Source organism: Lactuca virosa, chromosome 1, assembly GCF_052849685.1.
Source record: "Lactuca virosa cultivar CGN04683 chromosome 1, Lactuca_virosa_CGN04683_v6, whole genome shotgun sequence".
NCBI lineage: Eukaryota > Viridiplantae > Streptophyta > Magnoliopsida > Asterales > Asteraceae > Lactuca > Lactuca virosa.
The window spans coordinates 20718985-20791073 of record NC_136426.1 but is presented as its reverse complement, the minus strand read 5'-3'; the positions used below and the strand labels follow the sequence as shown (position 1 = coordinate 20791073).

General features: G+C 35.0%; 5 protein-coding genes and 1 long non-coding RNA gene across 8 annotated transcripts; 2 read left to right on the top strand and 4 right to left on the bottom strand.

Moving 5' to 3' along the window:
* The first annotated feature begins 23667 nt into the window (after nucleotides 1-23667).
* Nucleotides 23668-26007, top strand: LOC145103654 (uncharacterized). The gene is made up of 4 exons (XR_013706952.1): nucleotides 23668-23960; nucleotides 24037-24491; nucleotides 25362-25471; nucleotides 25676-26007. It is a non-coding gene; the product is annotated as an uncharacterized LOC145103654 (long non-coding RNA).
* A 21091-nt stretch (nucleotides 26008-47098) lies between these two features.
* SEU (SEUSS transcriptional co-regulator) lies at nucleotides 47099-55695 on the top strand. 3 transcript variants are annotated; one of them, XM_079087202.1, is made up of 11 exons: nucleotides 47099-47470; nucleotides 47996-48280; nucleotides 48349-49407; nucleotides 49497-49616; nucleotides 49719-49767; nucleotides 49869-50083; nucleotides 50173-50241; nucleotides 50571-50668; nucleotides 51048-51141; nucleotides 51234-51303; nucleotides 54239-55695. In XM_079087202.1, the coding sequence occupies exons 3-11, from the start codon at nucleotides 48349-48351 to the stop codon at nucleotides 55108-55110; spliced, it is 2646 nt and encodes an 881-aa protein (XP_078943328.1). In that variant the 5' UTR covers nucleotides 47099-47470; nucleotides 47996-48280; the 3' UTR covers nucleotides 55111-55695. The 3 variants fall into 3 exon arrangements, with proteins under 3 accessions (XP_078943328.1, XP_078943692.1, XP_078942828.1); XM_079087566.1 differs by lacking the exon at nucleotides 47996-48280; XM_079086702.1 differs by having other exon boundaries at nucleotides 47996-49407.
* A 1906-nt stretch (nucleotides 55696-57601) lies between these two features.
* Nucleotides 57602-60205, bottom strand: LOC145111933 (uncharacterized). Its single transcript, XM_079048171.1, has 3 exons — nucleotides 59431-60205; nucleotides 58901-59149; nucleotides 57602-58821 (listed from the first exon to the last, which is right to left on the bottom strand). The coding sequence occupies exons 1-3, from the start codon at nucleotides 60203-60205 to the stop codon at nucleotides 57602-57604; spliced, it is 2244 nt and encodes a 747-aa protein (XP_078904297.1).
* A 1755-nt stretch (nucleotides 60206-61960) lies between these two features.
* Nucleotides 61961-62812, bottom strand: LOC145166476 (thioredoxin-like). Its single transcript, XM_079085761.1, has 2 exons — nucleotides 62517-62812; nucleotides 61961-62421 (listed from the first exon to the last, which is right to left on the bottom strand). Exons 1-2 carry the CDS (start codon nucleotides 62791-62793, stop codon nucleotides 62114-62116), a joined length of 585 nt encoding a protein of 194 aa, XP_078941887.1. The 5' UTR covers nucleotides 62794-62812; the 3' UTR covers nucleotides 61961-62113.
* A 2420-nt stretch (nucleotides 62813-65232) lies between these two features.
* On the bottom strand, nucleotides 65233-66179 carry LOC145165683 (uncharacterized). The gene is made up of 2 exons (XM_079084841.1): nucleotides 65822-66179; nucleotides 65233-65674 (listed from the first exon to the last, which is right to left on the bottom strand). The coding sequence occupies exons 1-2, from the start codon at nucleotides 66027-66029 to the stop codon at nucleotides 65358-65360; spliced, it is 525 nt and encodes a 174-aa protein (XP_078940967.1). The 5' UTR covers nucleotides 66030-66179; the 3' UTR covers nucleotides 65233-65357.
* An 840-nt stretch (nucleotides 66180-67019) lies between these two features.
* Nucleotides 67020-69058, bottom strand: LOC145164968 (sequence-specific DNA binding transcription factor). Its single transcript, XM_079083811.1, has 5 exons — nucleotides 68815-69058; nucleotides 68307-68436; nucleotides 68020-68220; nucleotides 67764-67931; nucleotides 67020-67692 (listed from the first exon to the last, which is right to left on the bottom strand). Exons 1-5 carry the CDS (start codon nucleotides 68946-68948, stop codon nucleotides 67228-67230), a joined length of 1098 nt encoding a protein of 365 aa, XP_078939937.1. The 5' UTR covers nucleotides 68949-69058; the 3' UTR covers nucleotides 67020-67227.
* Between the last annotated feature and the right edge of the window lie 3031 nt (nucleotides 69059-72089).

Here is a 72089-nt window from a genome sequence, read left to right as displayed (position 1 = left end):
CCAAGGAAGCACAAAATATTAGTCAAAAGCCCAAATCCGAATTCTAATGGCCCTTCAAGGCCCAAACTTAGAAATCCCAAACTATGGCCGAAACCGAGAATGCCAAGCCCAAAATGCCCATCTGCTGAGTACATGGGGCGTACTCAGCTCGTACGCCCAACGTACTCCCCTGACCACTAGTCCTCTTTATTAAGCACTTAAACAATTAAGAACTTTTTCTAAACTCTCATATCTGGTTCCTAAGGGTGACTTATCACATAAAGTTGGCAACTTTACACTCATGCATGGCTTAATGGGATTCAAAGCTCAAAAAGGAGCTTAATAAAGATCTTAATGCTTGCATGGACCAATAACCTCCATAAAGTTTGCATTTTTATGAACATGGGGCTTAAATGGAGCTAAGATCTAGCATACATTGCTTCTGGAGTAGATCAAAAGATCAACTTTAACTCAAAAGACTCAAAAGTGCATAAATAACACCATAAACTAGATCTAGCAAAAAAGACCATCAAGGTGAGAGCTTTTTACCTCAAAAGTCTTGAAAATGTGAAGGTACCTCTAGATCTACAAGCTCAAGCTATTCCTCCAAGTGTTCCTCTTCTTCTTCTTCTTCTTCTTCACCACAAGACACCAACAAACACATTTTCAAGCTTAAATCTCACCAAATGCACTTAGGTTTTTTTTTTCAGAGTAAAGGGAGATTGAGGCGGTCAAACATGTCCAAGGGGGTGCTATAATAATGTTTAAATAGGGTGGAAACCCTAAAAATTAGAGTTGGCCCCTGCACCACGTACGCCATGTGTATCCACGTACGCCCTGCATACATGGATTAAACCCGCAATCAGGAATGGGCTAGTACGCTACTAGAAACAGACCAAAATGTTAACAATTTTCATTAAATGGGATAAAAGGAAACTTAGCAAAACTCGAATGTTACATCATATGTGAATATGTATATTTATATATAACTATTACGTGGTATATTCACATGTGATTTATTCATATATATATTTATTTACAAGTGATTATTCATATATGATTATGGAGGTTGGTGGTGGTGGTGGCGATAGCGGTGAATGGAGGTGGCAGTTGGATGCAAAGGTGGTGATGGTAGAAATGGTGGAGGTGTTGGTGGTAGCGGCGTTCGGTGGCAAAGGTAGTTGTGGCGGTTATGGGGGAGGTGGTGGAGGAGAGGGGAGGTGGGGAGTTGGTACATAATACTTATATATAAATATAATTAATATTATATTCGCATATGAATATTACATCTTCTGTCGCGCTGATACACTAGAGTAGTAATGAAGAAATGTGTGAGCTACATTTCATCTCGCATTCTCCACATAATTTTCATTCTCAAATGAACTAACCTCTCACTCACACACACACTCTCTCTCTCTCTCTCTCTCTCTATATATATATATATATATATATATATATATATATATATAGACACACACACACATACACACACATGAAAAACGATCATATTAGTCAATATTTCAAAAAATTTACGCCAAAATAGCCACAAAAGTGGAAAATGAGCAAAATAGCCACCATTTTTGCAGATGAGCACCTACGATAATTTATGTGATGTGCGATTTTTTTATAATAAAGCGACGTCATTTTTTAGGTTTAAATGTGAAACTCTAAGGGCTGATTGTGGAAATCTATGTAGATTTTCATACTTCTCGCTAAAAAGTAAAAATTATTTTCTAAGTTTAAATCTTCATAACTCTTTTATACGAAATTTGTTCGGAGTGATTTGTTTTTCATTGTTTCATAAGTAACAAGGCTATCCATGGATATAAAACACTCAAAATTTGGATTTCAGGAAGTCATACGTTTTTTATCTCCAAAGTAGGGTCGTCAGTGAAAAATATCAAAAACAAAACTTTACTTGAACTTACATAACTTTTTCATATGAAGCCTATTTGACGTGAATTTTGTTTTTCATTGTGCTCTTTGTGACAAAGTCTATCCGTGGACATATCAGACTATAGATTTGGAGTTCAGGAATTCATACTCTTTTAGGTCCTAAGTAGGCTCCTCACTAAAAAAATCTCAACTTTGAACCTTCATAATTCTTTCATACGAATTCTGTTTGTGGTGTTTTTTTATTGTATTATACTGTAACATCCCAAAAATTCATAGTAAATTTTTTATTTTAAAAATGATAAACCATACAAATGAGTTGTTCGAACACCGATCAAAGTGAATATATTATTTAAACATCAGAGTAAAAATCACAAATAGTCAATGCGGAAAACTCTGGGGGATGTTGTGCAGTCATGCCAGTCCATTCCTTTTTGTACCGGAAGTACTTGAAACCATAAATATAAAATCATAAGCACAAAATTTAGTGAGTTCCCAAAATACCACATGCCACACATACAATATAGATTGCTATGTGGCGTCCATACTCTTACAACTGCCATTATGTCATGAGTCGTAACATGGTCTTTCCTTGCCATGTCGCGGCCAAAACATAGGTCTTACAGAAAAGTTCCAAGAGCCACATCCTGGTCTTCCATGCATGTATCACAAAGACAACTAGCATACCACATATAATTGCCAGGAGTCCAGACTCTAGTCTTGTATACAGTTTGTCGGGAGCCACCTCTAGGTCTTTCATACAATTGTTATGGGCCACCCCTAGTATTCCTATATAACATATACCAATGGGCCGATATTGGTGCCTTCGACCCATAAGTATAGTGAGGAGACTCACCTGAACCACAAAGTTGACTAAAAACTCAGCTCAATGTCGCGACGACTGCAGCTAACAGTTCTCATCGCCAAAAGATGGTTGTTAAACACCTCTTATCAATCCACACAAGGAAAACCCTAAGTTTACCTTATAAAATGGAAATTTAAACAAATGCCAACCCATGCCAAAAGTCAACAACCAATGTTGACTTTAGTCAACCGCCACATAGTGGCCTTCCTTGGCCACGTCGTGGCCCTCATGCGATCAAACATACGAGAAGTTCTCAGTTTCCACGCTGTGGCGACCTGTGGCCACGTCGTGGGAGCAGTGATTCCAAAAGCTTAATGGATTAAAGCAGTTTTCTGTAATTCCAAGAGCTCCAAAGCTCAAATCTGGTCCATTCTATGGTCTAAATGGATAAAGTTTCCAACTTTATCTATTAAGACATCCAAATAGATTAAGATCTCCAACCCTAGGTCCAAATAAATCCAAATACCACAATGTCTTAACATTTAAGCCCTTAATCTAAAAAAGCATTAACCCAACCACTCCAGAAGGGTTTATAATTCCAGATCTAACATAAAGGTGGAAGCTTTATAGACATGCATATCCAAAATATGTCTAGAATCCATTTTAGGTCATGATACGCTAAAAATGCCCCAAAAACTAATGCAATGAAAAGAACTCCAACCAAAGTCTGGATCTACAACAAATGATGCTCATGGGACTCAGGAGAGTCATAAGGTTGCCAACTTTATGAGTTCCTTCCTTCCAAACTTGCTCAAACGTGATGGACATGGAACAATAATCTAGATATAACCACTTTAAATCATAAAGATTGAGCCTTTGACACTTACAAAGGTCCAAAAGCTATGAGAGATGTTGACGATGTTGCTTCCTTGCAAGATCCTACAATAGAGCACCTTATTCTCCTCTTTCTCTTCTTCTCCAAGCTAACAAATGCTCCAAAAGGCCACAAATCACCAAGGGAATGGAGGCTAGTGTTTCTATGAGGTGTAAGGGTATTGGAGGCTGAATATGAACCTTAGAAATAGATTAGAGAGGTTTAAATACGAAGCAAACCCTAAAAGAATTATAGGCATGTGCAAGAACAGCTGTCATGCCGTAGCAACCCTTGGCCACGTTGTGGCGTTCCAATAAAACACGTGAAACTTTTAATTATCGCCACATTATGGCACAAGTTTCATCCAAAACTCCATGTTTGGTAATTGATAAAACTAACCTTAACCAATATAGAACACGGGTGTTATATATACATCATTCTCTGTAGCACCCAAAGCGGATGCTATTAGTACGTGGTCATAGTCTACAACCATCACAACCGCAATTAGCATTTATCCATGTAACGCCCGTAGATCTGGGCTAGTCAAGTTAGAGATAATACAAAAGATTATTTAGAATAAATAATATTAACCAAGTTGTAGAATATGTCTCAAGGGTTCTGTACATATAAAGAACGCCGAAATCCGAGTTATAACGAAGAAGTTATGGTCCGTCGAAGTTTTAAGGCAAAACCGGCACGACACCGGGAGACGTAAATAGTGAATTTTTGATAAAGGACTTTTTAGCCTTAGTGATCTAAATAAAAGTTGTAGTATACATTAACCGAGAACATACAAAAAAAGAACGCCCAAATCTGACTTCGTATGAGGAAGTTATGAATTTTCTAAGATTTGGCATAGCAGTGCACGGCCCGAAACTCGAATTTTAGTTCGATCGGTTTTTGGCCTACGCGACCTAAATGAGAATTGAAGATCTCATTAATAGAAACTCAACGGTAAAAAGACAGACGAAAACAGAGTCCGTATGTAGAAGTTATGAATTTTACGCGGACATTTAACAGTATAATCTCCTCGTACTTTTAAATTTAATATCGGTCAAGAATTAGCCGACGGAGTCAAAATAAAAGTTGTAGATCTTATTTTTACCTACGCGTGGATATAAAGAACGTCAAAAACGGAGTTCGTATGTGAAAGTTACGGATTTTAGAAGTCGGAAGTGTGCTGTGCGAAAATGGTTGACGTGGCACAATCTTGGCCATTGCTTTCTCCCCAAGTCTTGTCACTAGATGGTGACATGTGGCACCAAGTTCAGCCATTTTTCACCCTATAAATAGAACCTCTCCCACCCTCATTTTCTTCACACATTTCTCATTCTTTCTTCTCTTTACTCTCTCTCTAGAACCTCTATCTAGCCCCGAAACCCCCCGAAAAGCCTAGGGAACCTCCCTAGCACGAGGCGGAAGCCCCGGAGTGCTCGACGGCTCCGAGAAGAAGAGATTTTCGGCTCGGGAACGCTGCTCCAAGCAAAGCCCAGTTTTCTATAAAACCCACTGTAAGTGAGCTACGCCTACGCTATTTTTAATATATCGTTTATTTAATTATAGTAACGTTATTAGGAACTTATAATAAGTACTTGGGCTATTATTATGGGTTATATAAGTATTGTTTAACGCTTATATAATAGTAATAATAGCTAGACTATTAATTAGTCTCGGCGAATAATAGACTAAACTCTAGTGGTAATAATACTAGGTTTCGTCGAAGGAAATTATTTTTAAGAAGCGAAGCGCTGTCTGAGTTCGGATTCACCACCTTTTCAAGTGAGTGCATGGTCCCTTTCATCTTACACATAGATATGAAGTATTTTATATAAATTACGTGCTATGTGTGCATATTATCTGAATACTTGCTGTCTATGATGGATGAATGATTTTATATCTACAAATATGTTGGGATAAAACATGGGTAGATGAAATAGTTGGTGTGTGATGAAATAAAATGATGAGAGATAGGTGATGATAGGAAGGTGATGATAATTAGGTGATGGATAGGTGATGATGAATCGGTGATGTAGGATGAAAGATACTATAACCTTGTCCGACAATTTGGAGATGTAGTCATCTACTATAGTATAGATGGCGACCACGGACTATTCTAGACAACCCGTGGAAACACCAGCAGACTTATAACCTGTAGATGATGAATTACGAGTCCAGGTGATGTTGTGACTGTATATTCATGTGATGATACTCTAACCCTTACTATTAATTACGAGTTCAGGCGACGTTGTAACTACGTATTCATGCCTTAGGAACGAGCATATAAGGAAATGTGAGGTAAAAAGATGAGAGGTAAATATGATATAGGAGATGACCCTTAAGATAATTCTTTAAGGAATATCAAAGAAGATAACGGAGATGGGTAATCGGGTTGATTGTTTGATGTTTAAATATAATAATTATATTATTGTGGGTTGAAAACCCTATGTACTCACCAGGTTTCCCAACCTGACCCACTCCAGCTTATTTGTATCACAGGTGTCGATACGAAGCTACTTTGCACTGAGAGATTTAAAAGAGATGTAGATCACTAGTGTAAATGAATGTAAGTTCTGTTTATGCTTATGTTTCTGTATTGACGATGACATCCCAAATGTTTTAAATGAATAAAAATACATTTCTTCGAAAATGCTTTGATAACAAATTTATCATGTTTTTCTGGGAACAAATTCCGCAACATTTTTATTAAAAAAAGTACTCTGATTTTTATAAAGCATAAACAAAATCGGTCTTTTTTGGCCGTGAAAATGGGGATGTCACAATCCAAATCTATGCAGTTATCGCGTTCAAAATTTTAATAACGGTCTGTGACCTCTATTTGAAATCGCAGTTATCACGGCTGTATAGTGGTTTTTAAATATTATGTATAATTTATATTATATATTTATATAAAGTTTATATATTAAAGTATTAATAGTATATAGAATTAATATCATAAAAAGTCATATAAAATCATAACATAATATAACACCCGCAGATTCAGACCGGTCAATTAAGGCATAATAAGCGTCGAAATGATTTTTTGATAGAAGATTATTTAGGATAAATAATGTTAACCAAAGTTTAAAATACGTGATAAGGATTTCGTACATATAAAGAATGTTGAAATCCGACTTCGTATGAAGAAGATATGCTTCTTCGAAGTTTCGTGATTAAACAGACACGACTCTACGTATCGTAAAAAGCAAATTTTTGATAAATTACTTTTTAGCCTAAGTAATCTAAACGAAAGTCAAACTAGTTGTAAAACCGAGAGCTTGTATATAAAGAACATCCAAATCTGACTTCGTGAAAGGAAGTTATGATTTTTCGAAGTTTCAGTGCAGTAGTGCGGACACATAAATCGAAATTCTAAACCGTTGATTGTTAGACGAAACAATCTAAACAATAATCGAAGATATCCTGAATATGAAATCGTCGATAGAAATACAGTCGACAATGGAGTTCGTATGAAGAAATTATAAATTCTGCATGGACTTTAATAATCTAAATCGGTCTAAATATGAATTTTTGTTAGAGTAAAAATTAGTTGTTGAGACTTTAATGAAAGTTGTAGAGCTCGTCAAGAGGATTTTGGGGATATAAGAACATTGAAAACAGAGCTCGTATGTGAAAGTTATGGTCGTCCGAAGATCTCCGAAAATTTACCTACGTTTATGACGCGGCAGCACCGGAGTACGCCGCGTGGCAAGTTGGGCACCCACTCCTCTAAGAGTCAAGGCGACGTGGCACGTTGTGGATGTGACACATGGCGCCACAAGTATCGAACACGTGTCAGTCTTATAGAAGGTAAGAGGTGGCCAAATCTCCATGCGACACATGTCAAACAACCTGGAGCCATCACACTGGAAAGGCGCGACGTGCCAAGTATTATGTGCGGTGTACATAGTCATTTTCAACACTATAAATAGCCTTCAGCTCCCTCATTCTTTCCCACATTACTCCCAGACTTCTCGCTCGAGTTCCCTTCAATTATAGCCATATCCCTTTAGTTTTTAAGAGTTTGGCATAGCCTGAGGTCCCTGAGAGCCCGACATCTTGTAGCTAGTAGGCCGGAGTTCTACCAGCGCAATTTCCAGACTTCTTCCAGAAGAATCTCTGTAAGTTAAGCTACATTCTAGTCTTTCAGTGTAACTTATATTTATGATTCATAGTCTTTATTATGAACCAATAAATAAGATTTATCAGTGATTCCAAGACAAAATACTGATTGATCTACTTACGAGGACGATGTCTAGGTTGGATTTAGTGAGGCGTTTAAAGTGAGATTTCCAAACAGTATACTTTGTATACCAAACAGACCCTACCTCCGATATGATCCTACCTGGTTGTTCCTTACTTGATAGGTTTTGATGTAGACATTGAGATTAGTGAGGAATCTAGACTATCACTAGTCGCCAGGAATATAAGACTAAGACTTAGTGATATTCGCACCTAGGTCACGTCAAAGGAAAAGATAAAATACCAAGGCAAAGTTCTGCCCAAATTTTGAGGCATCCACTTTCATCAAGTGAGTGCATAATCTCTTTCATGAACATGATTTTAATACAAGTGTTAAAGAAAGAATTAAATATATGTTAAAGAGTCTATATGTGAGAAATAATCTTGTTGCCTGGAATATGTGTTAAGAACAAATTTGATAATATGTAATATGCGAACCAAGTATGGTCCTATATGTGTTAAGATATATATATATATATATATATATATATATATATATATATATATATATATATATAATTGCATGATAATAATATAGAAGCATCATTAGATAGAAGAATAAAGGTTTATTAATACCTAAATACTCTGTATATACTGAAATAGGATAATGTTGTCTAAACAGAGTCGATATTATGACTTGAGCATTGTAGTCTTACCAAGAGATACTATAACACTTGTAAAATAGGCTTAAGTTTAATTAAGTTGGATAATGGTTAGAATTTTCTTAAGAGTACATGTGAGACATGAACGGAGAGTAGAATTTTGACATCCGTGGTCCGAGAGTATGGATTAGTTATAGTCGTTTGTCACTAATCCGAGAGTATGGATTAGACATAGTCATTCGTCCTTGGTCCGAGAGTATGGATTAGGTATATTCGTTTGTCACTGATCTGAGAGTATTGATGGGTTTTGAGCATTCTAACACTTCCTAAGTGTACATGCAACCCTAATAACCTTGGATCTATGTTTGTCTAATAATCATGCAAAGTTGAATTCCAAGGTTATATTCCTATCTAGCATTCATGGGGAACATTTTTAACTTGAATGAAAGATAGAATAACTTACCTTGTTGTTGATTATGATCCTTGAAACCTTGTGAGCCTAGCACCCCAAGTGTGATGCCTCAAATGCTTCACACAACACCAAATGCAAAGGAGTAAACTTTGAGAGAATCTTACACTTGCAAAATCGGCTCTAGCCCTCTTGTTTCTTAGTGTAGCCTATTTTGGTGGAGAATGGGTTTCTTATATAGTGTTGACACATCTAGGGTTACACCATGTAAACCCTAATGTGTCATGACTCTTCATTTCCATGACCCATGGGTTTGTAACTCCCATGGAGCATCCATGGAGCATCCTATGGGTGGAACCCAACTTGATAATCCATGGAGCCTCTTAGCCCACTATATAAGATATGGAAGATTTACATAATCTACCCATATATTTAATTAGTTATCTTTTGATCACTTAATTAATTCTAAATTAATTCTTGATCAAACTAATTAAATAATATTATTAATATATTAGAACTTATAATATATTAATAAACCATAAGTGTTATTTCTCTCATTTTAGTTTATCCAATTGCATGGTGCCATGCAACCCAAATGGACCGTGTCGGGTCGGGTCAAGTACATACCAGAAATAGTTATGGACTTAGACACCTTATCCAACAGTCTCCCACTTGGATAAGTCTAATAACTATAACTGCAATACTTCAGGAACCGATCGGCAATCGTAGCTCTTTCAAGGTCTCTCGGAACTGAGAAGATGATGATACGCCATTTAAGATAAGTGATCATATAATCCTCTGTTCTAGATATCAGCCGGACAAATACATGGAACTGTTGGATAAGGTGTCTAAGTCCATAACTATTTCTGGTATGTACTTGACCCGACCCGGCATGGTCTATTTGGGTTGCATGGCACCATGCAATTGGATAAACTAAAATGAGAGAAATAACACTTATGGTTTATTAATATATTATAAGTTCTAATATATTAATAATATTATTTAATTAGTTTGATCAAGAATTAATTTATAATTAATTAAGTGATCAAAAGATAACTAATTAAATATATGGGTAGATTATGTAAATCTTCCATATCTTATATAGTGGGCTAAAAGGCTCCATGGATTATCAAGTTGGGTTCCACCCATAGGATGCTCCATGGGAGTTACAAACCCATGGGTCATGGAAATGAAGAGTCATGACACATTAGGGTTTACATGGTGTAACCCTAGATGTGTCAACACTATATAAGAAACTCATTCTCCACCAAAATCGGCTACACATAAGAAACAAGAGGGCTAGGCCGATTTTAGAAGTGTGTATTCTCTCTAAAGTCATTCCAAAAGCATTTGGTGTTGTGTGAAGCATTTGAGGCATCACACTTGGGGTGCTAGGCTCACAAGGTTTCAAGGATCATAATCAACAACAAGGTAAGTTATTCTATCTTTCATGCAAGTTAAAATTTGTTCCTCATGTATGCTAGATAGGAATATAACCTTGGAATTCAACTTTGCATGATAATTAGACAAACATAGATCCAAGGTTATTAGGGTTGCATGTACACTTAGGAAGTGTTAGAATGCTCAAAACCCATCAGTGGTATCAGAGCCTGGTTCGTTTGTTGTTTTTTTTTGTGTGCAAACAGCTTGAAAAAAAATCGTTTTTCTGTTTTCTGCTCGTATGAAAGTTTGCACATTTGTTGCTGGAAATGGACTAGAAACATTACCCTAAACTGTTTTCTGCTCGTATGAAAGTTTGCACATTCATATGAAAGTGATGCCTCAAATGCTTCCATATCTTATATAGTGGGCAGGCTCAAAAGCATTTGAGGCATCACACTTGGGGTGCTAGGCTCACAAGGTTTCAAGGATCATAAGCAACAACAAGGTAAGTTATTCTATCTTTCATGCAAGTTAAAATTTGTTCCCCTTGTATGCTAGATAGGAATATAACCTTAGAATTCAACTTTGCATGATAATTAGACAAACATAGATCCAAGGTTATTAGGGTTGCATGTACACTTAGGAAGTGTTAGAATGCTCAAAACCCATCAGGAACAATGTCTTACTTATTGTCCAGCAGTTTGTTTCCCGATTTCCGATTTGTTTGACAAAGAACTTAATTGAACACATCAACTTAGTTCTGACCGGGCCCGGTACATAGGTCAAAACAAAATCATCGAGGGGCCCAGATATCAGCTTCTAATCCAAGAAGGAACAGATAAACTTCGACTCATATGTTTGTTCTACCACTCATTGAATTATACACAAAAGCACGTTTTATAACATCGAGTTACCAATGCGTTAACGTACAATCAATGCATAACCAACTCATAAGTAACAAATCATATCTCTAGGTTTGAAGACTTATATGATATTACCGTCTCACGATCACTCGAGATAAATTCCATGAAGTGATTCCAGTGAGCGTGGGTTGAGTCCAATGCTCAGAACTTATGAGCACTCATGAGTGTTGTAGCCATGTCCAACAACTTAGACCTCTGCAACCAATCATGACAGTCTTGATTCATACCTACTTCCGACATATGACCGACTGTGGAGGTTCGAATAATATGATATACCAAACATAATTATTCTGGAAGTCAAAACATGCAAAAGAAATATAGTAAACGATCGACAAGAGATAGCAACACTTTACTCATAAACAAAACACCTTTTATTCATCATCTAATGTCAATTACACTTTACAAATTTCAAGGTTATCTAACTACTAAATCTAATATCATCCTTTAGCCCTATGCTCCGAGCATGCTGGAGATGCTTAACCCGAGTCAGTCCCTTCGTGAGGGGATCTGCTGGATTCTCATCCGATGATACCCTCTTTGCCACGAGGAGTCCTTCTATTCGATGTCTGATGAAATGGTATTTTCTGTCGATGTGTCTGGATCTCCCGTGATCCCTTGGTTCCTTGGCTAAGGCAACTGCACTTTCACTATCACAGAAAATTTTCATTGGTTCTTTAATAGCTGGTACAACTCCAAGGTCTCCAATGAAGTTCTTCAGCCATATCGCCTCCTTTGCTGCCTCGCTAGCTGCTATATACTCTGATTCGCAAGTTGAATCAACCACTGTCTCTTGCTTGGAACTCTTCCAAGAAATTGCTCCTCCATTTAAGGTAAAGACCCAGTCTGACTGAGAGCGGAAATTATCCCTATCAGTCTGAAAGCTAGCATCACTATACCCTACAACTCTCAAGTCTTCACTCCCACCGAGGGTAAGGACCCAGTCCTTAGTCCTCCGTAGGTACTTGAGGATATTCTTTACCGCAGTCCAGTGTGCCTTGCCAGGGTTCCCCTGATACCTACTAACCATGCTCAAAGCAAAGGCTACATCAGTTCGAGTACACGTCATAGCATACATGATCGATCCTACAGCCGAAGCATAAGGTATTCGACTCATTTCTGCTATCTGAGCCTCAGTACTAGGGCTTTGTGTCTTACTCAATCTGGCGTTACTCTGGATGGGTAACTCTCCTTTCTTGGAGTCCTGCATGCCGAATCTCTTCAGCACCTTATCCAAGTAGGTACTCTGACTAAGTCCAATTAGTCTTTTACTCCGGTCTCTCTAGATCCTTATCCCTAGAATATAGGCAGCTTCTCCTAGGTCCTTCATAGAGAAACACTTCCCAAGCCAGGACTTAACTTCCTGCAGAGTTGGGATGTCATTTCCTATGAGTAGTATGTCATCCACATACAATACCAAAAAGCTAACTATACTCCCACTAGCCTTGACATATACACAAGATTCATCTTCACTCCTAGAAAAGCCAAATTCATTGACTTTCTCATCAAAGAAAAGATTCCATCTGCGAGGTGCTTGCTTTAACTCATAAATGGATTTCTCAAGCTTACACACTCTATTAGGGTACTCTGTGTTGACAATACCCTCTGGCTGACTCATGTAAACATCCTCAGCCAACTTTCCATTAAGGAAAGCGGTTTTGACATCCATTTGCTATATTTCATAGTCATGAAATGCGGCTATGGCTAACAGAACCCTAATAGACTTAATCTTGGCCACTGGAGAAAAGGTCTCATCATAATCAACTCCCGGAGTTTGTGAGAAACCCTTTGCAACCAGTCGTGCCTTATAAGTGTGTACATTACCATCCATGTCGGTCTTCTTCTTGAAGATCCATTTGCACCCTACAGTCTTACGACCTGGTACATTCTAAACCAAGTTCCAAACTTGATTGTCATACATGGACTGTATCTCGCTGTCCATTGCCTCTTTCCATTTGGCTGACTTAGGGCCTGCCATGGCTTCCGAGTAACTGTTAGGTTCATCCAGACCTATCAGTGTCTCATCACTGATAAGTGTATCACCTTCCGCAGTAATATGGAATCCATAGTAATGCTCAGGTGCATTCCTAACCCTTGTGGAACGCCTCGGAGGTACAGACTTGTCAATTGGCTCAACAGAAGTTTCCTCCTCAAGTTGAGTGCTAGGGTTTGAAGTTCCTTCACCACTTGACTCTTGAATTTCTTCAAGGTCAACTTGCCTCCCACTGTCTCCTTGGCTTATGAACTCTCTCTCTCGAAAGAAAGCCCTCCTAGCTACAAAGACCACATTCTCACTAGGTCTGTAGAAGAAGTAACCAAAGGATTTATGTGGGTAGCCGATGAAAATACACCTCTCACTTCGAGGTTCGAGCTTATCATGAGTCTCGCGTCTCACGAAAGCCTCGCAACCCCAAATATTAATGTGGTCTAGTTTGGGTACTTTACCAGTCCACATCTCATGAGGAGTTTTGGCAACTTTCTTTGTGGGAACTAGATTAAGGATATGGGCGGCAGTCTCTAAGGCATACCCCCAAAATGAGATTGGTAGCGAAGCTCGACTCATCATGGAACGAACCATATCCAACAAGGTTCGATTACGCCTCTCAGCTACACCATTCAACTGCGGTGTCCTGGGAGGTGTCAATTGTAAGACAATCCCACATTCCCTAAGATAGTCGAGGAACTCTGAACTAAGATACTCACCACCTCGATCGGATCGAAGCATCTTAATGTTCCTGCCCAATTGATTCTCGACTTCCTGTTTAAACTCTTTAAACCTCTCAAAAGTCTCTGACTTATGCTTGATTAAGTAGACATATCCATATCTACTGTAATCATCAGTAAAAGTCAAATAATAACGATTAGCATCCCTTGTGGCATGTTTGAAGGGCCCACACACATCCGTGTGTATAAGATCCAACAAACCTTCACCCCTCTCACAAGAACCTGTGAAGGGTGACTTTGTCATTTTTCCAAGTAAGCATGATTCGCAACTATCATCTGACTTTAGGTCAAATGACTCCAATACTCCATCCTTTTGGAGTTGGCCTATGCATTTCTTGCTTATATGTCCAAGACGACAATGCCATAATGATGCTTTATCCAAGTTATTATCATTAACAGAATCAATACACAATACATTATTTCCTAAGTTATCAACCACAGATACAGTTTCATACACACCATCACAAGGTAATGCTTTAAAATAAAGAACATTATTAAAGAAAGCATTAATCGAACCAACTTCATTATCAAATGAAAAGGTGAAACCTTGTTTATACAATGCATGAAAGGAAATAATATGTCTTGCCATTTCTGGCGAATAACAACATTTATTCAAATCTAAACTAAACCCACTACTTAGCGATAAAGTATAAACTCCAATCTTGGTGACAGGTAAAGCTTTCCTATTCCCCATGATTAAGTTTATTCTTCGATGCTCCACATTCTCACTTCTTCTTAGTCCCTGCAAATCAGAACAGATATGAATACCACAACCGGTATCAAGGACCCAAGAGTTAGAATGGGGTGAGTTATTAGATAAGATAGTGTAAATACCTGCATGGTTGGGTTTAACTTTCCCATCCTTCACATCTTGCTGGTACTTTGGGCAGTTCCGCTTCCAATGTGACTTTTCATGGCAATAGAAGCATTAAGCCTCTTTAGGGTCAGAAGAAGGAGTGACAAAACCTTTCTTGGTTCCACTTGAAGAAGAGCCATCAAGGGTCCTAGCCTTGGTACCCTTCGAAGAGCTCTTCCTCTTCTTCCCTCTACCTTTCCCGATTGCCAAAACCGGGGCGGAGTTTGGAGTAGGAGTGTTAACAACCGACTTACCCTTAAGACCTGTTTCTGCGGTCTTGAGGAGTCCCTGAAGTTTGTTGAGTGTGACCTCTTCCTTATTCATGTGATATGTCATGCGGAATTGATCATAGCACGATGGTAAGGAGTGCAAAATGATATCTATTGCAAGCTCCTCAGGGAAGTTCACATTAAGCTTTAGCAACCGATCCACATACCTTTGCATTTTCTGCATGTGGCTCGTGACGGATTCCTCGTCCTTCATCATGGTTGTTATGATAGAGAATATGATTTCATACCTCTCTTGTCGTGCACTTTGATGGTATCTTTCCATCAGATCTTGGTGCATTTCAAAAGGGTAGAAGTCCTCATAGGACTTTTGGAGTTCCGCTGTCATGGTGGCCAACATGATGCATGCCACTTTTGTAGTATCCCTTTCATGTGCCCGGAAGTCAGCGATCTCCTGGGGAGTTGCAGTGGTCTCATCAATCTCCTTAAGCTCCTTGTCAAGGACATATTCTTTGTCCTCGTAGCGGGTAATCATCCTGATGTTTCTGATCCATTCATTGAAGTTGGATCCATCAAAAGTGACTTTCCCACACAAGTTCATAAGGATAAAGGAGCCATTAGGATTAGAGCCAGAAGCAGCATTGTTTGAAGACATCTGAAAGAAGAGAACAAGATTAGTTTAGATATTAAGAGAGTCCTTAATAAAACACCCAAATGTAATATTAAGGCTAGGATCCAATCACAATATATTATAACTTAGAAGAGGTATGCCGTAATCCAAGCTATAACATATTTGAAAGGTAGGTGAATGACGATTCACCAATTTCCACCATGAAAAACGAAATATAGATATTAGGTTTTTAATTGGTTCTTAGAAATTCCTAGATTCTTTTGAGATTCAATGAACTTTTCAAAGGCATGTTTCAATCTCGAGTGTGCCCTCCAAGTTTTGTGACTGGGATACCAAGGATCACAAAACGAGGTGTGAAGTAACCATGCAAATCACTTGGTACCCTCAAGGTTTATCACTCAATCGATGTGCCGGTAAACCACACACGCTCCACCGATGCTATGGTAAACCTTAAGTCACCCTTTACCTACCTTGTTAAGTCCAAGTTAGTGTGCCGGTTAACCACACACGCTCCACCAACGACTTAAACAAAGTGTAAAGTGTAATTTCATGGATTAGCACCTTATTCACATTTTCCTAAAGTAACTAAGATTGGGAATTTAATAAAAGCATTTAGTTACTTTATAATATCCATCATACTTTTAATGAGAATTTATAAGTCCTTGTCTTACCCGTTCGGCTAACGACCCTCCACCGATCAAGGAAGCGGTGGGTGAGAGTGGACACCCATTAAGTTGCCATTTTATAGGCAACAACCTTATACCCCCCTTATAGACCGACTTCGTGAATGAGGCGTACTAGCGGTAAGACGACTTGACGTTATACATATATATATATATATATATATATATATATATATATATATATTAGTAACTTGTAATATTATAAAGTATAAGGGTTGAATTTTAACTTTTAAAATTCTAAGGGTTGGAACTAAAGTTTTAATCAAGACTTTACATGTTCCAAAACTTGAGGGCAAGTTTTGTAAACTTCCAAAACTTTTCATTTCTTATAACTTATGAATTAATTGAGTAATAAAAATGAAGACTCTTCATTTTTATAACTATTGTGTTCTTTTAATGGCTTTAATAAAAGTGAGACTTTTGGTTTTCCATAACTTGAGGACAAGTTATGGACTCCATTAAAACACATTATGATCATGAATTAAACTACCATGAAGGTTACAAACAATTCCTATGATCATCTAATCTTCATAAGTTCAAGAACATGAATATGAACACTTTCAAGAATCAAAAAATTACACTTAAAAAAACTTGTAATTTTAATAATTGCCATTGAAAATGGATTAGCATAAACATTACACCATCTAAAACAAGCTTTAAAACATCATAACAGTTTAGGGTAATGTTTCTAGTCCATTTCCAGCAACAAATGTGCAAACTTTCATACGAGCAGAAAACAGAAAAACGATTTTTTTTCAAGCTGTTTGCACACAAAAAAAAAACAACAAACGAACCTAGGCTCTGATACCACTGATGGGTTTTGAGCATTCTAACACTTCCTAAGTGTACATGCAACCCTAATAACCTTGGATCTATGTTTGTCTAATAATCATGCAAAGTTGAATTCCAAGGTTATATTCCTATCTAGCATTCATGGGGAACATTTTTAACTTGAATGAAAGATAGAATAACTTACCTTGTTGTTGATTATGATCCTTGAAACCTTGTGAGCCTAGCACCCCAAGTGTGATGCCTCAAATGCTTCACACAACACCAAATGCAAAGGAGTAAACTTTGAGAGAATCTTACACTTGCAAAATCGGCTCTAGCCCTCTTGTTTCTTAGTGTAGCCTATTTTGGTGGAGAATGGGTTTCTTATATAGTGTTGACACATCTAGGGTTACACCATGTAAACCCTAATGTGTCATGACTCTTCATTTCCATGACCCATGGGTTTGTAACTCCCATGGAGCATCCATGGAGCATCCTATGGGTGGAACCCAACTTGATAATCCATGGAGCCTCTTAGCCCACTATATAAGATATGGAAGATTTACATAATCTACCCATATATTTAATTAGTTATCTTTTGATCACTTAATTAATTCTAAATTAATTCTTGATCAAACTAATTAAATAATATTATTAATATATTAGAACTTATAATATATTAATAAACCATAAGTGTTATTTCTCTCATTTTAGTTTATCCAATTGCATGGTGCCATGCAACCCAAATGGACCATGCCGGGTCGGGTCAAGTACATACCAGAAATAGTTATGGACTTAGACACCTTATCCAACAAGTATGGATTAGACATAATCATTCATTCCTTATCCGAGAGTATCGATTAGACATAGTCATTCATTCCTGATTCGAGAGCATGGATTAGGTATAGTCATTTATTCCTGATCCGAGAGTATGGATTAGATATAATCATTCATTACTGATCCGAGAGTATGGATTATGTAAAGCCATTCATTTATGAATCCGAGAGTATGGATTATGTCATTGTATAGGATTAAAATGTGACGATCGACGGGATGGGGTAGATTGCTTATATGGGATGAATTTGTATATTGCGGGCTTTATATATATATATATATATATATATATGTGTGTGTGTGTGTGTATATATATATTATAGCATTGTGGTATTGAAATCCCTATGTACTCACCAGGTTTCCCAACCTGACTCACTCAGCTTCTTTGTATCACAGGTAGCGGTACACAGGTGCATGCATAATGAGAGATCCAAGGAGATGTAGATTATTAGTCTAAGACACTATAAGGCCTGTTTATGCTTATGTTTTGTATTGATTATGACATCCCAAATTTTATTGAATCAATGAAAAACATTTATTCGGAAATACTTTTATGTGACAAATTTTGCATTTATATATAAACTTTTTTTTAAATAAGCATAAAAAAAATTAAAATAACCGTGAAAATGGGGATGTCACACATAAAGAGATGAAGTCGTTGCTTTCTAGTTTCTAATTAGGTTTGTTTTTGGGGCAGATGGGCTTATTAAAACGAAAGTATATTGGGCTAATTAAATAACAGAATTAATAGTAAAATAGTCCATAATCATTCGGGTGTACACCCCGTTCCCGAGTTGAACTTAACGAGAGAAATGAAAGGAAATGGGTGGAAATGAGAAGAAAATAAAAGAAATTGGTGTTCCCGAGTTTCATTAAATGAGGGAAGTGGAAGGAAGTGAAGAGAAATGAGAGGATCATTTTCCCTCCTAACTTTCCTTTCGATTTGGGAGGATTTGGAAATAAATAACAAAATGATTCATTTTCCTTCCAATTCTCTCCAACTCGAGAACACAAAAGAAAATTTTGTTTTCCTTTATTTTCTCTTCTTTTCTCTCATGAATTTCTTTTCTCTTTTCTTCTTTTCTTTTGTTAAACTCAGGAACGAGGCGGTAGCGCTGATCGGACTCCCGGTAAATAATAGTCAATAGCGTCGATAATAGTGACACTGCTATTTTAAAAGTCGTGGTCCTATACCTCGATGAACCGCTATAGTGCCACTATAGTGTGCGATTGATATCATAGATCCTAAGTAGTTTCCATTTAAAGGGTCTGATGTTTAGTCCCATATATGAAAGAATCGCCTATCTAAGACTAGGTCTCGGGGACTAGCTGGAGGCTAGCTAAATCAACCTCTGATTCTCATCAGAGACTGGTTTTTGACCATCAGAGACTGATTTTATTGGTCTTTAAATCCCATTTTTCTTGTAGTACTTATAGTTAAGTCTGTCTTTCATTTTTATTCAAAAAATGCATCTCAAAGTTTGCTCATAGGAAGTCTCCAACACCAGTTTAATAAGGATTAAAGTATGTCGTGTTCTTCTACACAAAGTATGTTTAAACCAAATGATATTATGCTTATAAAACACTAATAAATCTCAACATAACTATTATTAAAATATTTATGCAATTTTTAAATTTTAGATCACAATAATATGTATTCATCCATCAATCCATAAATCCAAGGGTGCTAGTAATAACATTTCGATAGAAATATGTATGTGCGTCGGTAACAATTTGCTTATTGAAAATTCTTTATTGTTTACGGATTTTCTTTTAGAGAATCTGTTTGATTTGTGAGTGTTTTAGTTGTTTATGGGTTTTTTTTTTTTTTTAAACGGCAAATAATTTAAATATCTTCTTTGTCTGGGATCGAACCCAGGACCTCCTAGTTAGTTGTTTATAGGTTTTCTTTTAAAAATTATTTTCCATATTGTTCTCTTTAATTAGTGCTCATTGTTTATTGATTATTGGTTTAGTTAATCCTATCAAGTTTCATTGCATTGTTGGGCCCAAACAAAATGCAAACCCATGCAACGACAATGAAATTTCTCTTAACATATAGTATAATAATGAAGATAATATTTGAAGGAATCACTCTTATCAAATATACACAATCAATTCACCCCAACATGAAAGTTATCAAATTGTGCATATAAAAAGTTGTAATCTCTTTTCAAGTACCAGTTTACTTCAAAAATCTATATATATATATATATATATATATATATATATATATATATATATATATATATATATATATATATAAAGCATGAAAGTTATCAAATTGTGCATATAACAAGTTGTAATCTCTTTTCAAGTAAAAGTCTACTTTAAAAATCATAGAAAATAAAACATAAGACAAACACGCACAAAATATATGTACTATTTTGTAGTCGCATAAGCAAGAAATATTCATCTTAAGGTTAATTGTCTTCACCATGGAATTGGGATTTTGAATATATATATATATATATATATATATATATATATATATATATATATATATATGCTATTGAAATTCAAATAAATTTGTAATCTATAAATAAGATTTATTAGACTAAGATCCATATAGTCCACCCTTCTTATGTTTGAACTGCGACAACATATTATTAAAAGCATGGTTTATTGGTTTACCGGTTTACCTTATCTATGTCATTGAGTCGCACCGTAACCGAAATCACAAATTAAGTCGCACCTCACACCTCATGTTACATATAGTTACCGATACAAAATATTTAAGAGTCTGTTTTGCCTCTGCCACAGTTGATCAAGAGCTAGACACTATAAACTATAAACTGCAATCTTAAGGATTAGAGATTTTAAGAATTTCTTGTAATGATAATATGTAAACTTAAGTGTACCAAATTCGTTCTTTAATATTCAACTAGGAAAAGGCTCGTGCGTTGCACGTGTCATTCTTTTTAGAAAAAAAAAAACGTCAGAAGAATATGTTAGACAAAAATGACAAAGAAAAAAGAAAATTGGTTGAATTTAGCAACTTTTTAGAAAACATGTGGCGAAAGTATGAATGTTAAAAAGTTTTGGTTGATAATAGAAGATAAAAAAATTATCAAAATAGAATAATGTTGGAAAATCGAAGACTAAATTGTAAATGGATTAAAGAAATGGAGCATTTTTCAGAAAATGTAAAAAACATGTGACAAAAGTCACAAATGACTCTTTTTAGAAGAAAAAAAATGCCAGAAGAATATGGTAGACGAAAAAAAAAGTCACAAATGACTCTTAGTGTATTAAACAACTCATTCATTCACAGTTTAATACATACATAAATTATCTTATATTTCAGAAGCGAACATCAAAAGAAAAACATATACATGGATCATAAAAGTGGATAAATTATTTGAAATCAACGAAGAAGATGAATGATAAATAGAACATATACTTACTCTACCACCAGCAGCAACATCAACACCGCCAACTACCATACGCTGCTATCAACCATCGCCACCACCAACCACCGGTGTCAATATCGCCAACATCTTTCCTTTCAAAATTAAATCTGGATAAAAAATCAGAATTCACAGTTTAATACAACATTTTCAACACTAATTCACAGCTTAATTCAATATTTCAGACATTATTCATCACTTAATGCTTCAAAAAAATACACATTCACAGCTTAGTAACTTACATATTTACAGATTAATACATAAAAAACATATATTTACAGCTTAAAACATACCTAATTTTGTTGAAGCATTTCATCAAACACCTTGTGTGCACCACACATACAAGATCTATAATGACCATATAAATCAGATATGAAGTAGATCTGATGCAGTGGTGGAACCATCGCTAGCCACTTCGAAATGCTTCGTATACACCAGATCTATATGCCTGAATTGCAACAAACACACCGGATCTGATCACATCTAAGAAATTGGTGTGTCTTTCGCTTCAGATCTGAAAGGTTAATGGTGGTTGGTGACCTTTCTAACAGACTGAGGCGAGGAGGCGGTGATGCTGGAATAGATATGATGAAATTGTGGAACCACCGTTGGCCACCATGAAATGAGTTGTATACACCAGATCCATGCTTTAAATTGCATCAAACACATCAGATATGACCAAATCTAAGAAATTAGTACATCTTTGACTTCAGATCTAAAAGATTAATGGCAGTTGGTAACTTTATGGTGTCTTTGAGATGAAGAACACAAAACCAGGAGTTTGAGCTGAAGAACAAGCAACCGGATCTCTCCAGAACTCCTTCAATCTCGTCGGAGCTCGCGGATCTTGACGTCAATGGCGGCGGAAATCATAGATCCATATCGGAGCTTGCAGATCTGGAGGTCATTAGTGGTGGAAATAATAGATCTGAACTGGAGCTTTAGATATGATCGAAGATACGATAGATCTGGTGGTTTTGGACTACAAGCAAAGCTGATGTTATAGTTTTCTGGAGGCGGCGATTGGAGGTGGTCGTAGATCTGGAGGCGCAAAAGAGTTTTTTCGTCAAGTAGTGGTCAGAAGTTTTTCTCGGACGCTAGTGTTTCAGTCGGAGAAGTCATCGGCGACTAATAGAAGCTCATTGGAAGGAGATGACGATGGGGGTAGGTAGTGGGTGTGACGTTTGGCTTCAGATCTGAGAGATTGGAAGTGGTGGTGGTGAGTTTAGTCGGCGGTATGAAGCAGTGATAAAACGACGGCGATGGAAGGAGGCGATGGTTGTGGGTGGATTCGGCAGGTTGCACCAGTAGGTGGCGACGGTAAGTGGTGGCAGTAGGTGGTGCTAGGTTTATAGTTCTTGAAGGTTCATAAGAAAGTTAGAAGGAGATGAGAGAGTTTGAAAAAGTTTCAGAAAATTTGAAAATGTTTTTGAAATTTGAATGTATAATCTAATTTTTAGTTTAATCATTGTAATATTAGGAATGTATCAGGACAAAAATATAATTAAAATAGTTCTCAACCTTTAGTGGTTCTCATTTGATATTCTCTCTCTCTCTCTCTCTCTCTCTCTCTATATATATATATATATATATATATATATATATATATATATATATATATATATATATATATACACTAGATGTGTGCCCGCGCAAAGCGGCGACGATAAATAATTTGTTTGGAGAATAGTTTATTACGGAAAACAATTATTAGATTTTTTTATTAGTTATTATGTAATAAAAAATTACCATTTTTAAATAAAAATATATATGTTTATATTGCATGTTTATACTAATGATGCAAATTAATTAATATTGATGTTTAATTAGTTTAATAAATGTCAATTAATTTATATACATGAATTTAATATTTTAATATTTTCATTTTGCTTCAAATTTAATTACTTAATTACTTTCCTTAATTCAAGTTTTCAAACTTTTAGTAAGTATTAATGAATTATTTATACATAATTGGTTTGTATAAAAAGATTTGCAACTTATACATCTTAAAATTCAATATATGACTAATATGCTTTATAATATAGTATAATATATATATATATATATATATATATATATATATATATATATATAATTGTTTTATTTTATTTTATTTGATGATAAAAAAACTTTATTTCTCCACTAAAAGTCTAAAATCATATATGAGTTGATTCTAGAATTAAAATTATTGTTTCAGTTTTATTATAAATGCCTCTTTTTAATTGTCACTTATATATATACTAATTTTGAAGTAATTTTGAAGTACATGATGAACCGGAGTTGATTTCTATTGGACCATTTCTATAATTTTGAAGTACATGATGAATAGGAGTTGATTTCTATTGGACCACTTCTAATTTTTTTTTTCTTTTTTGGTCTGGTTGGTTTTTTTTAATGTTTTGTTGTAGACGGTGGATTACACGTGCAATCAGCTCTGTGTTTGCTGGACGTGACGTTTTCCACCGTTTAAGAGTTCCTCGCTTTTGATCCTTCTTTCAATCGGTTTCTATCTGATGGTAGACCATTCCACCGTCTCTCTCACAACGTCGCAACTTATCGGCTTATGCTTCTGGATCGACGCCTCCAATTACCTTCTAATCGACCGATGAGGTTGACGCATACTACTTCTTCGATGGCGGTTTAGGTAGAGGACGTTGGTAGTTAGATTTTACTCCAGTCAAGCAGGAACCACCAATTTTTTACTGGACTTGATCTTAAAGGTAAACTTCAGACCCTAGAATTTATAATTTCTATTGAGATCCTGAAATTTGTGATATATGATGAAATTGTTTCCAGGCGATTGATAATGGCCACTTTGAAGGACGTTACAGAGCACAACAACCCCAGGCACCGACGAGCAACCTGTGGTTATAGACGACAAGGAGATTTTGAGGCGGAGCAGGATTTCCGATGAAGTTTGATGCAGGGAGTTTACTCGAAGAAGTAGAACGATTACAACTTGAAGACTCCTCTAAACCTCTCTCAAAGCGTCATTCCCCGTCACCCATCGATGCTTCCTCAACCACTCAATTTATCCTCTCTCAAATCAACTCTCCTACCTCCACCGCCGACGGTCGGTGTTGTTATTCACCATCCATGATGGCGATGCTGCCAAGGGAGAGAAACCCTCTCCATTTCCCTCATGCATCGATAAGCAGACAGGAAAAAAAAAGAATAACATTCGTTGGCGTTGCTGGCTACTGTGGTGGTCCGACGGGACTGTAGGGACGAAATCGTTGACACCCCATCAGGTTCGGTCTTCTTGGTTCTAACTTTAAATTGATTATGCTTCACAAATTGGCCCATTTACAGTTAATTAATTACATAAATTTTGCTGTTTCTTATGTTTTCAGATAAAATCCCAAACCTACCTATCCTTATTTTATCAATTGGTATCAATCGACTTTTCTTTTGATATTCAATCGAAATTTTGAGTGCAGTACATTGATCTTGACATCAAATGGCTTCATCGTAACCATCTGCAATTAATTCCACTGTCCTTTTCTCTTTCTTTCTCTATTCTACACCACAGAAACTCCAAACGATAAACACTGTCGTTTCCTTTGCCCAATATCTACCTTATTCGTGTTTGTCCTGTGGAGGTTTGATTCCGTTTCTTTTTATCGTCACTGACACCAAAGTTCCTTAATCCTTATATAAACCTCATTCAATCCTTCTTTAGGATGCAAAAGAGTAGCTTAACATTTCGGCATCCGTATTTATATATGGGTTTTGTTATTATGCATGTAAACTGTTGGACAAAATGTCTCAGTGAGTAAACATATTGGAAACTATAAATGTAAACTTTTAAGTATTTACTCCATTCAGTCATATTCTTGTATGCGCAATACAAAGAGAGTTTATAATATTGATTTTTTTTATTTGAATTTGGTTGTATGATACACAATAATTGTTTTTAGGTTTTAGCAGCGACTTTAAGGAAATATTGTGAGGGTGAGAATCGATTTTTGATTTCATTAAGGAAACAACCCATTTGTCCTATTTTTAAAAAAAATATCTTTATTTTTTTATGGCACCAGTAATCTTTATATCAATCTATAAAAATTCTTTATTTTTTTCCAAAAAATTGTATTTATTGATTAAAAAAATTACATATTAAGGTGTTGAGGAAGAAAGGGCATTCGTACTGTGAGATAATCAATGAAAGTCAGATCAAGTCTGTGTTCAAAAATGAATTTCACTACAAAGAAATGAGAAAGCATTGTTAAAGGTAATACAGTAAATCAGAGTTTTCTTCCACATGCTATATCAATTATTTTTGGATTTGGTATAGAATTGTTTTTGAAAGATAAAGGTAAGGTAAGGTCAGGAGCTTTCATTTTCAAATTGCATGGACTAAACACAACTAAGTTCTCTCATTTCAGCTTTACTTCTTACTATTTGGTCTCATTTTATTTTTTTCTGTTAATTGCAGGTGTTTGCAGCTGATACTGACAAACTTTTATGTAATGAAATTTAGTGTGAATTAGGTTCCATGCTATAAAAGGAGTTGCAGAGAAGCTATGTCTAATGAGATTTGTGTTGGATAGGGTTGTTTAGACTTCAACAGGTGTGCTTTTGGGATGGCGGCAGGTGCTTCTTCCTCTAATTTACCCTTTTTCTTTTTGAAACCCACCCTAAGTTATCTACAAATGGAATTTGTATTTCTGCTATGGTAATGTAATTTTTGAGTGGAATTGGAGTTTGAAAGAATTGTAATCTATCACGTTTTTGTTTCAAAAGAAATAGAATGAAATCCAATTCCAATGCGGGATTCTTCTCTAGTTTAAAACATTTTCCAATTGATTGGTCTGCTTGAAAATTAAAATAGCCTTTTAACGATTCCCTTTAAAAAACAATATTTCTCCATAATACTAGAAAAACAAATTTTCGAATTGCAAAATTTTAGTTTTTTTTATCACATAATGAAACAAGTCATCAATATCATAAAAAATAAAAAAATAAACTTGTAAAACAACCGAACATGTAATAATAACGGCCATACTATATATTAACTCCACGAGCCTTGTAAAGTTAATTTGATCAAATTTTATGACCGATCTATATTACAATAATGACTTGTTTTTAAAATATACACAATCTTCATGACTTGTTTTTAATCTTCGTCTTCATTTGGAACGTTCTCGAGTGTAAAGCAAAAAAGAAAAAATGAATTGTTGTATTACTATCTACATAAACAATAAGAAACGATCTGGTGAAAATTACAATTACATTTGAAAACGACAAATATTGTCGTATCTAAAATGAATATATTCACAACAATAAGATCTAATGGCCACTAATATGCATTACAAACGTTAAATATTATCATGGTGATCATAGTGTTAACACATTTGAACAAAATGCACAAAACCCAAGCAACTCAAAAAAAATGTCACATAAACACAGTCTAGGGCTCTACGCCTGAACAAGAAAAGAAATATATGCATAGGCTATATTGTCGACAAAATGGGATGTTAACGGTTTTATCAATTTCGTGATCTGAATCTTAAAACTAATTCTGCTACAAAACCTATAAATTTGAATACGCTAATATAATGGCAATATGTGGATATGATACCATTATATAGTTTCGAACTGTTTTTTTTTTTCAGACTGTTCATAACAATAATGACCATGCATAAAAAAAAAAGATAACCAGCTCAAAAACCGATAGCCATCGATAAAATAATCATTTGACTTAACTATCTCTAAAATCAACAATATAGAAGTTCAATTAGCAAGCTTACATGGGTTGAAATCCTTTTGTTATAATTATGATATCCGTAACAAACAAAGGACGAAACTAGCCCCCTTATAGTTTCATAAACATACACAACTGGTGTGCCACGATAATGTATTCGAGTTCAAGATCGATCATCCTTTAGGCAGTGTTTGATGCATTAATAGGTGTAACATAACAAGATAGAGTTGAACCAGACATAACTAATTATATGTGCAACATTTGGTAAAACTAGGACGGAACGTACACAAAGTTAAAATGATTAGATTGTCCTCAATGAAAAATAATGAAAAATAACAAAGATAACCAAAAGTCCAAAACCATATAATTAACTAAGAACAAAAATTGTAAGTCTTTCTTTAATTCACCTGAATGACCTAATTACCAAAAAAAAAGTTATTACTAAATCCAAATTTGAGAAGCAACACAAGAAGAATGTGGATCTAACATGACGTCTCGTCATATAACATATTCATTTTTAACTAGCAAAATAATATGATTTGAGATTGGTTCATAAAGTTGGGGGCGATTTTTGTTTCATTTCTATTTTATTTTGCATTAATTAGTTATCTTAAAAACCTAACATAATGTTTACGAAGTGAAGGAGAATAAGAAATAGTTGTTGGCTTCGATATAAAAAATTGATGATTTGATAAGTATTAGGAAGGGATTGAAGATGATAAATACGAGTTTAAAAATGACCGTATATTAGTAATAACAAGGTTGTTTAGTTGAAGGTATTTTATTTATAAGTTTTTTTTACACCTTGTGGTTGAAATTTACTTTCTAACATCCTCAATGGCACATGATTTTTGGTTTTTTAGTACAATTAAAAAAAACTTTTAAAAAAATTAGTTGAAAATTATATATATATATATATATATATATATATATATATATATATATATATATATATATAGGGTTAGGTTCATTTGAGACGGCCTAATTTTGTGAGACCGTGAGACGCAATCTTAGCCACTCATTTTGTAGATAAAAAAACATTTTTAAAATACAAAATAATTGAAAATTTTCGAAAAAAAAATTTCAAATATTATTTTCGTCATTTATATTTTCCAAAAAAATTATAATAAATACCAAAAAAATAAAAAATAATAATAAAAAAATAAAAAAATCATTTTTTTACATATTCTAGTAAAATATTATAATATTTTTACATATCTGACAAATCTAGTAGAATACTCTAACATTCTAAAAATCATATTAGAATATTTACAGTGTAATATTCTATTAGAATATTTCACGTATTTTTCAAAAAAAAAAAAAAACGATAATTTTTTTAGGTAAAAAAAGTAACGAAAATAATAATTAAAAAAAGAATTTTCGGATTTTTCTTTTTATTTTGCATTTTAAAATTATTTTTAGAATGCGTCTCACGGTCTATAAACTAATATGATATTTAATTTATTTTTTGATGGGAAAATCCATAATTTATAAGATTAAATAATTAATTTGGTTAAAACTATAAAAATAAGATTAATTTAGTGAATTACGAAAACCTATTGTTTAACCAAGATTTAACATAAGTAACTTTTATTACTCGGTAACTTTTATTAGACTGGATGATAAACAACATTGTCGGGTATGGGTTAAAGGTATAAATATAGGAATGATTGGTTATTGGTGTCTATGGTTAAAATGAGAATATGAAGCTAGTCATCTTCTTCAAACTCCATTTGATTCAAAACAAGATTTATAGAGGGCAGGGTGGAACCTGTTAGAAATAGGGTAGAAAACATAATAGATAATCATTGGATTCTTCAAGTATCATGTTGTTTTAATTTCCGAATCGATATTTCTCCCCTATGTATGGGTTACGAGAAATCCGACCAAGGATAATCCTCAAACTAACAATCGATGTTCTAGGCACAGAAGATCGATCAAGAACTAGAGAGAATATGGTGTGTAAATTTTGTATGTTTCAAAAGACATCAGAGAGTTATGATATCTCTCAGAATTCGAAAATAACCTACCTTTGGATAAGGCAGTTAATGGTTGGATAAGTACACGAATTTACATTAAAACCCTCGAAAATTCAACAATTTTTATTAAGTTCCCTCTAGTAAATTTGTATTTTTTCTAACCCGCTTACCGGGACCCGCCAAGGGATGTTGTCCCTTGGAACCCCGCATGGGGGCGTAGCCTCTTTAACCCCTGCTCGTACCGGGATTAATCTAGACTAATATAAGTGTGCACTCCACACCTCTAGTCTTGTATTAAAACTAATATATAATCCCCTTTGAAACATGTATAAATCTAATTACATAAAATGAACCGGTGACACTAAAATCACGAACAGAACCATGGTGATTTCAAGCTTGTGAGAAGGTTTTTGAGCGAAGATTAAAGCATTGGTGTTAGGATTAAGCAAAAAAAAACATTAAAAGTGTATAATTCAACTCTATCATCTCCTTAAATTCAATGTTTGGGTTTGGAGAAGACCTACATCCGAAAATCACACCATTAAACATGCTTGATTGAGATTTTAAGCTAGATTTGATCTCCATATAGCTAATATACTTTTATTCTTAGCGTTTCTAACTTAATTTTAAACATTGATGAGTTTTTGAAACTTCGAAACCCTTACAACGATGAAATTCAAATTTAAGATTGTTTTCATAAAAAATAATGTTATGTTATAATATTGCCTCGATGTTTCTAAACTATATATAAGTTGATGAATCCACAATTTGTTAGTAGTTATGCTATTTAATCTAATTAAGCATTTCAAGTTGACCTGTGATTTAAATGAGTTCTTAAGGCTTGTTTTTATGGTTTCATCTAGTGATTGAATCATTATAACTCATTTAACTGTTTTGATATTAAGTCATTATCATGGTTCCAAAAGGTACGCCAAGGCATGTCATGTCGCAAGGTGTTGCTATGTCGTCTCTAAAACCTTCATGACGACGATGTTAAGTGATGTGTCCTAAGGCGGGTATGTTAGATTAGGTGTCTAAGTCAATAACTAAATTAATATAATCTTTAATTATTAGCAAAGTTCCTTTTGGGTTGCCCTCATAACAAGAAATAGCTAGAAATGATATTAGGAGAAAGAAAGATAAATAATTTGTTAATATATTATGTGATTAATATATTAATTGGAAATAGATAATTGATATGTTAATTTATTATGTAATTAATAATTTAACATGAAATCAATTGTTATATAATTGATTTGTTAATTGATATGATTAATAAATTAATAAGAAATCAATTAGAGTTAATTAATAATTGATTAGAATTAATTTGGAATTAATTTGGGATCAATTGGAATTAATTAATTGTAGAAGGGTTGCTTTGTAATTGTTCATTAGTTGACCAAGAGAGGGATTCTAGAAACCTCCATGCTTGGACGATTTTGATACCCTATTAGGGTTATCTAGAATGCTACAAATGGATAATTAGGAAACTAAATAATTATCTATTTATGGGTTGTCACTTGTCATTATCTAGGGTTTCTTAGGGATATCTAATAGTTATATAAAGACCCCTTGGGCTAGAATTTTTGTATGTCTCCTTCTAAGAAGTATATGAACAAAAATTATACCTCTCTTTTCTCTCGCTCGCTCTCTCTCTCTCTCTCTCTCTCTCCTCTTCATTCTAGGGTTTCTAGGTTTTGGGTGTGAGCCATTAGAGGCACGAGGTTTCTGGTGTTTGCTTTCCGAGGATTTCTACAAGGAGTTTGAATTGATTTGTTTGCTACAACAAATCAAAGGTATGTAACTCTAAAACCTGTATTTGATTATACTAGGTGTTCATTAGGGTTCAAATTATTTTTTTGTTCATAGCATGTTACATTTAAAGTGTTAAAGACATAGATCATTTAGGTTGCTTGTGCCCTTAAATGTTAAGTAAAATTCCGCAAACACATAGTTATTGTAATCTATAAAACTCATCAGTGGTATCAGAGTCTTGGTATGTCTACCATTCTTTGTACATACGATGAACTTGAACAAAACAATTTTTTTCTGTCTGACTAATCTCACAACGTGAGATTTAATGCTCACGATGTGAGCACAGTAAAATTTAGAATTTTGTTTTCTGTCAGATTGATCTCACGACATGACATTTAATGCACACGACGTGAGCACAGTAAATTCATAATTTTCGGATTTTCTTGCCTATTTGATTTATATGGTTGTTATTTAGTAATTATCTCTTATAATATCTGCCAAAACCGAATTTTGCTTATATTAGATAATTAAATAAAACCCTAAATGTTATGAGATAATCTTAGACTAGATAATGATTGATTATAAGATTAATTAATATTATCCTTATGAATTTTTTTTGAAAGAGACTTGTTATTCATGTAATTAAATGATTAATTAAAAGATAATTAATAAATCCATAAAGTGGTTTAAATTTAATTAAATTAAAAAAGTTTAATTTATATAATTAAATGATTAAACCTTGTATTTTTAAAATGTTTTCAAATACACATTATACTATATATAATTAAAAGTTTAATATACTATATGTATAAGGCAAGTCAGTCAAATCGCTAGTACGCCTCATTCACGAAGTCAAATCGCTAGTACGCCTCATTCACGAAGCCAAGTCAGCTCGGGGACGTAATTTGGCGAAGCGCCCCTCGGAAAAGGTTCTTTCCTCAAAAGAATCCAGACAAGATCATCTTCTTTAAACATAACCAACTTACGCCTCTGATTTGCCTTGTCAGCATATTTTTGATTACTTTGATTGATGTGTTTATGTCCATATGTAACTTCTGCATATCCACAACTTGTTGAGATCTCTCATCAGTCACAGTCACAGGTGCTTGAATTGGCGTGAGGTCCAAGGGGGTTATCGGGTTTCTGCCATACACGACTTCAAAAAGGTGTCTTTCCTGTAGTTTGATTGACAGATCTATTATACGTAAATTCAACATGTGCTAACGTCAAATCCCATTGTTTGGGATGATCCCCCACCAAACTCCGTAATTGCCAAGGATTCTATTCACAATCTTAGTTTTCCCATCCGTTTGTGGGTGGTGGGAGCTGTTGAAGCTTAGTTTGGACCCGAGACAAGCCCATAAAGTGCACCAGAAATGCCCTATAAACTTCACATCGCGATCTAAAACGATAGTCTTTGGTACGCCATGCAAGTGGACAATTTCTGTAAAAAAAACAATCGAGCGATCTAACTAGCGTCATATGTATGAGCACAAGCAATGAAATGCGCCATCGTCGAGAAATGGTAAAGAACAACCATCACATAGTCCTTACCCTGCGGTGTTTTTGGTAGCCCCAATACGAAATCCAAGTTGACGTCTTCCCATGGTACGGACGGAGTAGGAAGTGGTGTGTACACACCAGTGTTACTACCATGGATTTTGGCGATGTGACATATACGACAACGTTCGATTGTCCGGGCTATACCTTTCCCCATTCGAGGCCAGTAGTAATTTTCTCGGACTATATGTAAAGTTTTTTCTTGACCAAATGACCAGCTAGGCCTCCTGCATGGCTTTCCAAGATAATAGAATCACGTATTGAACAAGTAGGAATGCACAACCTGATGCCTCGGAATAAGAACCCATCGGATATCAAAAAATGTGTAACATAACCTGTTGAACATGCTTACCAAATGTCCCGAAAGTCTGGATCATCTTTATAAAGTTCTCGGAAAGTATCAAACCCGTTAACTTGTACTTTGAAGGTGGTGAGTAGCGAATGTCTACAGCTCAAGGCGTCAGCTACACGGTTTTGGGATCCCGCTTTATGTTTGATAACAAAGGAAAACATTTGAAGAAACTCTACCCACTTGGCATGTCGTGGGTTTAACTTGTGCGTGCCATTGATATATTTTAGAGCTTTGTGAGCAGAAAAAAAGAATGAATTCATTGGCCAATAGGTAATGTCGCCATGTATTTAGGGCCCGAACAATGGCTTAGAACTCCTTGTCACAAGTGGAGTATTTTCGCCTCGCATCTGTAACATCCCAATTTTCAAGACCAAAAATTTTGTTTTTAATTAAGTAACTTATAAAACAGTTTACTGAAAAACATCAACGATTCATATCATTTCATAAAACCTTAGTCACGTGTCTCAAAAACCATAACATAAAATAATAATAATGTCAGAGTACAATCCCATGCATCTCAAAATGCAGAAATCATATGTGTGTGATGCGTTGCTACCGTGCCAGCTCCTTTCGCTTCGCTTAAGAGGTACCTGAAACAAAACCCAAAACTGTAAGCACGAAGCTTAGTGAGTTCCCCCATCATACCACATACCATACTATAAACATATTGTCATACATATATGGGTGCCCGACCTACCCTGCTAGGCATACCGGGGTGCCTAACCTACCCCTGTCAGACATACCGGAGTGTCCGACCTACCCCTCTGGTTTATCTCAACCGGTTATAGGGACTATTTCACCCCTACTACTACCGCATAATAACATAACATAATCATACTGTCTGGCATAGCTGGGTACCATACTACCCCTCCGTCCCTATCGACCGGTAACCGGGGACTATTCCCCTTACTACCACTATCACATAACATCATATTATACTAACATGTAAAACACATCAGATAGTGGAAAACCCAAGTAATTATCACTAAGACAACTACTCGACAAACAATCCCTACTAGTGGGTCGACATTGTGGCCGTAGACCCACCTCTACTGGAAGGTAACTCACCTCAATGTCGTAAAGTGTCTGAACTGTCCTTGCTGCCGGAATCAACTCCTCTCAGATCCTACACATAACAATCTTCATTAATTACCATTTTTTGGTCAACTCAGGTCAAAGTCAAAGTCAACATTTTGGTCAAAGTCAACTGTAGGTCAAAGTCAACATCCAGTTGACTCAACTAGCTAAGTTTGCCCCACAACTCGTCGAGTTCCGAAATCATGAAAACGCCAAGACTTCGACCCTGCTCGCCTAGCCTTACAAGGGTTCGCCGAGTTATCCTTTAAACAAAGTCGGGACCTTCTACAACTGACTCGCCGAGTTCATCTCCATCCGAGTTAAGGTGTTTAGTCCTTGACTCGTCGAGTTCATCCTTGAACTCGTCTAGTCCATCTTCATGTGGTTGGGATATTGCCTTGAACTCGTCGAGTACGTTGATGTATTTGGTATTCAGATCTGAGCCTTTTTCTTTAGATTTAAACTATGTATGTATTTTATGTCTATAAATATGTTTGGTAGAACATGGGTAGATGAAATAGTAGATGTGTGATAAAATGATGAGAGGCCTCGATGTTTACGATGATCTAGTCATCTAGCGGAGAATAGATGACGACCACGGACTATTTTAGGCAGTCCAGTGGAACGCTAGCAAACTCGCAACCAGTAGGTATTTTTGAACTAAGTGTTCACCAGATGCACTCCATCCCCCCATGGTTGCCTTATTTGACATGTATTGCTGAGGAATCCCCTAAGCAGTGTTGTCACCCCGAAGAAAAATCCTTAGGCTAGGTCCCTTAAAATAGATGCTTTAGGGACGTAAAGTGAGGATAACGGGAATGGCTAATCGGGTTAATGATTTGATGAAAATAAATAATGAACTTATTATTGTGGGTTGAAAACCCTATATGCTCACCAGGCTCCCCAGCCTGACCCACTCAGTTTCTTGTATTACAGGTAGTGGCAAAAACATAGTTGGATGATCTGACGCGAGATTATGGATTTATAGGCCAGTATAAAATAAATAGAATGTTGTAAGGCCTATATTGTTTTGAGGCCAATTTTGTCTTGTGGCCTACGATGTTTTGTTTATGCTTTTGATTTGTATTGACGATGACATCCCGAGTTTTGTAATGTAATGAAAATACATTTCTTTAAGAAATGCTTTGATAAATTTTTATCATATTTTGTTTTGGGAACAAATTCCGCAACAATTTTCTTTGAAAGATTACTCTGATTTTATTATAAAAGCATAAACGAAATCGGTCTTTTCTGGCCGTAAAAATGGGGATGTCACATTAAACATTTGCAAACCCTAACCCTAGCCATGACACACCAGCCCCCACCCTTATCCCTCCACTCTCCAGTCGCCGTTTACCACCGTGACCCCCGGATACCGCCGCTCCACCGCCGACGTCGAAGCCGAGAACCACCGTGCGTTCACTCCGTTGAAGACGAAGGCTGCTTTTCGACATCGGGGCAGTGAGCGAGTGGAAGAACGCGATGTGCTGTTGTTGCTGCCGTTCGCCACTCGAAGTCGCAAACCACCGCAGCGCCTGCCGACGACAACGAGTTGCTGAAGTCCACCATCGGGGCAGAGTCGTTGTCGCTCTCGGATGTTGCCTCTCTTCTATTTCTTCTGTTTCGCCTTCAGCCATGGTCTGCGGTGTCACTAGGGCCGTTGAGCGTCGCCACTCCGAGCAGCGGTTGCAGTCGACGCATTCCCTCTAACTGCCATGCGTCACCGCGAGGGTGGCTTTGATTGGGTGTGTTTCTAGTGCTCAGCTGGTGTACGTGTGTGTGCGTGCGTGTTTTCTGTCGGCCGGAAAAGCGTGGGAACCACCATGTCAGCCTACCATGATGGCCATTACCTTACTGTCGCCTCCTGCCACCGCTTCCTGCCACCACCAGCCACCATGAAGGGTGGTTGTGTGTGTGTGCTTGTATTAGCGAGTGTGTGTGTTATTTTGAGATTTTGCATTGTAATGTTGTAATCAGTGATGTAATAATGAAAAGAAACTCATAACCACCACCGTAGGGTGGTGGCGGCTGCCTCTTGCCGCCACCGGTCGCCGTGTTGGGTGGCGGTGTGCTTTGCATGTGTTTGGATCACTTTTGAGATGCTTGTACTCAATTGGACTAGAACCCTAACCACCACCGCCGTGAGCCGCCGTTGACCACCACTACCCGAGGTGGTAGTGGGTGGTGCCCGATTAGCGAAACCCTAATGGGCCTAGTGAAACCCTAATGAGCCTAATGAAACCCTAATGGATCTAAGGACTTAGCTTTTGGGCCTATTGGGTTGGGATTGGGTTGGAAACCCTAATTAGGGTTTAAAAAACCCTAATTTTGGATATACGGGCCTTGGACTTATCGGGACCCACGTTTGGGGCATTGGAATGGAATTGTGAATTACACCCAATCATACCACATGATTTATCTAGTAGAGTGATGGACTTAATGGATTAAGTCCTTAATGGGTTAAGTGAGAAACACTTAACCCTAATCGTCATTTCATGTGAAAACCCTAATTGTGTTGGGCTTAGAGTTGGGCCTTTCTGTTGGGCCTAGATGTCTGGACTCTTGATGGGCCAACTATTAACAAGTAAATGGACTATAACACTTGGATTGGGCTTAAGGATAAGGCCCATTGGAAAGGTTTGGGCCCAATTTGGAAAATTGGGCCATAGATGGCCATATTTTGAGCTTTGATAATTATGAGATATTGGACCATCGGAATGTCAAGTGTTGGACCAAGAATAAATAGTTGGGCCTTAGGGCAAGACCATGTAGAGGTTTGGGCCCAATTGGGGAAATTGGGCCATAGTTGGGCCTTGGTTCATTATTAGACTTTTGGGCCTTGGGCTTGAGTCAAGCTAAGTTAGGGGTAAAGTAGTCTTTTAACCCAAGCATGGACTTATGGATATGTGTTGGGGACCCAATTATTAATTGGGTGTTATTTCGATGTTGACAGATTCGGGAATCTGTCATCCAACAGCTAGGGTTTTGTCTGCGGGACTTTAGTAGTACGAGGTGAGTTTTCTCCAGTAGGAACGGGTCTAAGGCCACAATGTTGGCCTGTTTAGATGTTAGTAGTTTCGGGATACGACCCTATGTCGGGCATGACCCGATGTAGGTTATATGCTTTCCGGATTACAATCCGATGTCGGGGCGGTCCCGAGGAATGTTATGTATGCTTGATGTCTTTGTGATTCTTGCATGTTATGTGTTATGTGTTTCGGGCTTCGGTCTGATGTCGGGGCAAGCCCGATGTATGTTAGCTTATATGTTATGTGTTATGTGTTCCGGGTTTCAGCCCGATGTCGGGGCAAACCCGATGAATGTTTATATGCTAGTGATGATATGCTTATGTTTATATGCTTAATTTATATGCTTATGTAAAAGAGATGTTGTATGCCGGGGCAAGACCGATGTCGGGGCAAGCCCGATGTCGAACGGGGTCTGATGACAGACGCGGTCTGATGCCGGGCGAGGCCTGATGTCGGGTTCGTCCTGATGTAGCTCGGCGGAGTCCCAAAGTTATGTTTATGTTATGTGATTATGATATATGTATTGTTGATATGTTTATATATATACCGGATTTCGGTCCGATGTCGGGCGCGGCCCGATATAGTGGGCTAGGCCCAAGTTATGTGATTGAGTGTATGGTATGTGGTAGTTTGGGGAGACTCACTAAGCTTCGTGCTTACGGTTTTCAGTTTTGGTTTCAGGTACTTCGGTTTTAAAAAGATGAGCTCAGGATGATTGCAGTGCACACACCATTTTTTTAGCCTGGTATGTTTATACTCTGATATATTTTGACATGTGATTATGATAAATGACTTATGACTTTTATACGATGAGGATATTTATGGTTTTACTAATGATTTAAAACGAAATTTTTGGACTGTATTTTTGGGATGTTTCATGGAGGCTGGGAAATGAGTGAACCTTGGGACATAAGGTTGTTTAAATAGGGTGCAAACCCTAAAAATCAGGGTTTATCCCTTGGCTACGTACGCCCAACGTAAAAGGATGTATGCCCAGCGTACACACGTCCTCCCTAAAAATTACAATAATGTCCCTAGGGACCAAATTTGCAAACTAGTTACACACCAATGGTCAAAATAAAAAATACCTTAAATCGGGTGTTATAGTATTGTTCAATGTAATCAATATATGTGATACATGACAACGTCGCACAACCTGACGTTTCCGCTGCCGGCCAGGGGTGTGACAAACACGCCCATTGGTTGTCTAATTTAGACACACCCATTTTATGTCTGAAAAAAGCGGAATATTGTTTCAATCTCACGCATTACCCCATAATGAAACTACTCGCTTTTGAACTTAATTTGAACTAAGCATGATTTATAATCTTAGGTTATAACAAGACAGGAATACAGTACATGTAATGTACTTCCAATACAAATTTCTTGTTCATGCAATACTATCACAATATAATGTATACATTTAGCACAAAATACAACTAGTAAGCATTCAATATACATTTAATCCTTTTAAGTAACAAATACTTTTATTAAGACTGTGTGTCAAGAAAGTAACTACGCACTCACCCTATTAAAGGTGGAAGATTTGCGGGTAAGCTAGCTCACCGTATAACACTTCGACTTTCCCTTTTAAATGACCAAGATACAGTTTATTTCTAAGTTTTAGCTTTTGTTTATACCCATATTATTTTAGATTATATTATCTATTTCTCATATTCTTCATTAATCCCAAAGATTACCAAGTTGTATCAAATAAGGAATAACCAAGTAAGATGTTATTGGAGGTAGGATCCGTTTGGTATATCAATATATTGTTTGGAAAATCCACTTTAAACACCTCACTAAGATCTTGCCTAGACACCATGCATGTAAGTAGATCAATCAATATTATAACTTGTATTCTTGATAAATATTATTTATAGGTTCATAAAATATTTATAGGTTCATAAAAGCGACAATGAACACGATATAAGTTACATTTAACAGGTATAGTAAGTGTAGCTCACCTTACTATACTGTCTAGCAAAAACTTGGAATTACGCGAGCGTGACTTCGTCGCCGAATCTTTTTCTTAATAGTGTCACACCCTCGAACCAGACGGCGGAAACGTCCGGGGGATATTGTGACTAACAATTGAATAATCATCACAATGAATATACATGAATCATAACACGATCATCACCAACATTACATAACACAACTAGCATTGTTCACATCAAGTACATTGTTAAAATACATAAGTTCAAATTGTTAAAAGTGCGATAAGTGTTATTACATAAAACGAACCCATACACACTTGCATATCTTCCAACTTAACGATTACCTGAGAATACAAGTTATTTTGAAAACGGTCAACATATATAATGTTGGTGAGTTCATAAGTATATTTGAGTAAAAGTCTTTGTATCTTTCATAAAAACTCAGAAAATCCGATATTTTCTGTAAAATGTTTTGAAGATGATGTGAAAATCGAGTATAAATGCATGTGTGAATTAAATAGATAAAACTTGTAAGTGTATAGTTTAGGTCTATTGTATTTTGAATAAATGATAATTGTATATGAATAATTTCCCCATAAAATCTGATATTTTTCTGTTTTATAACAACGTCTAAATTCTTGTATCGTTAAATAAGTCGTTTTGCATTAACACAATTAAAGAGTTTATCTTCAAAAGGTTATCTCTTGGTATTGAATCCCTATATGAGTCGTTATAACCATGCATGATAATGACTAGGTCGTCCGTCTTGGTATTTTTCCAAATGCCGGTCTTGCTAAGGATGTTGTCGCCCTAGACTGGCCTAGTTTAGCTGTAGCGAACAACTAAGGCGTGGGGGGTCACCCCGTATAGATCTATACACAAACTTCCGCTTTCCTACCAGGAATCTCTGATTATAACTACATGCTACGATTGTACACTCAGTGGTGCCAACCGACAAGTCTCACTAGATTCTTAACCTCTTTTGTATTATGTTTAATGTTTACGTATTTGAGAGATGTTTTTGTATTTGAAAGGTACTTGAATAAGTTTACGGAGTTTAATGTTTACATAAGGGTATCGTTACGGCTTACTAACACATGAAATTTCCATTCCAAGCCCTATTAGTATGCAATTTGGCCACAAAGGCCCAATCACATGTAAAAGGGTAACTTAGGCCCAACAAGCATGTAAACGGGCCACAAAAGCCCAATAAACATGTAATCCATAATTTAGGCCCAAATTAACATGTAAGTGGGCCACAAGACCCAATAAACATGTCATGGAAATCATTGGGCTCAATACACACTTAATTGGGCCCTTAGGGCCCAATGGCCAAGAAATGTGAATATTGGGCCCAATAAATAGTTTTTGACGTATTTCGTTCGTTCGTTTGATTCGGTTGTTTGTTTTAGTTCGAGGCTTAATAGATTGATGATAAAAAGTTTTCATTTTGTAAAAATGACATTTTTGGCCAATAATACTCAAATCTTTAATTAAGGCATAAAGTTTTGTAAAAATGACGCTTTAGTCCATAATTTATAAAAGTTTGCAATTTTGTCTCAAATGTCTGTAAATTTACGGTTTTGACCCAAAATGTTATATTTTTACATTTAAAATCCTGTTTCGCAGAAAATTACATTTTCATCCCCTTATTGGTAAAAGTTTACACTTTCGGCCTAATTTTTGGAAAACTTTACATTATTGGTAAAAGTCTAACACATTTTTACCAAATAAACTAAGAATTCACACAAAACATGCATATAACACATGGATCTACACATTTTACTTGCATTCTCCCCCAAAAATCATATGAAAACCGAAAACAAGAGGGTATGAACTCACCTTTGCTTTGATGTTTCAGTTTTGAAGAGAAATGAAGGAGATTTTGGTCCTAGCAAGCTTCCTTGAGTAGATTTCGAACTTAAGAAGTTTCTAAGGTGATCATAGAATAAAGCTTTGTAAGAAAGAGTTCTTGATGTTGAAATGAAAGAAGATGTTTGTGTTAGATAACACTTACCAAAGATTGAAAACACATGATGAAGATCCTTGAACACAAGCAAAATTTTCGAGACTTTTTGAAGGCAAGGATGATCTTTGAGAGTGTTTAGAGAGTGTTTGGAAGAGTGTGTGTGTTGTGGCTCTCAGCCGAGAGTAGAAGAGGAGAGGGGAGAGAGAGAGAGATGAAGTGACTAGTATGGATACATGTTGGTCCTTGCATGGATATATGATGTGTAAAATGGAGGTGGCACCTCCCAAAGTCAACCCTCCCCATTTCACTTCTTTTCCCTTTTTTTTTGTTTTATACATGGGCCGAGATTTTGGGCGAAGAAGAAAGAGTTGGAGAAGATTGGGCCCATTAACTTTAGCTAGGGTATTTGGATCCTAAACATAAAATTTTCGGCCCATTGGGCTCTTGGAAGCATTCACGGCCCAATTAGAATAAAAGAATGGGCTTATGGCTCACTAAGGTTAATTGGATTAGTTATAGCCCAATAAGGTCCATTAGGGTTAGAATGAATCATTCTAGACCCAAATGGTCCAAAATGTTTTAGATTTATGGATTGAGTCCAATTACGATCCAATTAGGGCTTCTAAGTCCAATAAAGTTGAATTGGGTACTTGTTGGTCCATTAGGCCCAATAAGGAACTCCTAGTCCAATATGGACTTAAACCATGGATCTTAGGGCTTCAGACTCTTTGAGGAACATGAATGGTGAATCTAAATGTGAATTGAGTGAGATTTACTTAGAATATAAGTTTTACAATAGTTGAATGGTTACACAGGAATAGAATTTCCTAGCTAAAATGCCAGTTGTGACAAATAGATTCTTAAGCACTCCAGTGCTCTATACTTAAAGAACAAAGAAATCAAATCACGAGGGACTGAAATCTCGAGGGTGGAAAGAGAAGGATCGAAATTAGCAATGAACTAATGAGGGGTAGCCTACTGTTTATAGAAATGAAATTCTTCGAAAAGTGTGTCGCGCCTTACATAGGCTGCGTCGTGTCCTACATGGTGGCCTCTGGTTGCGTCACGTCATTCGGTGGTAGTTGGGGTTGAGGGTTCTCTAGCTGTCACGTGGCTGGTTGGCATCCAAGAGTTGTCAGTTGCCAGGTAAATTCTCGTTTTCTTCGGAAAATTGTAACTTTCACATACAAGCTCCGTTTTCGACGTTCTTTATATCTACATTTTCGTAATTCATGTACTACAACTTTTCTTTAGATCTTAACAGCTAATTCACAACCTATTTTCATTTTATATTTTATAACCAAGATTGATGTGTTGTATATTTGAAAAATCATAACTTCTTCTTACACACTCCGTTTTCAATGCTCTTTATATTCACAGTTTTGTATTTACGTGTACTACAATTTGGCTAAAGAGTAATATATTTTAATTTTGTACTTTATAACAAATATTGACACAATGTGTTGTAACGCGTATCTTCGAAAAGTCATAACTTCTTCATACAAGATCTGTTCCCGACGTTGTTGATATCCGCGGATTCGTATTCACGTCTACTAAAACTTTCATATACATTATTTATTCTATTTATAGAACTAACACAAGTATTATTCATATACAAATAACATGTATATAAACACATATCGCGTGCGAAGAATTCTTATTTATTCATTTATTTATAAGATAATTTACATTATGTCAGTAACAATTCTTTGAGCAGATGTTTAAGGAAAAACATGGGCTTTACAGTCTGACATTGCCGTCACGCCACACATCACATTATTTAGAACCTTGGTCGTTATGATTTCAAAAATAACACACACACACACACACACACACATATATATATATATATATATATATATATATATATATGTATATATATATAAAGATTTATCATCATTAGGAATTATCTCCTAACTAAATATTTAGAATTTATATCGTTTCTTAAGTTAAATGATTCATATCCTAATTACGACTCATTTTAGGGTTTATGTATTATTATAAATATGATATTCGTCATATAATTAAAAGGAATTTGAGATTTTAATAAAGTTTATGAAAGAAATTGTGAAATTTCTTAAGAACATAGATTGTTCTTATTGTTATTTACTACCGTTAAGTTTGGTTATTTTTCGTTTCGTGTTTATTTTTGCATCATTTGGTATCAGAGCCTAGATAAGATGAATGGTCGTGGAAGATCTCACATACCTACAAACGATCGCAATATATGGGCATGAGGATGGAGTAGCTCGCACTTGAAACTCGTACGATATACAAATAATACAAAAAAAAAACATTATGACCGAATACTTGCGACAACGAGTGCAAGAACTTGAGTTGTTGCATCAAGACTCGCCGAGAGAAAAGACTAATTCAGTACTGAACGTTTGGGATGACAACTACAAGGAGGTCAATTGTTTTTCTGGTTCTGGATTAGATCACCACGAAGGATGATACGATTATAATACATTAAGGAACATTGGTGTGAAGGTTGAGATTCATGAGTTAACATGACATGCTCACCCTCGTCTTATCCTTTAGAAATATACCCTTCGACTTTGTTTAAATTTGAACAAATTGTATGCGAAGAGCAGGATGGAAGTGAGATCGATCCATTTTATGATACTGACTCCGTATATAATCCGTAACCCGTCTACTTAATGACATCGAAGATGGAGACGAAACCATTGAAAAAGAAGTTGGTGTTGAAAACCAAATATTTTCTCCGAAGTACGTGATTACGAAAACTAGTGACTATAATGTCCACAATGAGTTTTTGAGGGTTTTACATATTTCACAAACATAATATTCTACCTAATGATATGCAATAAATCATATGTGAAACATCCGGTGAGCACATCGATATAACCTTTGATCATGAGTGCTTTTCTATTTGGTGCATTTGTGTTTGTTTTGAAGTGTATAAGTTGTTTGCCTTTTGGAAACTTTGGATGAGAGGTATTTGAGACGAAGACTTGAGGACGAGTCATTTGCAAGAAGGGGAGAATGATGCAAGGAGTTTCAAAGATAACTTGAAGATTTATTTTTATTAGTGTTATTAGTTTTCAAGATTTTCTTGTTATGTTAAGATTTATCCTAATTAGGAATTATCTCCTAGTTGGATAAAATGTTAAGAATTTATATTCTTTCTTAAGTTAGATGATTCATATCATGATTAGGAGTCATTTTAGGGTTCTAGATTATTATAAATATGATAACCATCGTAGAATTAAAATAGTTTTGAGGCTTTCATAAAGTATATGAAATAATTTGTGAAAATTCTTAAGAACATATTCTTGTTGTTCTTTGATATCGTTGAGTCTAGTCATTTTCGTTTCGTGTTTATTTTTGCATCACATTAAGGCAATTTGAAGTAAAATTGATGATATATGGTTGTTAAAAGCTTTGTTATCATATATGGAACTTATGAAATCTCATTTGAGACTAAACAATTGTTATGTGTTTTTCAAGTGATTGTATCATCACTATTTGATCTTGGTATAATCATGGTTGGAAGTTAAAATCAACATAATGAAGTGTTAATAAACATTTAGGACCCTTGAAAATGGTTTGGATAAGTTAGGAATTGTTTAGAATAAGTTTGGATATCCCTACATATTAAATCACTTGAAAATATTGTTCAAACGCTTAACTTGGTAGAGTTAGGGCTATGCCTTAGGTTGACTCAGCCGAGTATTTGGCTGTTGGATGCCAAAAATAGTAAAACTTGTTTTAGTCACTAGTTTTGCAAACAAACTCCAAATTTGGTCTAGTTTTACCTATGTTATTTTAAGAACTTACAAATGATTTCAAACCATACAATTTCACCTTTTGAGTTAAAAACTTAATAAGTTATTTAATACACCATCGAAGGGTATTTGACCAAACTATTACTATAATTAGATCATCACTAAGTCCACTAACAAATATAAAAGGGAAGTGAAGTGTGTAAGGATTTTCTAAAAGACTTCAGGTAAGTAAATACCAAAAGTAGATGTCCTTATCATCTATTTTTGATAAATGTCTTGGTTTAATTATAGAACCGTTGTTTGTTATATAGTTAACTACATGTGTGTTGATGCACTCATGAAACATATTTTGAAAGCGTGTTCACTTGGTGATCATCACATTTTATTTGGAAACTTTTTATGCATCCACATTGTGCAATTCACTTAGGATGAATAGACTTGAGTGTTTCTCGAATAGCTGTGGAATTAACTTCCATTTCGTTTGCGTGATGGTTTTGGTTTTCATCCTTACATTACTGTTCAGCTAACATGCTTAGAGATGGACTTTGCAAACCCATTTTATGGTATCATATGAGATGATTACATGTCTGAAAAATGGTTGCTTAGTGTTGGGGCCTCTAAACGGTTTTTAGGTGTGATGTTGCTACCTTATTCAGGTTATTAGACCACCGAGATCCTTAGAATGAAAAAAAACTTGTTTCATAAACCTTTTGGTTTATGAACACTACTTCCTCATAACTCTTATAAGTTTCCATAATTGTAATCGGTATTTCATAACATGCCTTACAAACCTTGATTGCATGACTTTGATTATGATATATATTTATGTGCCATTAGTAGTAACGTCAACCCACTATCAATATACACATACTCTAATATATTTTATGTTTTAAATTTTATAAATTTGTTTAAATACCCTAAGAGGAGAATATAATTACATAACATTTATAATGATTCAGTTGACAAATGGTATCATCATGTACAACACAATGTTCATGATAGATTGTATTGGAACCAATCATGACAAACTTCTTTGCATAAAGAATATCACAATAATTCACAACACAAAGGTGACAATGTACGTATGTATGTGGATAACTAGAAAAATGAAGTCGTAAATTCATTTATCCATTCGTTTTATTTTTCCTCATTTACATTATTTTTGTAATTCTTAATTGTAGCTGGGACATTGTAACTGTTGTATGTTCATTTTAAATAAGTAAAGTTCATGTTTGCTTACCCCATAAATCGACTTTGGGCCTTTAAATTAGTCTCACTAGCACATATTCTACCTAAGATAGTCGTTACAAAATCATTAAGATACTGATACTATATGACGTCAGACATACATATATACAAATACAATATATATCCATTATAACTACATCAAACCGAACGTTACCATAAAAGTATACAATACTTGATATAAATAACTTAGGCAGTACATATACAAACCAATAGCCTTATTCTATTAGTTGCTTATTTCTTCCATCATATGCAAACCTAGGGGTGTAATTGGTACGATACCAATCATTTTTTTCACTAAACCATGTACTGTACCAATTATAGACGGTATAAAAAAATTTCTACCACTACCGTACCGAGTACAGTTGGTACCAACCTATTTGGCTACCAATAAGTTTGATTGATACATGTTTGTAATGGTATATACCAACATGTATGAGAGTTTTTGTGAATCACGACTTCCGTGTTCTTGAGCATTGTGAAACATAAACAAAGTTTTGTAAATGAGACTTTTGTAATGGTTGAGATTGAAAATTTGCTCCGTAATGATTTTATTAACTTCTACCATTAGTTTATAAGTTAAAGCAGCGAAGGAAAATTGGACACACCAACATGAGTTTAAAACTTTAAACTTTATAAATACGGTAAATGCTAATATTTAAGCTCTTAAATCTTAAACACCAAACATACTATATATATATATATATATATATATATATATATATATATATATATATATCAAATTGGTTAATATTGTATTACCGTGGTATTGAAAACTTTGTACCACTACCGTACGCTGGTTACTCGATTGGTATGATATTATCAACCAAACATATTGACTACCAAACATATTGGTTGCCAACATTCTTGGTTCAGTTGGTAACACTTTGATTAATTTTCCGTAATACATTTTTATCAGCCCTATGCAAACCAATAGCCACTACATAACACCCTTTTTAATGTTAATGTGAATCAAAGATATCTTACTTTGAAAGTGAATGTTATTTTCTATGTGTGATTAGTAGACTAGTAGTATAATCTTGCTTTTTTACGTTAACAAGCTTGAACATCATACTTAAATATTTGTATGAATTTAAATAAACAATAGTAGAAAGTCTTTAGAAAATTATAAACATTACATTTCAACGTAACTATATCAACAAACATAAAAAAAATAATAATATAAACTATAGAAAAGTCAAAAAGTAAATATATAAAACACTATTTCTTTATTATTTATTTGAAATAGTTATTTTGAATTTAACATGTTAAATAAATGTAACGTATACTTTTCTTAATAGGAAATTATTTGTAAGTAACATATATATTTGCGTAGCAATTGGTAAAGTGTGAGATTTGGGGATGAACTGGCAGGGACAAAAAAGTAATAGTTCACATATAAAACGCGATGATGCATTATGGAATGATGATGATGATGCATCATGGTTGATGGATGGATCATGATAACACATTAAATTTCCATACATCATGCGATTGAGAGAAGAAGTGGATTTGACTTCCTTTGATGAGAGAGAGAATAGAAAGGTAAAGAATGGAATGAGGAAAATTCAATCGGATACAATTCTACTTTGACGTCCGCTAGGAGAACAACACACTCTCTCTCTACTTTCTCTCTCTAAACTTACAGCGAAGAACAGGAATTTCCTCTCATATCTCCAGAAAGAGAAAGATTGAAGACAACCTGTCACTGAAGAAGGTTGAAGTTCTATCAAAAAAAAAACCCTAGAAGTTTGCACACGGAAGACTACCTATTATGTTTGTCTATGAAATAAGGAGAATAGAAGAAAAGTGAACAGTAGACAAGTGTGTCCTGGAGCAGAATTTACATCGCCACTGAATTCGTTACTCTGGTGCGTATTCTGATTATGTAGTTTCCTGAATGTCTTTTTATTATTGTTGCTTTCTTAGATTATTTTATTGAAAAAGGTAAGCTGTTTTTGATTGTAACCCTAGCTAATCACACTCAATTCAGTTCTGAATCGACCTTTCTTTTTATTTTCTTCGAGTCATGCTCTGAGTTGCATTTGATATGTGAAGCTTATTGTTAACTGTGTTTATTTATTTTTTAACACTAGCTTAAATCGTGTTGCTATTTCTGTTAGATTTTCGTTGTTTAACTGTTTAGGTTCTCGAATGAAAGCTTATTTTAGTTATCTTATCGTTCTATTCATCGTCAATATTTAGTTTTAGCTTCTCACGTTTTCCGATTTAAACGTTACGCATATCATATCAAGTTGTTTCTAATTTAGTTTTGTGGGGAGAATGGCGTTAAAAGAGTTAGCACGTATTTTGTGTGTTCAAAGGCTGGATACTGTTAAATGCGTACTTTATTTTTAGAAGAATATGTGTATGTTAACAGATTTACAATTATGCAGAGATCAATGAGAGAGCTCACTGAAGATTGGTACTTTCTAACTGCTAAGACAACACTAGGATGTTCAAGGCTAAACCTTATCTTGGAATTTTCAGTAATAGACTCCTGTTTGTTAACATTCAACAATATAAGCCAGTTGTCAAGATTTTCCACTCCTTTTGGTGACCAAAAAGGACTCAGGAGTGCAAACAAACTGCCAATTGCTTGATGGTTTGAGTGATACCTTACATGCTTACTTGTCTGATAGCTCTCTCAGTGTGTTAGATCCTTAGGCTCAAAAAATTTTGTGAGTTGATGTCGTTTTAGGTTGTAGCTGTTATTTAGAAAAGTTTTGACAGTTTTTTCTTTTGGAAGATGGTACCTCCAGGGCCACCCACTCCACTTGCTGGTGCGCAATCTGTTCCATCTTCCTTGTTGCGGTCAAATTCGGGTTTATTGGGTGGTCAAGGGGGCTCTATGCCTTCTCAATCCGGCTTTCCTTCCCTTGTTTCACCACGCACTCAGTTTAATAACATGAACATGCTTGGAAATGTGCCAAATGTATCTTCCCTCCTTCATCAATCTTATGGTAATGGAGGGCCAAGTTCAGGGATGTCCAGCTCCGGGAATACCCTCAGGGGTATAATTGACAATGGAGCCGACACTGATATTTTGTCCAACATAGGAAACGGGATGGGTTTCAATGCCCCTTCTTCATCTCTTGGTCCATCAAATATGGTACACTCAAATGCACCAGGTCAAGGTCAAGTCCCTGGTCAACATTTTCCAAATTCATCCGGGAACCAGATCTTGCCAGATCAGCAACAGGGCCAACAGCGTGAACCTTCAAACATGCGACAGACTCAGCAGTCTTTGCAGCAGTATGGTGTCCCCAACAATAACCATCAACAGCAGCAGTATCAAACAAGTTTAGGTGGTGTTGGACAAGTGAAAATGGAGCCACAGGTGGCAAATGACCAACACGGGCAAAACCCTCAACAGATGCAAGCCTTGAGAAACCTTGGTCCGGTTAAAATGGAATCACAGGTTCAAACCATGAGAAACTTACCACCTGTAAAAATGGAGCCCCAACACTCTGACCAGTCATTGTTTCTGCATCAACAGCAACAGCAGCAGCAACAACAGCAGCAGCAGCAACAACAACAGCAGCAACAGCTGCTTCACATGTCCAGGCAATCTCCTCAGGCTTCTGCTGCACAAATGAATATGTTGCAGCAACAAAGATACTTGCAGCTACAACATCAACAACAACAGCAGCTTTTAAAGAGTATTCCTCAGCAACGCTCCTCAATTCAACCACAGTTTCAACAACAAAATTTAGCAATGAGGTCAGCTGCAAAACCTGTGTATGAGCCAGGAATGTGTGCAAGGCGGCTGACTCACTACATGTATCAGCAACAACATAGGCCTGAAGTAAGACTTGCATGATCAAAAACACATTAGTAGACTAAGGTATAGTTTGGACTGTTTTAATGTGGTGTTTGTTCTTTATTCTTTTGCAGGACAACAACATTGAGTTTTGGAGAAAATTTGTTGCTGAATACTTTGCACCTAATGCTAGGAAGAAATGGTGTGTTTCTTTGTACGGAAATGGACGTCATACTACTGGAGTTTTTCCTCAGGTGAGTTGCCAGAGAAAAACTTTTGGCTGTATATCAGTTATGTCAGAGACTCGATAAATATCAACAATATTTGGTTTTAAAGATAGCTTTATGATCATGCAGGATGTATGGCACTGTGAGATATGCAATAAGAAACCAGGCCGTGGCTTTGGTATGTGTCTTTTTGTTTTCCATACCCCAAGTATTTTTGTTTATTAGTTTTACAGTTGCTTTGTGTCTTTAGCTAATTAATATGTGTGAATGTATTTTCAGAGGCTACTGTGGAAGTTCTTCCCAGGCTTTTCAAAATAAAGTATGAAAGTGGGACACTGGAGGAGCTTCTTTATGTTGATATGCCTCGAGAGTATCAGAATTCTTCGGGTCAAATTGTCTTGGACTATGCAAAAGCCATACAAGAAAGTGTTTTTGAGCAACTGCGGGTTGTACGTGATGGTCAACTACGGATTGTCTTCTCTGCAGATTTGAAGGTTTATCATTTATGTTTGATATTTGTGTCATAAATAGGTGGATTTTGGTTGAGTACATGTTTACTAAATCGTTTTTCTGCAACATGCAGATATGTTCTTGGGAATTCTGTGCTCGGCGCCATGAAGAGCTTATTCCTAGGAGATTGCTGATACCACAGGTACTGATAATAATTTTTTTGGAAAAAAAATGCAAGAAACAACAATGAACTTTACAGATTTATTATTATAGCACTGTACTTTCATATCTTCTTATTACAGCACTGTAATTCAAAAAATATAAGTTATCACATTGCTATAATGGGTAGATTTGTCAAAGTACAATGCCCTAATAAGAAATAATTTAACAGTAAAGTTGGAAGTACGATGCTATAGTAAAAATAAAATATATATTGTTATTTTGTTGATATATTTGTTAATGTTTGATAATACAAACAAATAAGTTAATCTCTTGATAGTCACATACTGAGCTGTTGACTTTCTTTTACAGGTTAGTCAACTTGGTAACGCAGCTCAGAAATACCAGGCTTCAACTCAAAGTGCTTCATCAAGTTTATCTGTACCAGAATTGCAGAACAATTGTAATATGTAAGTCTCAAACTTGGTTTTTACCTTTAATGTTTTGATGGTTTCCATGTCATATGTTTCACTGTATGTTCCTATAATGTTCTTTAATTCTCTCTCCACATATCACACATGGACACACAAATCTTTTTGCTTTCTATTTACAGTTTTATAAGTTCTATTTGACAACAAAATCATTTGGAAGACTATCGTTTTTCAATAATAAATTTATCTCTTTAAACAAAAGTAGTATATTAATCAATGTTGGTAATTATTGTTGCAACTTTTTAAGATTTTTACTTTAAACGTAACTGGTATGCATTTAGATTTTTACCTCTAAACACATACTCACCTTTGAATTTGTATGTTAGAATCAAGATTTATAAAATTTATAATCTTTCAGGTTTGTTGCTTCAGCTCGTCAATTGGCGAAAGCATTGGAAGTTCCATTAGTTAATGATTTAGGGTATACAAAGCGATACGTCCGATGCCTTCAGGTAATCTTTTTATACAAATGGTTTTTACTTTTTACTTTGTTCCTTCTTCTACTTGTTCCATAACATGATATTTTGTTGGCTTTTTTCTGCAGATATCAGAAGTGGTTAATAGCATGAAGGATTTGATTGATTACAGCCGAGAAACTAGGACTGGGCCTATGGGTAAGCTTGTTAAATTTGTTTTACTTAAATGTCAATAATGTTTTAATTTGCACACTTGTCTCATATTTAGTAACTGTCTACATATTGTTAAAAATATATTAAATTATCCAGTAAATGAGACAACAAATCGAGTTATTTTTGACTGGATCGATTAAAACCATCTAGATTAGATCCATCTAAACACTAAACATCAATAAAAACGCCAAGTAATTGTAATTGTGTATCATACAAATCTCTAAAGCGACTCAATTATTTGAATAAAACCTATATTTTCTCAGGACAATTGTATTGCACAATTGATGGCTAGATTTTTACCCTTGTGGTTTTTGGGTTTATTTACTTCTAAAGTAATTTATTATAAAGAAATTTCCAAAAACATTATACAATTATGCTACATTAACATACGGAAATCTACTTTGTTATGTATTTCAATCCAATAAGATACATCAAACTTTACTCTAGCATATTGAATTCTGTAACTTCGGCACTATTTGAATCAGGTAGTATTTGAAATTTGAATAATATAGTCCGTCGGTTAATGTTTTCATTTTTCAAATCCAAACCAAGTGTGTGTGTGTGTGTGTGTATTTACAGATTTTTATATATTTTTATACTATATTATATAAGTTAAGAACCAATAGTAAATATTGATAATTTGGTGCATATAGTAGTTTATAATTATCAAATAAATAAAATTTCCGTTACCTTTTTGTGTGTGTGTGTATATGTATATGTATGTATGCATATCTGTGTGTGTATACATATACACATTGATTCTCGTTAGACAACCCATTTTTTAGTTTTATCTATATTAATGTTCTCATTTTCTTTGTTCATCATCACTAATTTAATTCGCAGTCTATATCTTTATACATGAAATCAAGTAATATGTAATTCATCTTGGGATACTAAAGCTTAAACAGCATTGTTGAAGGTTAATAAACAAGTAAATAGCAAAAAGGTTGAAATATACATATACAAGTAATGTAATAACAAATTAAGTTTGTGAAGCATTTACGACCGACGTAATAAACACAAAGAAATGGCATAATCACATCATTCGAAATTAGATGTAAACAAATTAACAAACCACACACCTAGACGTTTTTTTATTCTTGAATTATCATAAACTTATACAATGAGTTTAGTAGAGACTTAACATGTACATGGCCTTCAGTTATGAAAACCGTAATGCATTTAAGCTAAAAAACAAAGAATCCGACGGACAAAATGCTCTTATTATTGTACAACAAAAATATTTAATAATATTATTTAAAAACTAAAATTATTTTTAAAATATACCATTAAACTAAACATAAAATTAATAAGATATTTGAAAAGGAAGCCTTTTAAAATATAATTTCTTTCTTTATAAAACTGAATAATTAACATTTAGATTTATATGACGAAATAAACATATGTGAACACAAAACCACTCGCGTGATGTTTTTCTTTGTCTTCGTTACTTATCAAAGTTGATCATATCTTTTTGTCAACATAAGATGATTAACTCTGCTTGGCTTCATTTATAAATGCAGTACAAGTTACAACAACAAAAAATCATAGTTTTTTTTTTGGTCTAGCGGTCTAGCCAGACATAATAGTAATATGATTTTATAAAACAAATATCGCAGTGTATAATAATAAAAAACATAAATAATATCAACCAAAAATATATTTTTATCAACTTCTCTTCATCCTAAGACCCTTAACTAAAAATATTATATATTTTTAGAAAGTAATTCAAAAAGAGTTGATCTCATATACCGTATAACTTATTAAGATGTAAAAATGTATATATGTAGCCAAATTACTCGCATATAAATATGAATGATTTACTATGATAATCAAGTTATAGAAAAATTACCTTTAACAAATGTATGTAACTTCTTTCAGCTGCATAATGCATTATAATCTCTTCCAGCTGCATAATTAATATTGTTAGGTGTAACTCTTTCTGTTATGAAACATTAAATAACAATACAATTTTACAAAAAAATTATACATTGCAATATATTTTTTTTCTTATTGTTTCATGTTTCATTATTTAAAAAAGTTAGCCTTCACATTCAGTTCATGCAGAGTAAAACATTAAGCGCATGAAGAACATACCATTGTCATGTTCTGCAACAAACTTCTGAAATTTTCTGTTGAAATCTGCTATACAGTAAAGGGCAAATTATATAAAAGTCATTGTATGTTGGCCACATTTCTGGTTTAATCGTTGTGAATCAGTTTAGTCTAATAAAGCCTTCCAATTTTGACGCTTTTTTCAAATTGACAACTAATAACCTTCTATAGCCGGTTCAGATTTTTTTTTTTTTTTTTTTTTTTTGCTTATGTCACTTTTAATGAAAACCAAAATGTAGTGGCTTTTATGTATTTTGCCATTCTTTTTAAAAGCGACGTAAGCAAATTAACCTGGAAACCTGGTATCGAAGTTCACATAATCGATTTGAAAAAAGTGTCCAAATTGGGTGGTTTTATTGGAAAAAATAGATTTTGCAAGCGGTGCAACCGAAAGTGTCCAAAATATAGTGGCTTTTATGCAATTAAATGGACATATAGATGAGTAATTTGAAATGTATTTTTCTTTCATACATACTTGTAGAGGTTTATGTTATGCAATTGATCACATAATACAATATGATGGAGCAAAAGAATCTCTATGCAACATAGTAGAAACTTATTTCCCATTGTTTTTGAATAAAACATGTATAGGATTAAAATGATAATTTCCCATGTTTTTTTTCTTTTTCTGGATTTTGTGTATCTGAACACTTATGATAATATGTATGAACATATACTACCGCTTATCCTTTTAAATTTATGTTTTTAACCTTGTAGTTGCATAAATTAGTAATGACCAGTTACTCCCTTTGAATTATATTAATAAATTTCACATTTATATTTTATTTGTTATTTTCCTTGACAGAGAGCTTAGCGAAATTTCCTCGAAGGACATCTTCAACAAGTTCGTTTCACAATCAATCCCAACAACCGGAAGAACAACAAAAGCAACAAATGCATCAGCAACAGCAGCTTCAAACAACATCAAACAACGAAACATCTGCATCTGCTATGCATATCACATCCACTAATGGCATGCCAAGTGTAAATAACTCTAACTCGGCACCCCCAACTCCTTCCAACAGCACCATCGCCGGCCTCCTCCACCAGAACTCCATGAATTCCCGCCACCAAAATCCATACGCCGCTGCCGGTGGAATCCAGATTCCGTCCCCTGGATCCTCCAGTACAGTACCACCGCCACCTAACCCAAACCCTAACCCTTCTCCTTCCCCTTTCCAGTCCCCAACAGCATCCCTTTCTAACAGTGCAATGGCGGTGTCGGTCCCTGATGCCGATGCCAATGACTCGCAAAGCTCGGTCCAGAAAATAATACAGGAAATGATGATGTCATCACAACTGGGTGGTAATGATTCGGGTCTTGTCGGGAATGGGAATGGGAATGGGAATGGGAATGTGAACAGCATCATTACGAGCGGTGGAATTGGGGGGATGGGTGGTCATCAAGCGGGTATGATGAACGGAATGCGAGCTGCAATGGGCGGTCATAATTCTTTGAGTATGAATGGAAGGGTAGCAATGTCAATGGTAGCTAGAGACCAGATGATGAACCATCAACATCAGCAACATCAACAACATCAGCATCAACATCAGCAACATCCACATCAACATCAACAGCATCAGCAGCAACAGGATCTGGGGAGCCAATTGCTTAACGGTCTTGGAGCTGTGAATGGGTTCAATAATTTACCTTTTGACTGGAAACCATCTCCATAAAAAGGCAACATTGTTCAAACTATTCTATAAAATGCAGTGGGAGATTTTTAAATCAAAAGGTACACTGGCATAGTGGCATGCATGCATCATGATGATGATGGGGGTGAGATACAATATATATTATATATTTAGGGACTGGACAAAAAGAAATGAAAGGAAAGAAAGTAAAGTAAGTTGGTGTCCTGCATTGTACTACTAATTCCAGAGATGAAAGGAAAGATATAGCATGATGGGAGTCGGTTCTATTTTTCATTTTCTTTTTTTGTTTCTGGTTTATGATTTTTTTTTTTTTTTTTTCTTCTTTGCATGGGAATGGTTTTTTCTTTTCTTTTCTTCTCTTATGTTGGTTGATTTTGTTGGGACCTGGGATACCTTTTAATGATTGGAAGTGGGGTATGGCGCCCCCTAAAGTAATGTTGTTGACAAGGAAAAAAGGAAGTATCAGCAGGTGGGGGATGTTCTGCTCGATACACTCTTTGTAGTAGTATGATGTCTGAGTGCTATATCTCTTTCTCCACTAGAAGTGAGTGTATATATTCTATGGAATGTTGGAGCAGTTTAATGTAGAATTTAGTATTTTTCTTCTTTTCTTGCCTCATATATTTTACTTGATTGATCCTCCATTTGTAGCCAAGGATTCTCTTATGTCTGTTACGCAGGACCGGACATGACAAAACATGATTGATTTGTACTAATTGAATTGAATTGAGATTAGATTGGATTTTGTTTGTTCCATCCAGATCCAGGCGTGTCTATGCCAAAGTTGTGAATGCATTTGATCTGCTCATCCTAATCATCAAAAAAGCGATCGACTGTATTGTCCGGGTCCTGTGTAACGAAAAAAAAGATGGTTTTTTGTTTGCTTGGGGGTATGTTTGTAGTCTTTTATAACTCCACATTGATGGAGGCAAACACTAAGGCAGTGTCATCTTACATGAATAGTTTAGGTTTGTATATGACTAAATCTCAACACAATGGCAAAGGAAGTGGAGGGGACTAAATAATTCACTCATATCTATCATAGAATGTTTGGGACTCGTTGGTCTGAATAAAGTAAGCTACAACAAATCATGGAACATTCAAGTGTATTAAATATGTTTAATATGCCGTCGAACAAAAGTAATATTATTTATTATGTGGGGCCCGGGCCTACCTGTTGCCAACTCAAAATGTTATTATTTTATTGGTAAGCCAATTAAGATCTTAATAGACATTGGGTCATAACGCATAAAGGTGTTGAATACCATAATATTATAAATATGATAGGATAGCCATAGGTACGTAAATGATTAAATAATAAGTAAATAAAACCAGTTAAACCACTAAGTCTCTTCATGAAATCACACCACTAGGTCACATATTAGACAAAAAAGATTTAACAGAGAAAAGAAAAAGAAGAAAAAAACATTTTTTTTAACCTTGCAATCTCTAACGAATCAAATGGCTGAGACGAATGAGTTTTTTTAATTAATAAATGAAGAAAAACATTTCATGCAACCACTCACCAACCAAATGGTTGTGTCCAATTTGGTTCATCAAAAAAGGATGTCTTATGTCAAACAATCATCAATTATTCTTTTTGTTACTTTTTAAACGATTATCTAAATTGTAAAATCTATTTTAGGCGTGTTGGACAAAACTATATGTAGCGGATAGTGAGTATAGGATAGCTGGTAGCGTTTTGTTAACCGATAACTTTTAGATCTTGAGCATTTTGTTTAAACTAAACGTTAAAACTTGTAATACCAAACAATATTTTTTGTTCAAAACAGAATGTTTTATAAAACGCTAGAAGCTACAAGCTCCCAAACGTTTCGTGCCAAACACACTTTTTATCATCTACATATTAAAAATTAAAATGTTGGTTATTATTCTTATATATAATAAAAAAAATAAGTTTTAAAAATAAATAAATTGTTTGTTTACTTTTTAAACAAAAATAGTTTTAATAAAAATTTTGAATAACTGGTCTGTGTGTCGGTGTAAGGAGAGAAATCATATTTTTTTCAACAAAAGTTGGGATAAAAATATTAAATAGGGTCCTACTTTGGACACACCACTCTACACAACATCAACCTATATATTAGGTTTGCTTTTTAGGTGAATGAGGATAATTATCGTCATATAATTATTATTGACTTTACTTTTTAAATCATCATCACAATATAATTATTATTTGACCAACTTTTATTATTAGTTCATTATTACATAATCTATAAATCATTATTATTTAATAACTACATTTTTTACTAACTTAATTAATATTAATAATTTTATATTTATTTTTTATTAAGATAAAAAAATATAGTTTTTATAATATAATAACATATATAATATTATAAAAAAATAAATTATAAATAATTTTTCGTCAACCTAATATCATTGATATTATAAATAATATTATAAGAAATAAAATCCGAACAAATCTTCATCATTTTTTTTTAATTTTAAATATTACATAACAAAAATCTGAGACAAAAATAAACAACAATTAATCATCTATAGTCATAAAAGATCTTTCCGTAGGTCTGAGTCGCTTATAAAATTCTAGACGCGACTTATACATAGTTTGCCATTCGGCTGCGGACGGGTCTTTGTGGCGGATCCATAATGCTGAAATAGGAGGCATCGGATACTCTCCTTCTAACTGTACCATCACATAGTGATTGATGTATACAAGTGCAAATGTAAGGACACGATGATTTTGAAACTCACTAGGGCCTCTCCATAGAGGGAAAAAGGTTACAGGGCCCACTGTGGTCAAAAATTGGACAATCACACCAAACCTGTTGGCTATCAGGATACCTGTCTCAGGCATAAGCATATAGTGTTCTGGTGGTGCTGTCCTATCTGTCATGAAGAAAGACAATGAATCAAGTACTCCATTGCATCCAATGAAAACTGTAGAATAGTCTTCATATGACGTCAATAACTCATCATACAATTGCTGGCGAATGAAAAGCCACTCATTTTCATCATACCCGAGACAAACAGTTACCGATCGAAAACCACAATTTCCATCACCCTTTACATTTTGTATACGCATGATGTATGGATGAAATATTGATGGAATTTCCTTCAATAATGAATTATGTTCCTTCGTTGCTTTCTCTTTCAAGTCAAACCGGTACGACCATTGGCATGTTGGTTCCTCATTCAAGTCAAACTGGTACGAACATTTGTCTATTGGTTCCTCGTTCATGCCCATGAAGTATGAACTATGCCTAGCTGGTTCATTGTTCAAGTCAAAGAATGATGAATTATGCCTAGTCGGTTCATCGTTCAAGTCAAAGAATGATGAATTATGCCTAGTCGGTTCATCGTTCAAGTCGAAGAATGATGAACTATGCCTAGTCGGTTCATCGTTCAAGTCGAAGAATGATGAACTATGCCTAGGTGGTTCCTGATTCAAGTCTGAACAACTGTATCGGTGAGGAGCTTGACTTTGATGGTGACCACGCTTCACTTTTGGGCGTCCACGGTTATTTTTCTTAACCGAAGGTTCATTGATCATAATTTTTGAAGGATCGATTATCTCATCCATCTTTCTTATATAACTGTATTTGACATGATCTGGTTGATTGTTGAATTTTTCCTTCCATCTTTGCATATGATCATCAACATTAAGATTTCCATAATCCACAAATACACAAGGCTTAAAATCAAGCGTTCTCCAAAAAATATCAATTGAATCCAACGGAATAGGTGAACCTATAGTAAAAAAGTCAAAATGTTATAAAGTGATTATACATATAAAACTTGTCAATTTAATACAATACATTTGACATACCTGCATCAACATACATCGCAAGTTCGTGAGCGCATGGTAAACCAAAACATGTTCGTAGTTGACAGCCACAATTCTCAGGAGTTGGTGCAAATCCTTTTAACCGATGAAGCTCTTCTAAGATTTTATCCAAAGCATGCTCTGAAACATGATGTCGTAGTGAATTGAATATCTCATCCTTAAATTTTGGTTTATGAATGATTATGCTCCTTGTGAAACTCTCTTTGATAGCTGTGTCTTGCGACTGTACAACTGTTTCAATAACATATATGAATTTATCCAAATCACGTTTTCGAGATGCTAGGTGTTTTTTTAGCTTAGCGTGCTGACTCTCAACTCTATTTGTTGTTGAATTTCCAAAATTGGTACTTTTATCGGTCCACAATGATACAAATTTGTCGGGATACTTCTCCAACCAAGTATTGTAAAGATACTAAAAAACAACTAAAATATGAAGAAAAATCAAATTAGTATGATTGAATGAATAATAATTATTAAAGAAATTAAGAGTTTAGGATATATATTAATGATACCTGGATCTCTGGACAATAACGATTGAAGGTCTGCATACGCTTGCATATATGCACTCGGTGTCGGAGATTCGACTAATTTCTTCCACATTGGATGAAGAGAACCCCAAGTCTTATCTGATTTGATACGTTTCCTACAATGCTTTGTTATATCGTTGAATATATGCCACCTACAAAGTAAATGATTACTTTGTGGAAAAACATCTTCGCACGCCTTCATCAACGCCAAATCTCTATCGGTGACGATGACACGAGGACAAAAAGAATCGTTAATCGTCAATTTCAAACAAGTCAATACCCACCTGTAGTTGCTTGTTTTTTCGCTATTCATGAATGCGAAGGCTATGGAAAACGTCAGTCTCGTAGAAGTGACACCAACAATCTCCAGAAAAGGAAGATTATACTTGTTTGTTTTGTATGTAGCATCCATCAACACCACATACGGAAATGCTTGCCACATCTGTAACGATATTGGGTGCATAAAAAACAACTCCTCTAACTCGTTAGTGCTCTCGTTTAAACGATACTCATAATTATACCCTTTAGTATGCAAAATGTGCATGACATTTTGTATCGGGCTTCTACCCTCTCGTTGAGATATTGTAAACTTATGGCGACAATTGTATATAGTTTTCAGTGAAGACACGTTATTTTCATTTTGCTGCTTTATTGTTGACAAAATATCTAGTGGTTTAACATTCAGCTCTGTCAAATCATGGACCAAACGAGTCTCTTTATCCGACAATCGCATTGCAAATGAATGACCCTCCATATACATTGATGGTTCGTGATTGTGATCATCACGTACGACTTGTAACTTCCAACCATCTTGTGCCTTCAAATACTTTGCTATCAATTCGAATGAACAATTAATTTTTTTTGTTTTCACATTTTTACTTCTGGATATACCACTACGATCACAACAAAGAAATACTTTAGATTTGAATCCAAAAGTCGCTGCCTTCGATCGTTTAGTGACTGTAACATAACCTTGAGAACGTGCAATATTTTGTACCTAATTCTTCAAATCTTCAAGAGATCTAAAAACCTAAAAATTAAGAGAAAAATTTAATGTTAAAAAATCGATAAATATATCAAATAAATATACACATATAAATATAAGATTAGAAATTATACTTCATCGGTAGAAAAATCCGAAATAGTAGCCATTTTTTCCTGCAAAACTGAAATAAAACAAAAAAAAATTTAATAAAAAACCGATTAAAAAAAATTAATTAAAAACCAATTAAAAAAAATAATTAAAAAATGATATCGTAAATACATGCCATATAAACTAATTATGCTACCATATTTGAGAAAATGATTGTCATATAAACTAATTTGCATGTAAGGTGGTCCATGGTGGTTTTTTTAACCATAAAATTCATGTTAACAAATTGATTTGTATGGTATGTAAATAAAAAATAATTCAACTTTTTATTTTCAAACTAGAATTTAGTTTTAAAAATTTAGTGAATATGGAATCATCAAATTCAAAATTCGACGTCCATTAATTTTCGATTTCAAAATTTAAATTTATGGTTAATTTATTCACCATTATAATATTAATACTATATTTAATGTTTCGTTGAAATTCCTTTTATAGATACTTTTTGAAAGTAAATAAAATAATGCAGAAAGTATAAAAATGTTTAAATTTAAGGTGTCTAAAATGAAATATATTCAAATTTTGGGGGGCTGTTTATATAAAATGATAAGATATAAAGGCTTACTTTGATCGAGCCCTAGCAAAAATGTTTCAGCCGCCAAAACTGAGAGCCAGAGATGTCCGATGCGATTTGCAGCGATGAAGCTATTTCCGGCGACGACAAAATTTCTGGCGACGATGGTCGGTTTCACGGTGCAACATTCATAGCCACTAGCCACTGGTTTGATGCTTCGACGGCGGACTTTCTCACGGTGCTATTTTTCTCGTTCTTTCTTTCCGGCGATCTATTGTTTTTTCTCCGACGTAAATGATGATTCTCTCGCTTTTCTCAATCTGGTCTAGGTGGTTCACGATGGTAAATGGTGGTTCCGGTGGTCTTTTCTCACAATCTCTCTTTCTCTCGTTTTGTCTCCGGCGTTATTTGGTTACCGCCGGTTAGTTGTTGCCGGCGGCAGTTCTTTGGTTGAAGCTGATTCCGATGGTGAACAGTTTTTTTTTTTTTTTTTTTTTTTTTGAATATTGTTAATATACTGTTTAAATGATTCATTTTCTGTTTATATAAAATGTCGTGGTTTATTGGAAATTTAAATGGATTAATGATGTTCATTGTTCAATATAACTATATTTTGTAGTTTGTTCTTATTCTGATAATTTAGTTTTTTTAGAAATAAAACACAGTCTTCAAAACATAAATATTGGGAATATACAATAAAAAGGTGAATAAATCTGAATTGAATGCTTTCTATATAATACTTGCCCATTAGATACAAATCCTTGAAATAAGAAAAAGCTGTCAAAAAAAATCAGATAAAAGTCAAAATAGGTTAGATTGGTGATAGGTTAGATTGGTGTGTGGGATAGATGTATAAAGAAATAGCCTATTAAATATGTATCAATGTACAATTATACACAACTACTACACATTACACAAGATATTTTCACCTAACGTACAGAAGGGATGAATGGATAAACGTGAAAGCATTGTTTGAAGGCAATAGGGAATAGTAGGCGAGCATTCTATTGGGTATAGCTGTGTAAAGTGGCAGAAATGGTGGATTTAGGGACAACCCCAATAAGAGTTTCTTGTTCCTCTCCATTCTTGAAGAAGAGGAGAGTTGGGATGGTTTTAATTCCATATTGTGTTGCTACGTTTGGGTAGTCGTCGGTGTTGATCCTGTAACACAAAGCCTTGCCGGCGTATTCTCTTGCCACTTCATCAACCACCGGCGATATCATCTCACGCTCTGGTGCCCAGAACTCCACCATCACTGCCATATCAGCTGCTACCACCAATTCAGTCCACGTGCACCCTGTTACTACTTCAACTACAAATCCATAAACACACACAAATCACTTAATTCCCCCATGCTTCTCGTTGGTACAAACTTCAAATCCAAAATCCAAAGATAGAAAATTGGACCTTGATTTACAGCAGATTTGCAGACGACGGGTGAACGGGATCTGCGGTTGAAAGTGGGGGCAGAAGATGAAGACGTTATAATCGAAGCTTTCATCGGAGGTTTCAATATGTGGGTGAAACAGCCATAGGGGTTATCCATGGAAATGAAACGACGATGGGTGTGTCGTTGAATGGACACGGTGGCTCTAGGCGCAAGCGCAACCATCTGGAAACACTTCTCCGCTGCCATCACCGTTCTGTTATCGTATTCTGGAGCTTTTTGTGGTTCCCCTTTCATATATGATTTGCCATTAATTATTTATTATCATTTTTGTTATTTTGGCGTTTTATTCCTTTAACAAAATATGAAAATATCCAACGTTTTTTAATGGTTAAATACGTATTTATGCATCGCAATAACATCTTTTAGCAAATCTCGTTCCTTCTTGAATCAACCATTTGTGATTCGTGATTCGTGACATTACTTTGTTGGGTTTTGTCCATACAAACTTTATGAATTCCAGTCGACAACATATACACTAAAAATTGATGACGTATTGTCGATTCAAAACTCATTAATACATTAACATACTAGACATCTTGTCTACTCTAAATCATGTTAATTAAAAAGCATTTACACTAAAAAATACTGTTGCCTTCTTTGATGATCCAAATCAAATATGAACCCACACAATGAAATTTATCAACATGAGTACAGATGAACCCTACAAAGAAACAATGAAACTTGAAATCATATGAATAACCTTGCACTAGAAAGTAGAAACCTAAGAGTTGAACTCATGAACCCAACTTGAAATTATAGAAAATACTAACACAAGTATTATCTACACTTTTGGTTATGATAATTTCATATAATCACCAAAATAAGCCACATGAACAAGACATTGTTGAGTGTGAAGATGAGGTTATAATATTTCATATTATCTACACTTATGGTCATGTCATCTATACAATATGACTATGTCCTCAGTTTGACATGGCCACATCCAATGTTTTTTTTTCTCTAGAATTTGAGCAACTTTGTCTTTGATTCCGCTTGACATTTCTCAAGTGATCTTGGATCTCACCTTTTAATTTCCATGAAAGTACTCATCTCTAGGCTTGAAATCATAAAAAAAAAAAAAATACTAAAACATGCATAAACACACAAGCAAAACAGATTATTAGGTCCTGAGAGGGTAAGTGAAATCTTATGAGGGCATATAACACAACCACAAAATTTATAAAGCTTGTGACCCTTATATTGCTAAGTTTAATGTCATTAGCGGGATGTTACCTCTTTTAGTGTGGTCATTGGAAGCTAAATGCTCTTTCAAAGTTTCGAGTGTTCCTTAAGAGGTATTTTCAAGTTAAATATATAAATTTAGAGGTATACATATACTCGAAAACGATGCCAATTTGTTGGGTGTTGAATCCAACAAAATATACTTTAATAAAAGTGAACCTACTTAAGCACACAAAAGACTTGTATGAATGGAAGTAGGGTTTGTGTCATTAGGATACATATTAAGAAATTATGCCAAAATTGTTCAAGTATCGATTTGATTGATACTTAAATGAATTATGCCAAAAGACTTGTATGTCTCATCTTAGAGGGTCTTCTAACACTTTGACACAAAATCATTTAGTCCGCAATGAAGTATTACGAAGATGATAGTCATTTTAAAATGCCTCAAAAGTTGGTTATAAAAGAAAAACTTGATATCTCCAATGGCCACTTTTATGATTATACTTATTTTATATTAGTTACTAATCATTACTATTAGGGTCATGGTAGAAGTTTTTTTTTTCGTTAGACGTTTTGTGTGTGTGAGACAAATAGGGGTTTGGTAATAAAGATCTGGATTTCTCACGCATTGTTTAAGTTAATTTTTCATATTGATATTTCTTCCATATATATGTTGAGTTTTTGAAAATCCAATTGCGGATAATTTGTGGGGACACTTTGTGTTTTAGGCACAGAACATTAAGTGCATTTCTAGAGAGAGTAAGGATTGTTAGAGTTTGTAGGAGAGTCCACAAAATGGCGAAATATAAGTACATATACTCAACTATCCCTCATATTTCTTCGTATTCGGAATTAAATTTGCCTTATATATACAAATGTGCACTTTACACTTTACACTTTACACCTCCTAACTTGTATAAGATCATAGTTCAAATACTCATCTGACACTCGTGTTAATTCAATTACACTAAATTCCTGCTAACACTAAAACCATCGATATAAATCCTCTATTCTCCCTTAGAACAATGATACTTTGTATCATAATCTTTCCATCAAGATTAAGAATCATATAACAAGAATAGAAGACAACAACATCACCATCTACAAAAATACTCGTAAAGATTGGATTTCAAAGTAAGTATCGAGGTTCTTCATATTTAAAATCTTGTTGAATTGCATGATAATTAGAACCGTGACTTAATTATGAAGAACCTAAACTTGAAATTGTGTTAAATTGGATTATCCCCGAGTAGTTTTTTTTGGAACGACAAATCTAATTTAATCCTAAATTACTCATAAAATCCACCTATATCTCATACCAGACTTGAACCCTCGACCTCAACGATGGAGATCAACATCTGAGAAGCCCTTTGGTATCCGCGAGTAGTTACTAGAAATATTACTTAAGCAAAGTAATTCTATATTCAAGTTATTGATTATCACTAATCTTTTCTTTAGAAAGTCCCCAACAATTTAAAAGGAAGGATATAGAAAATACACTTGTATTAACATGAAAAATATCTTTACAATTTCTTGTACACAATATTTTTGTGAAATGTAACAGAAATTGCATAAAATTTAAGCCACTTATGAAGCCTTGAAGGCAAGCGTTATTACTCAACATACTTGTCTAAAGTGGCACACAGAGTGGATTTAGGGACAGCACCAATGACACTCTCTTTCTTCTCTCCATTCTTGAAGAAAAGCACAGTTGGGATGCTTCTGATTCCATATTTTGATGCTATGTTTGGGCAGTCGTCGGTGTTTATCTTATAGCACAAAGCTTTGCCTGCGTATTCCTTTGCAAGTTCATCCACCACCGGAGCAATCATCCGGCATGGCCCACACCACGGTGCCCAAAACTCCACCAACACCGGCATGTCTGCTGCTTCCACCATTTCATTCCAAGTGCCGTCTGTCACCACTTGAACTACAAAATCCAAAAACACAAATGGTGTTTTGAGTGAATGCTTGATAATACAAAAAAGGAATATACGAAAGTAGACATTATATCTATTTAATTTCCCGATATTTTATACCCACAAACAAAATAGAAATTCCAAAGAGAGATCTAGACCTTGATTTACAGCAGCTTTGCAGATGATGCGGGATCTGAGGTTGAAAGAATGAGCAGAAGACGAAGATGTTATAGCTGAAGCTTTCATCGGAGGCTTCAAGATGTTGGTGAAAGAGGGTTTATCAATGGAAGTAAAGCGACGATGAGAGTGTTGTAGAACGCAGGCTCTGGGAGTACCCATTTGGAAACACTTCTCCATAATCGCCATTCCACTTCTCCTGCTGTGTGTTTGCGTGGTACTTCAGATACAGCTCTGAGGCTTCTAACAATGGTTCAAATGGGAATTTATTTTCTATAAAAATTGGAAGTCTTGATATAATTTAGTGGATGAGGTAATATATGTTTTTTTATGAAAAGTAGAAGACTTGCGTGTATATAGAAGATATTTAAGAGTGGATATTGCTATAGAGGATCGTAAGGTGGTTGAGGCTCTCAATTTTATGTGGACGATATCTTAAGACCTTCAATATTCTTTTCAAAGATATAAATCGGACACATGAGGTTCCAGATGCTTTGGTGAGATTGTGGCTCCGCATCGACATCTAACCATCTTTTCGATATTTACATAATTATAAATCATAGGAATTTGAAGTAAAAGAGTTTTGATTTGGTTGCATGGAACTTGTTTATTTAATTTGTTTATACGAAAATAATGTTTTTTTGTTTATTGAAAGATCAAATCAAGATTTTAATGACATATTAAATGAAGATTGAAATTCACATGAAATATGCTATAAAGACCAATATGATTTCTATTTATGGTTTTCAGAGAATTGTCCATACAATGTTATTTTCAATCTGTTGCTATTTGGATAAACCGAATTTCCCAATTAGACATATCGAATTAACCCATCCAAAAGAACACCCGTAATTCAAGGTGAAAGAAGGATTATTATGAGTGATAGTTATTTTGTAGGACTGAATTTGGAAAACTAAAAGAGGTAATAACTAGAGTTGCAAAGGAAATAAAGTTGAGGTACTATGTATAACTGGAAAAATTGAAGGGTTTTTGAGGAAGGACTGAAATGGAGGGACTAAAGTCTAAAGAGAAAGATGGATGGGGTTAAGTACTTCAATGAACGATGTATGGAAATGAGTAAAAGTTGGATCATTTCCCTATATCTCAATCCCTAAAAACGTTATCACAATCTACACCAAGTCCCTACTAAAAATTTCCAACACCCAATGCGACAGAAAATCAAGTCACAAAAATACCTTGGATTCCAAAAACTTTTCATTTTCAAACAACGCCCTTCAGTGACTGAAACACTCCAGTCACTAATCTTTGGACCAATAGTTCCCAAAATTCATATTACTACAAAGTCTTGACTAATCACAAAAAGAAAAAAAAACATACTCTTCCTTCCAACTGTCATGACATACAGTACACAAACAAACCCCAAACCTCAAAACGAATATTCTTTCAGATCACCCATCGAGTCATTAATTTCCTCATCAACAGCACATTCTTCAGCTGAAAGTGGAGGCAACTGTCTTGTTTTCCTCTTCAAATTATGTTTATGCCAATCACTCTTGAAATGTTCTCTATACTGTTTTGTATCCCCCACAATCGCATCACATGTACTGCATTTGCTCTGCTTTACCTTTACCTCACCTTCCGTGATTTCAGTTTTTGGCGCCAACTTTTGCTTCTCCATTTTCTCGGTCAGCTGGGCAACAGGTTCGGGCAGCTTCTTGGGTTCAGTTGATGTTGATGTTGATGATATGGATACCTCCTCGTGACCTTCATAATCATCCGTATTGATATCACCTTCACCATGCACTGAAACTGCCAGGATTTCAGACCTCCCTTGAAGATTCCTCAAGAACGCATCACAATCCCGGAATAATCCCGGGTCCATTTCACATACCTGGTTTCAAACAATTAACTCTCATTATATTATGTCCAGATTAAATCAAAATGAAACAAACATCGCCTTACAATAGACAGTTGAATTCCGGAAGCTTCTTTAGAAACAATGACAGTTTTCCATTCGTTGAGTTTTTCTGAAAGGGAATTGAAGTTTTCTTGAGGTAATGTTAGCCTTAGTCTCATGGGGGATCTCTTTATTGGGAAATGTTTTTGAAGTTCCTTGATCACATCTAATGCCTGTACGCCATATAAAATTACTCAAAATTAGATGATCATCTAATTTAAAAAAATTCTACAAGAGATGGAAAATTAGAAATAGGATTACCTGTTTCTTTGAACTGCTATGTGAATCTACAGCAAAATGAATCTCATGCATCAAACGCTCAATCATGCTTATAGTATACGGTCGTTGAGTTTCAGGGTTTATAGTTTTCTGCATTACAATAGTTGCAATGTCCCTAAATTGATTCGACAATTGTGATTCTCTCTCTTTTCCTGCAACTTGCAGTTCTCCTTTCTCCAATATCTGTTTACCATAATGAAGTTTTTATTAAGAGTTTGAATTGATTCTAACCAACAAATTAAGCTCATAAGATATTGTATTTTAAAAACCTCCAGACAGATTTTAGTCTGATCATCCATCCCAAAAGCAGCCTTTAGATCTTTTGATTTTGCAAGAACTCCTTTAACAACATTTGAGTAGACAGTGTGTGATTGCAATACTTCATCCAAATCTTTCTCACTGATACAGGATTGCATTATATATATATATATATCAGAACCGCAATAATCAAAGCTAAAGCCCGCAATAATCTACAAATTTCTTTATTCGATTTGTTGATTATCTAAAACCCTAAACCCTAATGTTCAGAAGTCTCTCGATCACATAGCACAAAATGATATATCAAAACAAACAACACCATCGCTTAAAATTAACTCGAAAACAAACCCTAAAAGTTAACGCCTAACATACAGCACAATAGGAAGGATACAACAACGATTCCTAGGTCATATAAACTGATCGTCCCCAATATTAAACCAGGAATAGGTAAATTTCTATCATATAGTATGAATTAATCAATATGAGAGTATGAGAAGTTTGGGAACGGGAGATGCTTACACGCCGGAGCGCCATGAGAGGACTTTGTTCTTATAACAAGCGATCTCAAATCGGTTTCCATGTTTCTTGAGACGAACGGCGGCTACGTTAGTGAGTCTTTTCTGGCCTACCGGCTGCACAATTGATCGAGACATTTCTTTGCCGACTGATGAATGGTAATGATATTTAGTTTTGCTTTCCTCTTTCTGAAACTTGTCTACGCTTTGCCTTCGATGATGATATACGGCGTGCTGTATACAGGTTGAACATTTTACAGCTAGGGCAAGCTCGAGTAATATTAATTTTCTTAAGGGGTTAACGTGTAAATTATTAAGACTAAAAAACAAAATTACACGAATGGTAAATTATTAGGAATATCTTGCAAAATAGTCCTTAAGTTTGAAAACTAAGAATGGTTTTTATTATATATATATATATATATATATATATATATATATATATATATATATATTAAAGTTATGAAAAGTTGGTCCTCCAACTTACAACATTGACCCTTCATTTTTATGCTTTTGTTCACAAACAACCCTTTCACTTTGGTTTGAATTTTTCATAACCCTCGCATTTTATTACATATTATTAGTATTTAGTTTTTTGGCAGAAATTATCCCTCATCATTATTATTATTATTGTTAGACAAAATTACGCGATTGGTCCCTGTGGTTTACCAGATTTAACATTCTCTTTTTGCTTTTAAATTAATGTTTTATTTATTAGAAAATACTCATCCAATACCATAAACCCACCCACCATCTGCCATCACCACCACCACCGCCAAAATTACATAAATGGTCCATATGGTTTACCCATGGTGACAAATTCAGTCCCTACTACCTGAAAAGACCAAATTACCCTCACATTAACGGACAAAAAACAACCAACATGCTACTTTACTTTACAAAGCAATACCTTCCGACCCCGACAACGCCGGGGAATCTTTTCTAGTTAAAAATAAAGGTTAAGTTTTTATAAAATTACCAATATACATACTCTTACTGACCTTTTATTTTTTCTTTTAATTGATTTATAATAAACTGAGAAATTGATTTATCAGGGTAATTATTTTTTCGTTTTGTTCGCATCTGGGTAACTTCGTTTTTTTATACGCATCTAGGTAACAAACTTGTTAGAAGTATTCACATATGACCATTATGACTGGCTGTAGCAAGTTATAGTCGACCATAAATGATACTTTCAACAAGTTCGTTACTTAGATCTGTAAAAAAAAACAAAGTTATCTAAATGTGAACAAAACGAAAAGGGAATTATCATTGATAATTTAATTTCTCTTCTTTTTTATTTTACCTTTTAATTTTGATTTGGTATAACATTTTGTTAGGTCATAAATTGTGGTTTATACTTTGCTTTTCATAAGCTATTAGAGTTCTCGGTCTAGGACCGAAAATACCATTTTTGGTGTTGTTTGGACCAAAATCACATGTGATTTTAGTTAGACTTTATATTGTTTTGTTTGGATTTTGAGCTGGGCCTTGGTTATTAGGTCTAGGTATAAATAGTGTCATTTGAGCCTTGTAAAGTGGGTGAGACGTTTTTGGGGGCTGCCATAAGCTAAGAACGTGATTTGGAGAGAAAACAAGAAAGAACCAAGTGTAATCAATAATCTTATGTACCCGACTATCCAATAATAGTGTGCATTGAAGATTAACTATTGTGTTCTTATTCTATATTTCGTCTTGTCTAATTCACTTGATTGAGATTCTGCACCATTAAGTGAATCTGATCGATACATAGTAGCGTTTTCGGGTTTTACAAGTGGTATCAGAGCTTGGATCGCTATTAATCGAATTGGCAAGATATTAAGAGTTTGTTGGATTTTTTTTCTTGAATTTCCGGGTGTTTTTGAATTGTTTTGGACGAAATTTTGGCTGTTTGTTCTTCGTGTTCTTCATATTTTTGGAGTTTTGATCAAGTTTGACTTTAAAAATTAAAATTTTCGTGTTTTTGGCAAGTTTTGGGTGATTTTTGGCCAAATTTTGCGAGATCTCGGCGGGAACTTCAGTCTCGGTCAAACCCTAGGAGGATCTCGGCGGCCAGAAGCAATTTCGGTCATGTCAGCAGCGATTTCGGTCGGCATCGCAAGTTCTCGGTCCGAAGCTGCGGAGGTTCTCGGTGCGCTGATTTCGGCCTCGCAATCTCGGCTTCCCTAATTTCGGCTTGGCTTCTCGGTCTGACTTCTCGGTCTACTATTCTCGGTGCGAGCCTTCTCGGTTTGGTAAGAGGCCTCGCGATTTCGGTCCAAAAATTTAATTTTCACTCAAAAGGTTATGTTTTTGGTCCAAAACTTTCTTTTGCGGTCTAGAAATTTTTTGTTTTCGGTCAATGTTATTTTTTTGGACAAAAAGTTTGACTTTTTAAGTTTATCTTTTCAAGTTTGACTTTTCAGTTTGACTTTCGAGGTTTCTAGTCAAAGGGCATTTTTTTTCTTGGTTTCACAAACACTTCTATTTTTGGTAAATTATTCTTTTTGGTGAATAATGAGTTATTCAATCACCAAGGTTAATAAAGCTTCATGCTCTCAGTCTTGTGAAGCTAAAATTAAACTTTATCGTGATCAACATAAATTATTAATTAGGGAAATTGAGGACCTTAAATATGAACGATATACTATCAGAAATGACCAAAAACCCTTGAAAGAAAAAATCAGAGGCCAAAACCAAGGACTTTATAAAACTTCAAGAAGAATACAGCACAAAGTGTGCATACTATGATTATGCTAAAGAAAAGATCGTCAGTCTAACTGCCGAGCTTAACACATTGAACAATAAGTTTGAAAATGCAGACTTTAATTTTAAAAAGTCTGATGTGTCAAGTAAGAAAGTTGAGTCCATGATTGAGAAACAATTAAAATTCAAAGATAATCAGAATAAGGGTCTAGGGTATCACAGTGTTCCACCTCCCTTCAATGATAACTATACCCCCGCCCCTTGAAACCAATGAGATAGAGACACCTGCACAATATGGCCAGCCCTCGGTAACAAATTCAGTTAAGATTGAACAATCTGCCCCCACTAGAAGTGTTGAGGTGAACGATTCTGATACTTCTACCTCAAGTGCAGAGCAGGTCACAGTGCATGATGGGTATGAGTAGAACACAAATAATTTTTGTTCTGCTGATAATGATTCAAAAGGACATGTTGAGTTGAACGATTATAATGCTTCTACTTCATGTGCAGATAAAGAAGCAGTGCATAATGGAAGTGAGCAGATCAAAATCAATTATGAGTCTGCTGGAAGTGTTTCAAAAGCTTGTGATGATG

Coding starts and splice junctions, on each gene's coding strand:
- SEU (XM_079087566.1), top strand. CDS start 48,349: ATGGTACCTCCAGGGCCACCCACTCCACTTGCTGGTGCGCAATCTGTT. Junction 49,408..49,496: donor AGCAACAACATAGGCCTGAA/GTAAGACTTGCA, acceptor ATTCTTTTGCAG/GACAACAACATTGAGTTTTG. Junction 50,084..50,172: donor TCTTCTCTGCAGATTTGAAG/GTTTATCATTTA, acceptor TGCAACATGCAG/ATATGTTCTTGGGAATTCTG.
- LOC145111933 (XM_079048171.1), bottom strand. CDS start 60,205: ATGTATATGGAGGGTCATTCATTTGCAATGCGATTGTCGGATAAAGAG. Junction 59,150..59,430: donor GTTATTGTCCAGAGATCCAG/GTATCATTAATA, acceptor TTATTGAAACAG/TTGTACAGTCGCAAGACACA. Junction 58,822..58,900: donor TGCGATGTATGTTGATGCAG/GTATGTCAAATG, acceptor TTTTTACTATAG/GTTCACCTATTCCGTTGGAT.
- LOC145166476 (XM_079085761.1), bottom strand. CDS start 62,793: ATGAAAGGGGAACCACAAAAAGCTCCAGAATACGATAACAGAACGGTG. Junction 62,422..62,516: donor CAAATCTGCTGTAAATCAAG/GTCCAATTTTCT, acceptor ATGGATTTGTAG/TTGAAGTAGTAACAGGGTGC.
- LOC145165683 (XM_079084841.1), bottom strand. CDS start 66,029: ATGGCGATTATGGAGAAGTGTTTCCAAATGGGTACTCCCAGAGCCTGC. Junction 65,675..65,821: donor CAAAGCTGCTGTAAATCAAG/GTCTAGATCTCT, acceptor TGGATTTTGTAG/TTCAAGTGGTGACAGACGGC.
- LOC145164968 (XM_079083811.1), bottom strand. CDS start 68,948: ATGTCTCGATCAATTGTGCAGCCGGTAGGCCAGAAAAGACTCACTAAC. Junction 67,932..68,019: donor ATAGCAGTTCAAAGAAACAG/GTAATCCTATTT, acceptor TATGGCGTACAG/GCATTAGATGTGATCAAGGA. Junction 67,693..67,763: donor CCGGAATTCAACTGTCTATT/GTAAGGCGATGT, acceptor GTTTGAAACCAG/GTATGTGAAATGGACCCGGG.